Genomic DNA, 72,089 nt, shown 5'->3' on the forward strand with positions numbered 1-72,089 from the left:
TACTGCTGAGAGTAACGTGAGACCACAGTCAGGCAATAAGTCACGTTGTATAAACTGATAAGAAAAGGAAATCTGTTCACTGCTAAACAAAAATGCCAGTTGACATTATTTAATATTGGTGGCAAATAATGCTTTTGCTTCACTGCAGCCACACCCACAATTTCAACACCAGCAGCTACAATTGTAATTCCATTACTTTATTTATCAAGTGTTCTTGTGACCTCTCGGATTGTAAGCTTCTTCATGTAATTGTATGTCATTTGTTTGTGTCATCATCCCCTCATTGTACAGTGCTGCATAACATATTGGCACTTTTAAAATAAATTATAGCACATAGTGACCTACTCTCCTGGAATGTCCGGGAGACTCCCGAATTTCTGGGAGTTCTCCCGGACTCCCTGGAGAGTAGGGCAACCTCCCACATCCTACTCACCTTGTTAGGATAGCGCAACTTAAGTATATTTGCATGCCCACAAAGACATTTGCGCCTCCTTACGACTGGAAAGGAAGGGGGAGAGAAGGCTGTCTAATATGCAGAGGACCTGTCATACTGTGTTTCAGTCCCAGGATTCGGGTAATTTGAATAAAATAGCTGGAATTCCGATGCGCTGTGAAGGTATAATAACAATTTATTATTTCTGCTGCATACAGCATTTGTGATGTCAGTAGAGGGCATCCCAGAATCTGGGTAACGTAATTTCATTTTGCAGTCTATAGATACAGAGACTCTGCACTATATTTAATGTGGATTTTCTGCGTTGATACCAACAGCGGTCATCTCGGGATCTGGTTAATAAATTAACAAATAATATTGGCGAGTATCCGAAACAACGATAAGATTATACATGCTGTTTTCTGTGGCGACCTGACCTCTTTTTAGCTCTGATATAACAACAGAGGTAACTACTTAGAGGACTGAGTGATTTAATTAAACAGCTAAAATTGATAGTAAACATAGCAACTGCGTGTCTGTTTGATACATATATTCCACTAAGTGATTGTTCTGTGTGTATTTAATATATCTTTTTGAGCTAATCTACTTTGTATTCACAGGAGGACCCACCTGATTGAGATCGCAATTCATAATTTATATTTGCCAATCAAAGTTTATAAGTCCTACGATAAATGTTTTAGAATGTTTTAGATTGAGTTATTTGTTTATTGTTTTTTTTATGAATATGAAACAGTAAACATTAAATAAATGATATATCCTTTATAAATTAACTGAATTTCTGTGTCTTCTGTTTCTGCCTCCTATGCTTCTAATATTACAATAGCTATTAGAGCGCTGTATTTTATAGCTTTTGAAACCAGCACATAGACACATATAAGCCTGTTGGGAGCCTTATCTTTTTGCATCTAGTAGAAATCAGGTGCAAATACATATCGATGATACTGATGACAGCATTAGCTAGCCACTTCTGATTGGCTGATTTTGAATTCACCTCTGAAGCTGATAGGTGCTTTCTTTATTGATCGTGCATACATTATAGGATTTTGTGGGCGTAATTTAAAAAATATATTTTGTTTGCTACTTTTTCATTTGTGCACGAGGAGGAATATTGTATTTGCGATATTATATCAAGACTATTAGCGAAATGTGCTTTTCGCTATCAAAACAAATGTTAACATAACTTGTGCTTATGTCCTGGTTGTGTGTATGCGTATGTGGGTGTATGTATAGTTGACGTAAGGCGCATAATCCACAGGTGCAGAGTTGGAGCATATTTTACGGATTGCTTTTCTGAGCGAAAATCACGCCCAACATGCATCCAGCTCAACAGCAAGCTCCTATTTCTATTGGAAATAATCCAATGGATGGTTCATGATGGCACAATGGGCCTGATTCATTAAGGAAAGTTAGGCAAAAGTAAGTAAGTAAGGCAAAACCATGTTGCATTGGAGGGGGAGGTAAGTTTCAAATGTGATGGCAGATTTATAGTTTGGGTAGAGCATGTCCTAGATCAACTTTAAATTTCAGTGTAAAAATAAGCTATCAAGTATTTGTGTGCTACATGAAAAAAACAGTCAGTATTTTCCTTATGTGCAAAATAATAAACTTATTTGCACCCCTTGCATTGCAACATGTTTTTTGCCCAGAAAACGTGAGTAAGAAAACTTACTAAATTTTTTGCTTAACTTTCCTTAATGAATCAGGCCCAATGACATTTGCGGGTCTGACGAGCTGTGTTTCACATACGTATAAAACAGGCATGAGAAGAGTCTATTATTCCTTATATATCAGCATTGTCAGATTCTAAAGTATGACATTGCATGTAATATAAATGCTATAACCACATTGAAATTACTAGTGCTTGCTAAAACACAACTAGTAATGTTTGCTTAAATTATAATAAATTTAATTAACTATTTATCCGGTTTATGCAATGCTATATAAAAAAAAAAAAAAACCCTAATTGATGCCTGCAGACCATCTATATATTTCTTTATATTGGTTGCTCAGCCAATAAATACAAGGCAATTTCTATGCACATCAAGGGGGCGATAGCATGAGAACGTGCACTATATTTTTACATTTTGCACACATTTGCTTTAGCCTAATGTTATGGATCTAGTTTACACTAAAAAAGATGTTACAAACATCCAAACAACAGAGCTTACTTCCCATTTATGGTACTTTTTTGTTTGTTTGTGTGTTTTTGTTCTCGCACCTAACCAGAAGACAAGGTCTTCCCTTTTACTCTGTTGTGAGCATTGAAAGAGGAACAGACTGCTTGTCCCAAGTCTTCCTGGCTAGTGCCTTTATTGAAGGTCACGCAGAGGTTGATGAGGCTCATTAATGTAAATTGTCCACTTCAAACAGACCCACCTGCCACATCCTACACCCACCCGCCCCTGTAGCTATTCCCACACAAGAAGGCTACCTGACTCTCTCATTCTGTTCTAACAGTTATGCAAGTATTATCTAATTGAAGACAGAAGAAAAATACTTCCTATGGAACATTATCATTTTTATTGAGCTTTTCAAAATCAAATGACATTATGAATTCTGGCTGAACTCTGGGTCATTGTACAACAACTTGATTATTTTATATGGCAACAATAAATATTACACTTTAATAAATTCAAATATTTAGTAACACATGAAATGTGAAGTAGTATTTTTAAAATAAACAAAAGTGTAATAATAACATGCTGTTATATCTACCATGTGGCACACATTGCTGTACAATGTACAAATTACAATTACCTGTATGAAGTAGAGATATCCCATGTTGGTCAACTGAATGTGTTTTAATTGCAAACTTTTAACATTACTTAAGATCCATTGTCAGACTGAATTATATAGAAATGTAATTGAAGTGTCATGTACCTTCCAGGATGGCAGCTGAAAGTAGTCAAATCCTGTGTGAAAACATTAGTTCTGAGCTTTTAAATACTTAGAAAAAATGCAAATCTCAGATTGAGCAAAGTAGTTCCAACATGGAGTAAAATAGGAAAAAGTTGAGTCTTAAAGGTCATTGAATGGAATGTGGTTCCATCATCATCATCAGCTATTTATATAGCGCCACTAATTCCGCTGCGCTGTACAGAGAACTATATTTTTAGAGTGTGGGAGGAAACCGGAGCACCCCCATGCAAATATGGTGAGAACATCCAAACTCCACACAGATAAGGCCATGGTCGGGAAGCAAACTCATGACCCCAGTGCTGTGAGGCAGAAGTGCTAACCACTGAGCCAGTGTGCTGTTCCACTTACTAGTAGTATTCTCAAAGTGAACAAATGAGAAGTAATTACAGCTGATCTTGTTGACAGTTTGTTATCAGACATTGTCTATCAATCCAGGGGCATCTGTTTTTTAATAGCTTACTTTTAGTCAACTAGGCAAATCAAAACTTGCAGTATTTTTCAGCATGCATTTCAGGTGCCAGATTCTATATACTTAAGCTGGCCAAATATTGTAATTATGTTTGTGCATTCGGAAATAAATTGCTGTTTGTATAGCCTCAAAATGGTCGAGATGCCCAATAATGATCTAACTATCCAATTGTGGCCCACCCACTTGTCTTCAGTGCCGAATAGTGGAATCGGATACAATCCGGCCACCCAATTCAAACAGTACAGTATCCCGTGGCTTTGTGCTTTGGGAGAAGCGTAGGATTGGCCTATGTGACAAACTTTAATGTCTAGTTTGACTTGACAGCTGTTTGCAATTACAGCGGTTGTAGAACTAAACTGGATTGATGACAGAAAATCAGTGATGATGAGGTTGCATGTGTGGTGTCATTGATTGAACCAGAAGTGTAGGTAATCCAGCTCTTTGCCCCAATCAGATGCATGCTAACTGTACACAGTGTCGGACTGGAGCATGAAGGGCCCACCGGGGGACTGCAACGCTAGGGGCCCACAATTGGGGGTGTGGCCGGCCATCATAGAGGCGGGACCAGACACTAGAGGGGGAGTGGTCAGCTCACGAAGGACAGCTAGTACCATAGTGTAGTATATAAAGAATGCAGTGTGTATATAGAGTACACAGTCTTGACCTGCCCCTTACATTGGGTAGAACAGTCACCAAAAATTGGGATTGTTCCAGTAAACCAGGCTTGGCTAACCTGTGGCACTCCAGGTATTGTGAAACTACAAGCCCCAGCATGCTTTGCCAATATATAGCAGCTTATTGCTGGAAGGGTATGCTGGAACTTGTAGTTTCACAACACTTGGAGTGCCACAGGTTAGCTAAGCTTGCACTAGACTCAGAACATTTGACAGACTGTCCTACCTGTTGTTGTCACTTTTACCACCTGTGGCTTCTGGTTTCTTTAGTTGCGGTTGTCTGTATCCTGGAATGTTGAGGGTCCTATTTGGAAAAAATAATGGATACATTTAGAAAAACACCAACCATCTCCGCTATTAAATCAACTGCACCCACATTTAATAAATAGGCCTCTCTCCAGCCCCAACATTAAAGTAATAGTACTCACATTTGATAAATAGATCAATTTCCCTCCAACCGACCCCAACATTAAATTAATACTATTCCCATTTAATAAATAAACCTATTACCCTCCCTCCAAACAGCCCCAGCAAGAAATTAATAGCATTTACGTTTAATACATCCATTTCCCACATTAAATATTAATATTCACATTTAATAGATAGCCTTCCTCCCCACACTCAGCCCTACATTCAATTATAGACCCAAACCACCCCAGCATTAAATTAAAGGTCCCATCACCCCCTCCCTATAGTGTTCTCTGTACAGCCCCCCTCCCTATAGTTTAGCAAAGGCAGCCCCCTCTAATTATAGTTTAGCATAGGCAGCCCCCCCCCCCACTATAGTTTAGTATAGATAGGCAGCCCCCCTATGCCACATAGTAGTGCCCCCAAAACAATATTATGCCACACAGTAGTGCCCCAAACAATGTTACTCCACACAGTAGTGCCCCAAACAATGTTATGCCACACAGTAGTACCCGAAATTCACATATGCCACGTAATACTGTCCCCAATTCATATTATGCCCACAATAGTGTCCCCAATTCAAATTATACCCTCAATAGTGCCCCCCAATTCACATATGCCATGGAATAGTGCTCTCTCAATTCGCGCACACACTAATATATATATATATATATATATATATATATATATATACATTCTCTGCAGTAAGCCTCTGCTTACCCAGTAGCTAGAGAACAGATGGAGAATATATATATATATATAAGATAATTCTGTGTCAAGTGAAAGTCCTGGAATTTGGAGGAAATTAAAAGACATATCCAATAATATTAAATAAAAATAAGAAAATCTACTCACCCATATTTTGATTGATGCAGCCTCTGCTCCTTAGTCCTTCAGCGGCGGCGGGAGCATAAGACAGTCAGCTGACAGGAGGAGGAGGGAGCAGGTCACATGATCGCAGCTGCGATCGCATTTGAAAGATGACTGCAGCCAGTCATCTGTAGCAGCAGGGACGCTGATCACCAGTTGAGCTGACCCCCCCCTTTGATCCAGAACGTGGCTGCCGGCTGGATGACAGGATACGTATGTTCAGCAGCCATTCATTAATTCCTGGTTTAAGTTAAATATTCTATGAGTATTCCCTTTATTATTCCGCTCACGCTCAGACAGTTTGTGATGTGCGTAGGGGGAACTGTTCCCTGTGATCAAACCTTATCTGGAAATATCTGACAAGAATCCCTGGACCTGGTCTCCCAGCAGGCACACGCTCCTCTGTCTAACACGCTGGCAGGATCTCGGCACACGTACTGCGTGTAACACGGGTGATATCAGGATGGTGATTGGGGAACTCTCCACACCAGGCCGGCAGTGAGAATGATTACAAAGGTTTATAACAAGCAGACGAGATGAACTTTGTACACACAGCAGCAGGGACGCCGGGGAGGGCAGCAGGGATACCAAACATGTGAGCTGAATGGGCTTCTAGAAGGGGGTGTGGCCTTAAGGCAGAGGGGCCTACCGGTGATTTCTCCGGTAGTCCTGTGGGCCAGTCCGACACTGACCGTACATGTGGACAAATTTCTTACTAATTTGATTATGCCAAATGAGCGGGTTGCAATGTGTGCATCTTCTATAATAGCAGGATATGGTAACATCCACAAACCCTTATATGTACTCTATTAATATTATTAATTCAGTAGGTAAATTAATACATACCAGAGCAGCACCACTGTGCAATGAATTAAACTACATACCTCTGTCATATACATTTTAACAACACTTCTTTCTGCTGAAATAGCAGCTGAAAGAATGTTAAAATTGTATTAATATAGGTGAATACCATAAAAATCATGTTTATATTTCCATCAACATTGACATAGATATATAGACATATTTCATGAGCGATTTATTTTTGGTGTTGCTTATTATTATTATTATTATTATTATTATCATTTATTTGTTGGGCGCCACAAGGCTTCCGCAGCGCCTTACATAGTACAAACAGTAGACCATACAGGGTGAAACATTACAGAACAATAAACACAGAGTACCAATGCTTCAGAAACTCCGGGCAGACATATGGAGTAAATACGGAGCAGAAGATTCGGTATGGAGACAGGAGGGGAGAGGGGCCCTGCTCATGCGAGCTTACATCCTAAGGGAAGGTGGACAAAAAGGCACGAAAGGGAGGCAGTGATACAAGGGAGCAAAAGGGGCAGAGGAGAGGGGGGAGAACTGCAGAGTGGATGAGGGGTTAAGTGGATGGTTGGAAGGCTTTCAGGAACAGGTGAGTTTTGAGTGCCCATTTGAAGGAGCACAGATTGGGTGCGAGACGGATGGAGCGAGGGAGGTCATTCCAGTGCAGGGGGCAGCTCGGGAGAAGTCTTGGATTCTGGAGTGGGAAGTGGTAATTAGAGTGGAAGAGAGGCGACGGTCGTTTGCCGAGCGCAGGGAGCAGGCAGGAGTGTGGATGGTGAGGGGGTTAGAGATGTAGGGGGCAGTAGACTGGGAGAGAGCTTTGTAAGTGGTAGTAAGGAGTTTAAAGAGGATTCTGTAGGGGAAAGGGAGCCAGTGTAAGGCATGGTAGAGAGGGGAGGCAGAGGAGGAGCGGCGTGAGAGAAAGATGAGTCTAGCAGCCGCATTGAGTACAGATCGGAGGGGGGCAAAATGAGGGAGGGGGAGGCCAGTGAGGAGAAGGTTGCAGTAGTCAAGGCGGGAGATGATGAGTGCATGGATGATAGTTTTGGTGGCCTCTTGTGAGAGGAAGGGTCGGATGCGGGCAATGTTGCGCAGTTGGAAGCAACAGGCTTGAGCAAGGGATTGGATGTGGGGGGTAAAAGAGAGAGAGGAGTCAAGGGTGACACCTAGGCAACGGAGTTGGGTGACAGAGGAGATGGTAGTGTTATTAACAACGATAGAGAGGTTGTGGTGGGAGGGGAGTCTGGAGGGAGGAAAGACAATGAGTTCAGTCTTAGAGATGTTAATTTTGAGAAAGCGTGAGGACATCCAGGAGGAGATGGCAGAGAGGCAGTCAGATATGCGAGAGAGGAGTGTGGGAGAGAGGTCAGGAGAAGAGTTATAGAGTTGAATGTCGTCAGCATAAAGGTGATACTGAAGACCAAAGGAGGAGATGAGCGCACCAAGGGAGGAAGTGTAGAGCGAGAAGAGAAGGGGGCCAAGAACAGAGCACTGGGGGACTCCTACTTGGAGGGGGGATGGGGCAGAGGAAGAGCCAGAGCTGGAGACAGAGAAGGTGCGGTTAGCGAGGTAAGAGCAGAACCAGGCGTGGACGGAACCAGAGAGGCCGAGAGAGAGAAGAGTTTGCAGTAGGAGGGGGTGGTCCACGGTGTCAAAGGCCGCGGAAAGGTCAAGGAGGATAAGCAAGGAGAAGTGCCCCCTGGATTTGGCCCCGTTACCATGAATGAAAAACTATTAATGTATCTTGCTGGCTATATCTGTTATATGTTAATATTTACGCTCTCTTCTTCCATTGCGCTATTGGTGGCCAATCCCTTATGCCATGTGGCATTTCGTGAACAGTAAAGGCGGGATAAAGGTGGTATCAAGAGATGATGCCACATTTGATGCTGTCCCTTTACTGTACTTGTCATGCAGACTGCATGTACATCCCATAGGACTGCAGCCGTAACAGATTTACAGCTACCTGAACATATTTATCAGGCATTGATATTTGGGAGCTGTAGGGAAATAACTGTGGAAGTCCCACGTGAGAAAACTCTGTGGTGCAGCTAATTATGGAGAGTGGGGGAGTTGTATGAACCTACCTATACAACAATTAGGTAAACTAGCCCTTCATGGGAATATTGTAGCTGAACACCTTATAGTAAGAAAGATGAAGCCATCTATTTTTTTAAGAAAAAAAAAATAAATTACAGAAACTAATGGGCAACGCCAGAAAAAAGTTGGTAGTAAACCTAACTTCCCCAAAGTAACAGCATCACAGGGGTACCGATAGCAAAACATGATGGTTCAGGAGCTGCTCACCTCCAACAGTATCTGGAATGATTGTATCTCCACTGGGGTGAATTTCTGATATGAGGTTGAACTAAGTATCTTAAAAAGAGTGACCTATAAAACTAGACTTTGAATTAACCTTTTGGTGTTTCTGGATGACCAATCTGACATGACCTCATCCAGTGGCGGATCACGGGAGGTGGGGGGCTCGATCGGGCCAATCGCCTTCCCCAGCAGGGGCTTGCTGCCATCGGCTACACACTATGTGCAGGTCCGTTCGGCAGAGACAGGCAGACAGAGAGTCCTGCCCAGCTGCTCTGATTGTGTTTTAAGAACAATCAGAGCGGCCGGGCAGCACACTCTCCCTGCCTGTCTCTGCCGAACATGGTGTGCAGCTGTAGGCAGCCTTAGCTGTCAAAAAGGGGACGGGGACTAATTATTTTCTAGATCCGCCCCTGACCTCACCCCCGCTTCTACAGGTAGAGCAGTACATTAGGTGAATTGAGCAATTTTCAATGCTACACATTGGACAGCTGTATTGGCTTGCTATCAACTGCTTTAACAACATTCAAGTCAGTCTCTGGACTTTAACCTGGCTATTATGCCAGGAAAAAGAACCAATATTGGTGTGGGCCAGTAGCTCTTGAACCTTTGGGATCCTGAGCACCTAACCCCTAATTTTACTACTTAGGAGGAGACATGGTTTATATGCCCATCAATGATCCCATGGACATTTATTATTTTCTGGCATCTCATTCATTGTGGGGCTACATACAATTGTCCAAAATTGACAGCAATATTGCTGAGTGAGGCCAGCTAAGTTTAATGTCATATTAAACTGACATCTATTTTCCATAGGAGCACAAAACAAAAGAATAAAGATCAGCTCCAAAAGACTGTCCTGTAAGTAGGTTTCCTGTGGGAGAGGTATACGTTGGATGGTTATCGAGACAAAGTACATGTTTATCAATCAACAGAAGTGGGGTTTTGTGTAAGTGCTTGCACATAAAGGGAAGAGTGGTGATGACTGACATGTGGAATTCAATATAGAAGAACTTTCTGCATTATTATTGATTAATTATTATTATTATTATATTATAACTGGTTTATACACACACAGAGTTGCACTATTTTGAGTTTATTTTTCTTTCCTATATGTACGTCTGCTTTCAACATGAAAGAGTTGTGAACGACATCTGTTCACTCATCATTGAATATAAGTTTTTTTTATGTTTATACCTTATCTTCATTTGAAAGATAAGCAGCGCTGGTTGGGTCCCTATACTATTGTCAGATTATTTGAACAAATCAACTAGTGTGTAGTTGACTAAAGCTAGGCACACACTACAGGGTTTTTGTCCAATAATCATACGACCGCTCGTTCAAAAGTCGGATCAGTGTGTGTAGTGACACAATGGTGGAAAGTCTGCCCAAATGGACGATTGTCACCTCATTTGGTTGGTCGTACCGTTCAATATTCCAATCTCGTTTCCGTTGTGTAGTGTGTATAAACTTCCGACCGATCCATCGTACGTGAGTACGAAATTGCAATCATTGCTCACGACAACATGGCTGTAAAAAGTCGCTAAAGGGATGTCCGCTCTTTCCTTTGTCGCAGAAAACAAGGCTAGTGTGTATGCAGTCCATGGACCGAGCGATCGGACCATCGATAAGATGTAAAATTGATCAGCATAAAAAGTTGGTGGAAAATTCTGTAGTGTGTACCCAGCTTAAGGTACCTCCCAGAGGTAGTTGACAGTGAGTCACTGAATATAATTCTACTTTTTCTGTTCTATATAATAATAATGATACTACTACTACTACTACTACTACTACTACTACTACTACTAATATTAATAATAATAATAATAATAATAATAATAATAATAATAATATACCCAAGTGATAATAATATATGTATAAACCCCTGTAAATAATATATGTATAATTAATGAGTTCTGCCTTTTATCTATTCTAATAATGTGTCCTGATGCCATCACTTTGATGCTGATTAGGTAAACTTGGGTATAATAAGAAATAAAAAATAATGCACTCCCTACTGTAAAAAATAATGCACTCCCTACTATAAAAATTAATGCACTCCCTACTGTAAAAAATAATGCACACCCTACTGTAAATTTTTACTGATATTAAAAATCACCTGCAGTCTTTTATACGATCACAGAGCTCCTTGGTGATATGTAATGTAATATACATATAATTTACATTAGGGAATATGCATTATCCTATTTATAAAATGTAAATATATACAAGCTTGTGTTTGTGTCAGGTTTATACTTTCCTTATTATTCTATATAACCATATTAGTTTCTCTGTTTGTCTAACACTATACAGGTGTCCTAACAGTGAATATAGTTCACCACGAACAGATTCACTGGTAAAAATACACATCGACTTGTGTTACAAGGCAATTGGGTTAAAGGTCTCCATATAAAAATATGTACTTTGTAGCAGAGTATTATTTTATCAAATATGACTATAAAAATGTGCAGGTTTTGTTTGCAAATGTCTGTATTACAGCTTTGTAAATGTCATAAACTACATCTCACGACAATGGGTTAATTGTGTATCTTTACGTTATTAAATTGAATCTATCCTACTTCTTACTGAGCCAAATTGTCACAAGGGAGCTCAGTTACTTAAGAACCAAAAGTAGTTGTAGGACTTGTGTAATTCTCCTGAACACTTATTTATCTGCCCTTAATTGTTTTGTTCAGCATAAGTGAGGAAATTAATGTATTAAGTCATATTTTATCGTTTTGCATAACAGAAAATATTAATTCATTCAATCTGTATTTTATGTTAATGTCTTCTGCAAAGAGTTTCCAGTATTTTCGAATATAATAATAAAACATTAAACAGTGTCAAAAGTAACCATATTATATATTGTCCTAGGAGTCATTCTTATGAGATCGTTTGTTTAGTCGCTTTGAGAGTGTGAGCAAAACAAAAGGATTGATAATAACTTGTTAAAAGCACAATCCGAAATCTATATAATGAACACCAATAAATATTGCCATAGTTAATAATGTAACATTTAGATATTTATATATAACATAGTTTAAAACATATTCGATCTTGATTCTTTATCTAAATGACTTTATTTATATTACTTCATTATGAAGTTTTTAATTACCGTGATAAAAAAAATTATTATGATTTATTCCCATATTGTATTTATCTAAGGATTCAATCTTGTTTTGCGATATATTGCAGTTACACTGGATAGAGAGCAAATTCGGTGAAACTTCATTATGACTTTCGTTGATATCAGTGCAGGTCACACCGGGTGAGAAACAGTTAAAGTCTTTTCTTTTCACACTCTGGTACTTTGACCAGTCTATTAGCTGATAACAATGTGCCGCTTCTGCACTTCAGAGCATGAACTAATGTCTCCTTAGGATCTCCTGCTAATTGCTCCTGACTGATTTCTAGGTTATTGTGCTACTTCAGGGTCTGAAGTAACCATGATGTTAAATGACAAATACAAAATCAATGATCTAGTTTATGTATCATGTGGTACATACTTGTATGCACAGCGTGCGTAAAACACACATTAATATGTGCGCTTTTGCGCACCATCTATAAGGCGTAATAGTGAGTTTCATATGGAAAGCAGTCATTCGTTTTAAAATGGAATCGATTGTAGAGAAAACGTGAATAGAGAGAAAAAGAGTGGATGGGAAATACATTTATTTAGCATTTTATGATTTGGAGGAAAGCTGTTGGGTCTTTGTTTTTTTTATGTGGCTCTCTCAGTTCCTGCTAACCCTGAAACAATAGCAGACGAGCTGGTCCCAGAACTGAGGTGTGAGGTGGAACCAAGGGATGAAAGGATGTCCTAGAGGAATAAAGGTTGGATCTCTTTGTCTGGCAGGGCCAGATCCAGATATCTAGGAGCCTGATAGTCTCTGAAGGTGGAACAGAGCAGGAGGGGGCAGGGGGCTCAGACAAGAGAAAGAAGCTGGAGGGGTGGGGTCGCCAGAAGAAGAAAATGGTCTATAAGGGAACGTCTGGCACGTGCCAGGACCCCCGCCCCTATCTCTCATTTTTTTGTCGGGGAGGGGGAAAAGTCTCCAATCGGAATTTGGAGTTTCATGCTGGCACAGTACATGAAACTCATTTCTCAACTTAGTCACTTGCCGTTAATGACATGAAGAGTTAATTTTCTTTACATTATGAACCCTGCTGCACACTACTTTCAATGTATGTTTTTCTATTTTTTGTTCAATACCCCAAATAAAAATTATGGTTTATGTGTTGGATTTAATAAAGTTAATAGCTCAGTGTCCCGATCTTTACAGAATACAATCCACCTGTGTTAGACCACTGACAATGTAATATTTCTTGGTCCTAATAATTCAGGTGAGGAGGTATGTTCCGGCCATTATACTACAAGTATGGTAGGTATATAGGTGTAATAATATAGATTTCACACACAGGAGAGTGGATGACAGTAGGGTGAGACTGCTCACATATGGTTTACAGGCCTGTGTGAAGATTTCAACGCAGCACACACACATTGCGCGAACACCTTACATGGATTTACAGCCAGAACTATTTATGAGATGTTACTTATACTGTGTATGATTATTAGCTCTATTACATATTGTACATTACACTATTTAGGATGCCAAATATCCAGTGTCACGCATACCGGCTGCGTTTCTCTTAGGCAAACTGTGCTCTTAAGGAACTGCAAGTCCCAGCAAACACTGCCAGCCGCTGGAGAGACTTTAAGAGTGCCGGAGCCTGGTCTACAGTTATCCTCAACAACTTCCATTAACATGCATAAATCACCATGATCGGGATTATAAGAAGCCCTATGTCCCAACGCATAACATTCATTGTTTTTTTTTGTTTGTTTGTTTTTTAAATATGACAATTTTAAAACACAAATGTACTTATCACATATAATTGTATTTAGAAATTAAATTTAAAGCTACCAACAATACATTGTTTCTAAAAGTCTTAAGTATCCAGTTACATTGTTATTTTGCTCTTTTATTAGATTATTATTATTATTAGTGGCAGTAATAGTAAGTACAAGCAGATCTAATATATATAATATATACAAGCAGATCTACTATATATATATATATATATATATATATATATATATATATATATATATATCAGGGATAATCTGCACTGTCCACATACATAATTAATGCTGCACTAACTACTTCTCTATATTAAAAACAGGGAATGTGGGCATGTTAGCTCCACATATTGTAATATATGTTAAGCTGACCAACTCATGCCAAGCTTGGTTAACATACAATGCAATATGTGGAACTAACATTACCTGTTTTTAATATAGAAAAATAGTTATTGCAGCATTAATTATGTATGTGGCCAGTGCAGAGTATCCCTGTTTCTTGTGTGTGCAATGTGGGCAACCCTGTCTTGCACTCCAGTCTGTACATGGAAAGTGCAGAGGATCTCTGACTTTTTGTTGGTGTGTACGTGTGTGTACGTGTGTGTGTGTGTGTGTGTGTGTGTGTGTTTGTGTGTGTGTGTGTGTGTGTGTGTATGTATATATATATATATATATATATATATATATATATACACAATAAAAATATAAAAAGTAAACTATTACAAAAAAAACAAAAAACAACATATGTACTAAAGAAAATTACTGCAATATATATATAGATATATATATATATATATATATATATATATATATATATATATATATATATATATAAATATATAGACTTAGCCTTTATAAACTATACCAAATAACAACAAACCCTATACAATGATGATAACAACGATAATAATAATAAATGGACAACATAACCACAACATAAACACTGAAATAGGAATCATTTTATTTCATTAATTTGGTCACCATAAATCTCCTCTATCTGATTTTGCCCTGTATATTGCTGTAATTGTATTGATTAGAACAAATAGCTGGTGTGATATTTATGGTTATAGTCCGTAATTGTAGTAGTTTATGCTTTTGATTCTGATCGTGTGTCACAGTTGAAATGGAAAGGAAAGAATAAATAAATGCTATAATGAAATGTAAATAATAGTAATGTGACGTGTGTAAGAAAACTCACAGACAGCTATAGAGAAAGAGATATTTTTTTATGTTTAAGAAGCTGTCTGCAATGAATATGTAAGTACTTAAAAATAAACATATCTATTATTTTACTACTATAATTTAAAATATCTGCATATTAATTTGCTATCAACTCTTATAAAATGCATAATGCCTGACTGCATAAAATCAAACACCAGCAGGCATCTAAGCTAAATAAAGGGATTTTCTTATTTTATATGTTTTGTTTACATTTGTGATACTAAAATACATTGAAGAATGCATTAATTTTCTGTAGTACATATATTGTTATTTTTTTGTAATAGCTCAATTTTTATATTTCTTATTGTATCTATTTTAGCTGTGTTAAAACGATTAGTGAGCTCTACATTACAATCAGTTATATGTCAGAGCTCGGTGACGTTACAATGAATCGTCATTTAACCTTCGGTATTTGCACAGATTCTTAGAAAACTACAGTTCATACGAGACAGACAGACAATAATCAACATGAAACTTCCATAAACCTGTCCCGCTTAAGCCTTTCATAGAATTTGGATAATGACTTAATGGGTTATATCTTTGCTTAGAAAGTTTATGGTCAATTTACACACTTCGTGGCGCCATTTTATGTTCTGTGGCACATTAAGCAGCACTCCAATAAGGGCCATATATCACAGTCAATGAGAAGTGTTAAAATACATATTCACAAGCACTACATTGTACTGATCTCGGGCAACACTTGGGTTTGGTAGTTGTCAGCTAGGAGCCTGATTGTTAACTGATTTGTACAAAACCCAGAACTTTATGTAGACTTGGAGGCAAATCCATTCTTACAGAACCAAATACGAATGTCACTACTGCGCGAGCCCACCAAAAACACTTATAGGGGAGGATCGGGGTAGCAAGGGGCGCACGAGCATAGGCAAAGCACCTGGACGCAGACATAGACAAGCCTGGCAGGAAATGTATCTGTTGCGGGTGTTCTACCCCTGGTGTAAGATACAACTGACAATGACAGTGATCAGCTGAGATGTGTTGGACTCAGCACAGTACATAGAATCTGTCTTGTTTCACATGAAATTCACACCTGCATTCTAGATTTAAATTACGTCAAACTGTACGTGAGGTCCCGTACGTGCTCTTTACTATAATTTTTTAAATGCATGTTCTCAAAGTGTATTTACGTGATGGTGTTTATTACCCCATAACATTCATTTAGAAGATAAATTGGACTTGCCAATCCAACATATATGACCCATGGTGACTACATACAAGTAATGTATCCGCCGTTGATATATAAAGCCTCAGATATATTCAATATTAATTATTAATCTTTGTGCGGCACCTATGAAGTTGCCGTTTTTATTTCCCAGAGTGCAAACATTGAAACTCTTATCTAATGTTGCCAGCTACGCTTTCCACTAGTTGAACATCATCAGATTACTGACAAGGCCTTAAAATGTATATTTTGGATATTGGGATTTTGCAGGATCAAAAGAAAACATAGCTTTCCAGGTTACAGGGTGAATTTGATTCAACCTATGAAATTCTGACATTGTAAGATATGCCCACATACTCAGCTGCTGTTTTATCACTTAATTTCCAGGACAATAACCCAAGCTAAATAAATTTACTAGACTTAAGGCTCGTGCTGCTTTATTGCATAGGGGTGGCTTAGTGGTTAGCAGTTCTGCCTCACAGCACTGGGGTCATGAGTTCAATTCCTGACCATGGCCTTATCTGTGTGGAGTCTGTGGGCATCATTTAGAGTCGGACGCAAAGTCCATTTTGGGCACATTGTGCACATTTCCACTGTAAGCCTCAGTTCCGTCTGCTTTTCAGATGCAGTGTACACTTGCAACAGGTTGCGTCTCTGTACAAGGGAAAGGGTGGAACACGGAGTTATGGAGGTGTGACTGTGAATAATTTAGATACTATGGGCATCTACCCGCAAAAACAACCGTAGACGAATCAAGACGCAGACGGAACACACGTCAAAAAAGAATGAAAAGGGAATTAGGTGGCGCAAGTAGTTAGATAGCTGCGGTAACTGGTCGCAGCTCAGTAGGGTATTACGAGTGGGATGTAACTGGGGTTGCATGCCTCTCGTAATACTCTACCAAGCTGTGGCACACTCCCTCTCCTGCTCTTGCATGTACGTCTTAGACGCACATTGCGTCTGACTCTAAATGAGGCCCTGTATGTTTTCCCCGTATTTGCTTGGGTTTCATCCAGGTGCTCTGGTTTCCTCCCGCACTCCAAAAACATACTAGTAGGTGAATTGTCTGCTCTTAAATTGACCCTAGTCTCTGTGTGTGTGTGTGTGTGTGTGTGTGTGTGTGTGTGTGTGTGTGTCAGGAAGTTTAGACTGTAAGCTCCAATGGGGCAGGGACAGATGTGAGTGAGTTCTTTGTACGGTGCTGCGCATTTAGTGGCACTATATAAATAGCTGATGATGATGATATAAGTTTTTCAGTTAGAAAATGACCATAATGTGTTAGAAATTTCCTCTATAGATGGTAAATGAAGCAAATATCAGAGTACACTGTGTAGTTATCACTATGATAATTATTATTATCCTTTATTTATAAAGTGCCAATATATTATGCTCTCAAATTGACTCTTGTCTCTCTCTGTCTCTCTATGTCTGTGTGTGTATGTTAGGGAATTTAGACTGTAAGCTCTATAGGGGGCAGAGACTGATGTGAGTGAGTTCTCTGTACAGCGCTGTGGAATTAGTGGCGCTATATAAATTGATGATAAGAAATTACTATTTATTCAGATATTACAGGACTTTATACATGTCTTAGCATTACTTGTGTATTATAGAACAATAATCTACATTTCCGGACAGATAGCATTTTTATTGTGGAGCAGGTAGGTAAGTCATTAGGTTTCTCAAAAAACTTTGTTTGATTCAGCTGTGCCTACTAAGCCAGACAGCAAAGAACAACAAACGTCCCAAATTGAAAACATTAAACTTTACTATCCCCGCCCCCATGTGTGAATCCACCAATCTGTGCACAGCATTTTTGTCAACTAAAGGACTGCAAGCCTATTACCTAGACTCAAGATGTAAAATCTAGGAATGGGAGCACCCACTATAAAACATATTAGATAAAAGTCAATAGAATTCATATTCACTGGCAGCAAGAAAACATAAAACAGCAGCAACGATGGGCACTGGATAAAAACACATTTATTATATGAGGCATCCGTGTAAACATTACAAATAGCATTGGGCCATAGGTGCAATGTTTCAGTTAAATGCAACTCTCTTTCGGGCTGTAATTACATTGTAATGATTACATTATGTAGCCTAGTAAAATAGTTCCAATACTAGTAAAATATTCCAATGGATCCAATACTACTGCCTTTATTGTTGCACTCTGATGTTGTACTACCCTATTGTATTAGAAGATAGAGAAGCTGGGAACTGCCAATAAGAAATGAAGAAGTATGCCAGACCGAGGTAACTATAAGCACATTGAGTATATGTTATAGTATCTGAGTATATGTTATATACTTCAGTAATACACAGACTTTGATATGTCTAATTGAACTTCAGGTGGAGAATTGTTACTTAACTTTCACCAAAAAGAGAATCCTTTCATTTTTAACACTCCAGCATCAGGGGCAGAATGGGCTGGCGGGCAGGGGGGCACCTGCCCCCCAGGCCAGTCCCATAGTGGGCTACCTTGGGCTGGGTCACTGGGCCATCTGCATTTTTTTATCCTTTAAAATGTTCCTAATAGGCTGCTGAGTCGAGTCTTGCCCCCCCCCCCCCCCCCCCAGGCTAACATTTGGCAGCCCCGCCTCCCCTGTCCAGCATGGTGTTTGGAAAGAAAACGTAGATCTTAAAATAAGTGCGACTTGGAAATTGCGCAAAATGTGCATCATCATCATCATCATCATCATCACGGATCTTACACCGGTGGGAAAGCAGCCGCTACAGTTATGCCTTCTATAGATGTAACTACAGCCACTTCCCCCTCAGCACAGATCATAAGGAACGTTAACACACCCTCACCGTTCTATGTCTACGCCTGCTTGCCCACTACCTCCCCCGTTCCATATCTCTAAGCGTAGAGAGGCCCACAGTGGAGTTATATCTCTGCTTTCAAGTTTTTCTACTGCAAATGCGCAGTAAAAAGTGATTTTTGAATTTACGAATCGGACTTAAGTCCAACGCTACATGACCCCCATAATCCACTATGTAGTTTTTCCATATCAAATAAATGTACAGGGTATATATAAGTATAACTTGTGACCACTTAAACACAACACACATTAAATAAACAACACTAATCTGGTATGTATGTATTGTAATGAGCACACTCCACTGACAAATACAATTGTAAGAATGAATATACAAAGGTGATCTGACATGGGACAGGTAAGATAAATAATTAAGAAAAACTAAACGTGTGTTAGGATTGTGGCAAAAAAAAACCCAACCATTTAATTTCAATTTACTTTTCAGAGGTTGTTATGAGCAATTAACAACTTCCTTGACAGTGTGGACCTAGTGTTTCTAGAGGCTTGTATACACCTGCTCTTTATACAACTTGTCATGGTGAACTCTAGGTTTGTAACTTTAACATAGTAAAACATTTTAGTGTTTGACTTGAATTCCGAGTGCTTTGGTTTGTTAATTGAGTTCATAGTATTGTGCTTTGGATGATTTTTTTCCTGGAGACACACACGGACACGGACACACACTCACACGGACACACACCAGGGCTATCTGTTAAACAATTTGTACCATTTGAATTCACCTAGTGGCTTCCACTTTGATTCTTGCACTTGAGTCCCTTTGAAATGCAAAGCTGTCTTTCAATGCAAATCGTTTGCCTACTTGCCCAATAAAAGGGCTTAGACAGGGAGGTGCCTATCAAAGTGATTGCTAGTGAGCTGCCAAGGAAGGTGAAGGGAACAACAGTCAACCAGGAAGAAGTGGAGCAGAGTTGAAGAAAACTCCAGGACACAGGACAGCTGGGCAGGCACATTATGTGCACCGGACTAATTGGTAAAAATGTACGTGGGTTATCTTTTGGATAAGGACAACAACATGTACCCCAATCCTGTCAGGCATCCTGGTCTGAATCTGAACCCCCAAAACTACGTCCCAGCGCCCCCTCAGTATTCAGATTTTGCCAGCTATCATCATGTCCCTGGAATTAACAGTGATCCACATCATGGGCAGCCTGGTGGCACCTGGGGCTCTCCTTATGCGCCCAGCAGAGAAGAATGGCACACTTACGGCCCAGGACCAGCATCTTCTTCAGCTAACCCTGGACAGATTGGATTCAGCCCAACTGATTTTAATCCTGTTCAGCCACCGGTCTCCGGACTTCTGCCACCTGCTATCAACAGCTCAGTGCCTCCCTTATCCCCTAATGCGCAAAGGCGCAATCCCTATGAATGGATGAGGCGTAGTGGAGTCCCAACTACAAATCCAAGCAGTGGTGAGTAGAGTGTAATATTTACCAAGAAAAGCAAGGCTGTTGGAAAAAACGCGCACAGTCATTGACATACACAATTATATGTATTTTATTTAATAAACCATTATTGCTGTGATTTTAAATTGAGATTATAGGAGTAAAATCCCATGAATCCATCAAGTTGTATGATAACAATATACATATTCATGATAAATACTGCCATAGCCTAGAATTACACTTATTATGGATTTGTGTGTATATCAGCTACAATGTAACAGCCATGAGGGTAATTGGAATTTGACAGGGAATTGTTGATTTGACAGAAAGTCGTAGTGTTTGGTCTTTGTCAGAAAATATTTTTAATTGGTCACAGAGGAAATACTATAGAAATGACAATCATAGATAACAGATTTATTAAATAGCAGAACATTATATTATAATAATATTCAGTAGTGATACGGAGAGACCGTTTAGTTGCAGTTAAGTTGACCTTTGTTGTAAAACTACAAGTTCCAGTGCGTCATTCCAGCTTGCAAACCGGTAAAAGGGTTTGGGTATAGCATGCTGGGACTTGTAGTTCCACAGCAGCAGGCGAGCCACAGCTTTCCTAGTCTGAGTTGGATTGTGGGTCTATTATCCCATAGTTGTAGAGTTTATCCTTTTGTCGATATTTTTCACGTTAGAAAAAGCTGTCAAAACACTCAGCAGCACAAGTTTACCGTCTCCGCATTGCTTTAACTGTTGCTCAATTTTCGTCATACGAATATATTTTTTCAACGTGCCTGAGCGTCTGTCAGCAAATATGAACTTCAACCCCTGTTTATAATGTTGTGAATCACGCATTCTCCAGTTTATGTCTTATTTACGTTTTATATGTGTACACACAGATGCTCCACACACAAAACATGTCGCAAGATAAAGGAAAAAAAACTAGTAAAGTAGGGGAAACCTCAACAATTACTCAAATATGTTATAGAAAATAAGATTTATTATTGTGCAAATGAAATGTAAGGGTGCCGTTCAATGACACCAGGCATATCATTATTACTTATATTTTGTAATCAGACTTTTTTCGGGCATGGCAGCCCTAGCACCCATGGAGCTTACAATCTAATTACCCTACTTTAGGCACAAGTATGAACCGACTGTGGCCAATTTAGCCCAACTATAGAATTAAGTCAGAATTTAGTCTGTCTTTGAACTTTTGGAGGAAACCGGAGCACCAGGAGGAAAACCACCTAGAGAGAGGGAAACCATTGAAACTCTATTCACAAAACTGCTTGGTTGAAATCCTAATGTACTGAGTTACCATGTTGCCTGTGCTGTTATAATGATCTTTACATAGGACCGCCAAACTATGTCTGTGTGTCATATTACTTTTAGTTACCTGTTTTATAGGCCTAATTTGTTGGCTATAATTACCTAATAAAAGGTAGAAATAATAAATATCATAAAAAGTCCACCCTAGAATAGAAATGATCTTAGTACAAAAGAAATCCAGTTGTTTTTTATTTTTTACATAATTATTGCTTTCTACTTAACAAGATAAAGTAAAAAGAAATTGCTTTTCATTTCTTGTTTTAATTTCTTAACTTTTTTTCGTGTTCACTGTTTATTGGATAGTTTAGTTATTATATGTTTATGTCATCTTTTTATACCTAGTCATTGTTCCTAAGTTGTGACTTGGTGATATAAGCATATCAGTCTTTATAGCTTTCAGTCTTTAGTTTATTATTTCCAGGACACGGGAAGATAATTACTATTCCATGTTGGCATCAATCTGACACAGGGATCTTAATTTCAAATCACAAAATATCTTATCCTAATACTTTCCTGTTTGTTGATATTGTTTCTTTTTCCAATAAGCAATTTATAGATAATGTATGTCTCAATGGGACCTTAAGCGTATTGTGTCTGTGTCAGTGAAATACCCTCCAGTCTGAAGAGGGAAATAACAATAGTTTTGTAAACAAAGGTAATTTAAAGGGGAAAAAAAAGTATCAAAACCAATTGTTTGTAGAGCCAGGAATTAAACCTAATTAAGAAGTTAGAGTCAATGGTTGGCGCAATCTCTCAATACTTGTGTTGAACAATGGTTTTCAAGATCTAAATAGTATCATAACATCAACGGCCCTATGAGTTATGACACAACAGGAGGAGAAATAGGTTTTACCCAAATATCTATCTATCTATCTATCTATCTATCTATCTATCTATTTATCTATCTATCTATGAGATTGTGGCTCACCACTTCCATTAACAAGAGGTGGGGTGCTCTGTAATTTACAATGGGTGGAGTATTGTAGATGAAATCACAGTGATAGGCAATCTCCATTTAATGATGAAAAAGAAAGGTCTTTATAACAACGTTCCGGTCTTAACAGTTATAATGGTTTGGTTTCTAATACGACCCTCTCTGCCAGTGGATGCGCCGAGTCTCCCGACATTTCCTCTGAACTCCCCACTAGTCCTGGCAGTATGTGATACATGTGAGATATGTGCACACTGCCGGAGACGGTGAGATGTTCAAAGAGATCCGGAACATCCACTAACAGCGGGCGGTTGGATGATTAGTGGAAACGGCTACCGTTCAGGTGTGGGGCCTGCAAGGCAGGTGGGTGGGTGGGTGTGATGGAGGGTAAGGGGTATGCATTAAAGAAAGTAGAACAATTAAATTATAAATGCTGTTTAAAATTATCTGTTAAGTGTATATATGTGGCAATGTGTGTCAGTGTGTGATTTGTTGCAGTGTATGGGCCTGTTTGGGACACACAATAGAGACATAGGGTTTGATTCTGAGGTAGGAGCAAAGCAAAGATAAGGAGCAACTTTGCTCCTGGACAAACCATGTTACACTTCTAGGGATACAAATTGACTTATTTTTTTACACGCAAGGAACATTCTGGCTGTTTTTTCATGTAGAACACAAATGCTTAATAGCTTTATTTGTACACTGTAATATAAAGTTGATCTATGACATGCCGTATCCCAACTTTAAATCTTTTCCTACATTTTAAATTTACCTCCCCGATAATGTAACATGGTTTTGCCAAGGTGCAAATTTGCTCCTTCTTTTGCTTTGCTCTTTACTTAAAATCAAGCGCTATGTCTCTATATTGTGTCCCAATTGTAAAGTACCTTGTAATATGCTGGTGCTATATAAATAAATGTCATTAATAATAACAATAATATGTTTTTATGCCAGTGTGCAGCATTGCTATTGTATGTGTGTATTTTTGTGCAAACTTGTGCATTACAAGGAATAATATACCCTCTAAAGTAAATTATTGTGGATGTTAGAAGTCACCTTAGAGTTCCATGACCTGCAACATTGTGCTATTATATTGCAATGGAACTCCTCAACAATATCCTTATAATTTACTGTAGAATGTGCATTAACATAGATGTATATATATATATATATATATATGTGTGTGTGTGTGTGTGTGTGGAGAACATGCATGTGAGAAACACCTATATTTTATAAATATTAGCTACACCACCTTGATTTATATTGCAGTGGTGATAATTTATATTTTAGGTTACATTTCTTCTTTATTTATTTCCAATTCAACCACATTGAATCCTTTTGTATATCGGATGGCACCTGAAGTCACAAAAATAACCAGTGTCTGGTAGACTAAATTAGTTCTGAATTGTTCATACATGGTATGAAACTTAGTCTCCTTCTTATTACTCATAAAAATATATTTATTACTATCATTATTATTATTATTTATTTTATTTAGAATATGGCAAGATGCTGCAGAGATGTACAGTGGAGGGGGGGGGGGATATAAATTGATTACAGTATAGGAAAATAACATAAATTAAATAGAGTGAGGGTCCTGTCTGCAAGAGCTTACAATCTATTAAATAATAATATATGTGTATATTCCTTTAAATTAAATAACTTAATTCATTAAACAACTAAAAGATTTCCAAATTAATAAATTAAATGATGTAGTTACTTCTATATCCATTTGTAACACACCCACACTTATATAGTAAGAAACAACATTAGCCGTGTTTTAGGTAACAAATACACGGGAAGTTTGCTCTTTATCAAAATATTTAGCTTGTAACTTTTTGACTTTATGTGGTAAAGGTTTTCGGGGGCATTTCTTAGTAGGGGCGGCTTTAGCTCATTTATTATGTCTTGTACAGAAAATAAACATAACGATTGTATTTGTATACTAAAAACCCACTGTGAATTCTAAACAAATTTTACGTTTCTTTGAAACATTGTAATGCAAATAATAAATGTAACTTTATTTTCAAGCAGACAGAAATTTAAAGCAATAGTTTTGCAATAAAAGTTTCCTGATTCTGCTGTAGTTTCTGATATTGATTGATGATTGGTCAGCGCTTTACTTATTAATATATATAATTTGTATACATTAAATTATTTTGATATATTCACATTAAAGACCTTTTATCAAAACTAGTAAAATGCAATATTTGTTTTGTTGTGTTATTGCAAACTGCCAACCTGGCAGCCTGTCTTTGAAGGATTTGGTTAAAATGTATTTTATCCACATTATTTCATGAAGACCGTCATATACCTTCAGTACTGTTATAGTTCAGCACAAATTACAACTGTGATTTCAAAATTTGGAAGAAAAATTTAAATTAAACGGCAATATGGAATTGCATAAGCAGTAGTTGTTGTTTATTGCCCTCCTCTAATCAATATCTTCGTCTATGTCCGTTACCTATATAATAACATGTAGCCAATTGACTCTACCAAAGCCACGGAAAGCCACGTTAATAAATAGAAGGAGTGAATATTTTCTGTAGAACAAAAATGCTGACATCATTAGATCAAGCAACACATAATATACGAATGTTAGTATTCTTCAGTTCTCAGTATGAGCTGAGAAATCTGAAAATTAGAGCATTTCATCATTAGAGTTCAAATTCTGCCAAGGTGTAAATATGCTCTTTAACATACGTGTTTGCATTGCGAGAGGTATAAGTGGGAAATACTGTCACTTTCCCTGTAGCACTCAAATACTTGGCAGCTTTAGTTTAAGAGTGCGATTAGAGTTGAGCTAAGATGCACCCCCCCCCACTCCTCCCAACTCTAATTCTATCTACACATTTTAAATTTGACACCCCCCCACCTGCTGCACAAAATGGTTTTGCCAGAATGCAAAATTGTACATCTAGCTGGTATTATTTCTAACTCTAGATGAGGTGCTTTAAACTTGTTGCAATAAACACAGGATCGCATTGAACAGTAGATTCTCAATATAACCCGGGGGAATGGACTGCTCCTTAGAATTATTTCCAGGACACTCAGCTGGTAATGTGTCATTGTTAGTGAGTTAGTGTTAATTTATTATTATTAGTAATAACATTATTCATAAGGATGCATTGTTAGTGTTAAAGAACTCAGTCTTCCATTCTGGTGTATTACACTTGGCATGCAGAGATTTTTGGCTAGAGGTTATGGTTATGGTGGTAGAAGACTCTGGTGCTGTCTAGGGTGGGTTCCCTTGCCTCATTTTGAGCTAATGCTGAGCTCAGTAGCATCATGGTTGATTTCAGATCATACATGTAACAATATCGTTGCAATCTCCCGATATGGCCGCTCGTGTGACCATCGTAAGACAATTGCACACTGTCCAACTCCCTAATCAATTTCTTTATTGCCGAGAACTTTATGGGAACATGTCTCTCTGGTTGCTAAATTCAATCTGATTGTATCCATATGGTTTTATTATAAATAGACATGTATCTGTTTATAGCAGGATTAGGCAACCTGTGACAATCCAGCTATTAGAAAACTGCATGTCCCAGATTGTCCGGCCACCATTTTTATTTGATTTAAAGTAATCTTAAAGGCTTATGCCATTCAAAACTTAATATTTTAGCTACAAGCAGGTCCTCAAAGGTTACTTACTTGGGGTTCAGAAAATCAGAGGAGCCCCTAACATCTTCCATGTGCCTACTCCTGCTGACCCTGTCTATATTTAGACTGGCATAGTGTTATCCATCACCAACACACTGCCAATGGGAACATACGATGTAGTAGCAGCATGCAGAAGATGTCATGATACCATGAACTCCAGCCCCGAGGTCAGTGACCATTGGGCACCATATTAGAGTTGGTTTGTTCCACCTAAAACGAACTATTCAGTGTTGAGTGAAATTTCTCCATTTGAAATGCTGGAGCTAGCCAACTTAGGCAAACCATAATGTACTTGGGTGATTACATGACCTGTAAATATGTTGTTGTTTTTTGTTTTTTTTATAAATTAATTTGTTAAATCTGTAAGTTAAATATACTTTTTTTGAATTTGAAAAAGCACATTCTAACTTGTCAGGCTCAATTTTCTGGTGACTATATATAGTTTCTGTTGTCTCATAGAGAATCTTATATTGAACCCCAGCAAGTACAAGGGTGAGGAGCGAGGACAAGGTAAGACTGGAACTGGATTGCCTCCTTAGAAAGTGGAAGTAAATCCCCATGAAAAACCAAATAAGCATGTTTTGCAAATTGCAGTTCAAAGGGTGCCTGGGCAGCATATGAAAGAAGGCAATAGATTAACCCTTTTAATTCTATACAGCTATTGTTCTTGTGAGTCGTTAACATTAGCTTTGTAGTGTCCAGCAAGGTCTGGTAAACTTTTGTTTTTTACTTTTACCCCCATTTAAATCTTTAAAGACTAAAGAATATATGGGATAAGTGTCCGTCATTTGGCCAGTTTGATATGGTGGCTTAAAATCTTAGAAACATGTTACATTTAGTGTAATAAATCAGCTAAGATTGAAGAAAATCCACAAAGTTCAGATGGAGTAGATTTTGTGAATGGAACATCGTGAATGTTTTTTCACAATTAATTGAATTAGACGACCTTGGTTTTTGAGTAGACTTTATGTAGAGAACACAGTGCTAAAATTGGTGTACAATTATTTTTGAATATGTATTGCAATTATTTTGGTGTTATTCCACAACACAAACAAAGCTGTTTAGCAGGTTTTCATCAATGTAATATTAAGCTTTTCTATTTTTTATTTTTGCAATTTTATACTTTCATATCTATATATAAAGCTAGCCATCGTCATTCCCCGTTGCTTATAAAGTGTCTGTATTTTTGAATTTTGCATTCAGTTAGGCGTATAATAATACAAGATGTCATAAGGTGCAAAACTGGCAAATATCCTCTATTTTAGAGCTTACCACAATTCTCATGGGTGCAAGTGTTCAATTTATAAAAGGTCATGAGGGACAGGTTAATGGTTGAATCTGTAAGTGATTCCCTTTGGAGAAATCAAAATGTTAGGAGCACCCTTTCTTCTCATGCAAATCAGGTGTTGAGATGTCTCCGAGAGGCTCCTATGCAGGAAGAGGGTGGAGATAGACAGAAGCTTTAATAGTTCCAATTGTTCTCAGGCTTTATCCTGATCTGTTCTGGGGCGGAGATACAAGAGGAAAAAGCTTTGATCTTTGACACAATTCTTCCATTTGAAATTTAGAAGGTTTTACTTGCTCATTGAAAACAAAGAATACATTAATAAATATGCATTAGAAAGTCCATTTACCTAAATTGTACTTACTGTAGTCATTCTGCTTCTTCTGAGTTGCTTGTTCTTTATTTAAAAGAACATACGTTACTGGCTCCTTATATCACAGTACAGAATGGAAAGATATAGTTTATCTTACAGGAAATTTAGAGAATATTTTTGAGCAGTAGTTAAATAAACGATAGGTTAACGGATAGGTTGCTTTCAGGGAGTCATACAGGGCTGACTGGTATAATATTTTGGCACAATATGAGTGAAATATAATATTCAGTTATGTAAACTATTACCCGGAATGCTTATCCAGGATTTCCCCACATACCTTTTTTCCCGTAATTTGGAATACAATGTCTGTTATATATAAAATTACATTTATTTGTAAATGTCTACTGTCTTTCCCCATAACAGCCCAATATTCCCTCCTTATTGATTTCATTAGTAGAGCTCCTCACAGTGACTATAGAAAGAATCTCTAAGTGATAGTGTGTATGTATGACTGTATTACGAAACAATAGTCATTATTTAGTAATTCATTTTCTTTCTGGTTTTAAGATAATGGGTTTTTCCATGTAACAGATCCCATACCTGTAATAAAAAATGAGATTATATCCCTACTGGGAATAATATGGATATCAGAAGTCACAGAGGAGTGACCATATAAAAACAAGAGGCTATAGGCCGAGTGCTCTTTATATAGGTCACAGACATCTGATGACATTAGAAAGCACTGATTACATGACATGAAAATTAACTGTTTATACAGATATTCTTTACAGGAGTTTATAAATATATCAATATCACCTGTGCATTAAAATAGTAATAATAATTATAATAATTAAAATAATACAAAAATGCACATTATAACATGGACAGGAAAACATAGTTGATGAACTACAGGTAATTGCTATTTGCCTACAACCTCCAGGAATAGTTTTTTAAAAGTGTGTCCAAAAATTTTTTGGAAACTTTTGCCCCATGACAAAGTATCTGTTTTTAACATAGACCAACTCCACAGTGACACTTCAGTTCTGTATGGTGGGTGCATTTCGAATAAAGTATGAGACACTAAAGGATTATTATAAAAAACATGCATCTTTTCTTGCATACACAGACATACCCATATGCAGACTGTTGGATGTAAATTAGCATAATGCATAGATAGAACATCATAGTTTCCAATTCTCAAGATACAGTCCCAAGTTTTAAAGATTTGTGCCTGGAAATTCTTGTTTCTGTACATGTCTCTATTTTTCAGTTTTTCAGTATTTTTCAGTATTGACTTATTTCACTGTACATTTCCCCCTATTCTATAATTATACTCCAGCCTTTATAATTTAATATTTAATAAAGAAATTATTTATAATGTAGTGTAATTACATTTTAACCAGGTTCATTGAACATGTCATGACAAGGATTATATTTTCCCAAGGTTCACCTAGCTATATACCTTGCATAACATGCTTAGATATGTCAGCCCAGCGGCATAGTGTATACTGAGATTATTTCGTAATGCTGTCAAGTGTCAACTATGAGATACCGTAACGCTCTAAAGCGCATAATATACTTTTGAGAGTTAATAGAAGTGTTTATGTACTGATCTAAATATCACACCCAAAATAGGTACTTTTAGAAAGTAAAGAAGGGCAATAGAAAGAGGCTCAAAATGGGGACTGTCCATCCAGAAAATACATTTGGGAGGTGTGGTGAAGAAATTAATTTAATAATGATCATGACCGATTTGAAATCATATTGTGGATGGTATGCCCCTATTTTCACTTATGTGTGCACCATTTCCACATCAGCAAAGTATCTCTACAAATATAATTACATTTTGCCAACTATGACTCAAGCAAACATTGAAATGAAAATTATTAGGATAGTTATTAGGATTAGGTTAGTGCATCTTAACATGATTGCTGTAGCATACATAGGGTAAAACACAAATAGGCAAAAGGCATTACACCCCCAACATAACATGTCTATGGGACATAATCATAATACAATTATTTTGTATTCTAACTATGCACATTGTAAATAATGAACAAACAAGTATAAGGGATAACCTTTAGGGACAAATCCTTAAAAACTTGTACTAACCCAATAAATTTTATTTAAAAAAAACTCCTGGATCTTACTTTTCACCATTATAATATATGTATATACATATATTTTTAAACGAAAGAGGACAGAGCCATCTAGTAGCCAAATTATAAGGGAAAATTGTAAGATGCTCGCAGGCTTTACCATTAACTTTTAAGTGGAGAAACCAATAGACATTAGTCTCCCCTTGTCTTTCTCAGCAACAGGTCCATAGAAAACACACATAGTTACCCTTTAATAAATAAAAACAAATCTGTTCTTCAATTACAAATGCTTTGGAACACAAAAAATGAAGGGCAGTGTTTTGCTGTCAATTATCATAGTGCCTAGTATGTACAAAATGACTGCCTGTGGGAGCCGTCCTTAGTTGTTTTTGTAATGTCATGTTGTAAGTATAATTGCTTTTACTGCTAAAGGTCTGCTACTCTTAATCACTTTACAATATTTCCATATACATATGCCTATAGGCTATAGGAGTTTATGAGTCTTGAAAGAAAAGAATGATAACCATGGTTTATGTTTTTCGCAGGTGTAGTACTATAATTTCAGAGAGTAATAAATACACAAACATCATATAATGATTAAAGTACAATTCTACAAATATACAAATACAGATAGAAAACAATAAAATAACATGAAAGGCCCTTGTTGTGAACATTTACAAACAGAAGGAAGAGGGAGAGGCTTTAGTAATTCAAATCTATCTGCAGGCCAATTCCTCTTCAGGTGAGTAACTTCTTTCTATATGTTGCTGTAAAGGCAGCCATTTTGTCAGCTGAATCCATATTCATGAGATTGCAGTGAATGAACCAATGACATCACTGAGGCATTTCCTTGTGAATCCACAGGCTGCATATTCATGAACATGAATGGGGCAGCACGGTGGCTCAGTGGTTAGCACTTCGGGCCTCACAGCGCTGGGCTCATGAGTTCAATTCCCGACCATGGCCTTATCTGTGTGGAGTTTGTATGTACTCCCCGTGTTTGCGTGGGTTTCCTCTGGGTGCTCCGGTTTCCTTCCACACTCCAAAAACATACTGGAAGGTTAATTGGCTGCTATCAAATTGACCCTAGTCTCTCTCTGTCTGTCTGTGTGTCTATAATAGGGAATTTAGACTGTAAGCTCCAATGGGGCAGGGACTGATGTGAGTGAGTTCTCTGTATAGCGCTGCGGAATGAGTGGCGCTATATAAATAAATGATGATGATGATGTAGGTAATATGTGCGTTCGTTGCTGTGCGTTTAAGGTGAGTGATATCGTATTGATGTTGTATTGAGACATTGTGTTTCTACAAACATATGTGAGTTAATTTGGAGGTTCATCTAGTGAAGAGGTAGGATACAAGGAAGGGTCTTTACTAGCAGGTACAGGTATCCTTAGTGTGGTATAGAGTAGAATAGACCCTATTTTGTAATTTTCCTTTTGTATTTTTTATGTAAATATTAAGATGTATATACAATAATTTTCTTGTTGCAGCTATTGTCCTAGCTTCCATAAAGGTATCAATAAGTCTACGTGCAAAGCATTTATTGCAGAAATATTTGATATGCCTTCAAGTTACCAATATTTCCAGCCATCATTACAAAATAAAATCTCATTTTAGCATTGCAGTAATTCATTTGTAGTACAGTTACAACCATCATAACATCCAACGAAAACATGCCCTCTCTAACCAGACCCATCATCCTGAACAAAAAATAATAATGATGCTACATTACCACTGAAATTTGTGCACAATGGCTTATAAACAGGTTTTTGTATTAAGTACATTTCCAAAAACTATAATTTGAAATAGAGCAGGGTTTGGTAACATTGCATAAAAAAAAGTTAGGCGCCAGTTTTTAGACATACACTATATAGACAAAACTATTCGAACGCTTGACCATTACACCAATAGGGACTGCAGTTTTCACTCTTCTTGGAAGGCTTTCCACAAGATGTTGGAGTGTTTCTGTGGGAAGTTGTGCCCATTCATTCTGTAGAGCATTTATGACGTCATACACCGATGTTGGACGAGAAGGTCTGGCTCACAATCTCCTTTCCAGTTCATCTCAAAGGTGTTTGATGGGGTTGAGGTCAGGGCTCTGTGCGGGCCAGTCAAGTTCTTCCACACCAAACTCGTCAAACCGTGTCTTTGTAGTCCTTGCTTTGTGCTCCTTGCTTTGTACACTGGGGCACATTAATGTTGGAATATAAAAGGGCCTTCACCAAACTGTTGGCACAAAGTTGGAAGAATAGCATTGTCCAAAATGGCTTGGAATGCTGAAGCATTAAGATTGGGCTTAACTGGAGATAAGGGACCTAGCCCAAACCCTGAAAAACAGCCCCATACCGTTATCCCTCCTCCACCAAACTTCACAGTTGGCCTAAAGCAGTAAGGCAGGTAACGTTCTTCTTGCATCTGCCAAACCCAGACTCGCCCATCTGACTGCCAAACGTGATTCGTCACTCCACAGAACGCATTTCCATTGCTCCACAGTCCAGTGTTGGTGTGCTTTACACCACTCTGTCCGACGCTTGGCATTGGTCTTGGTGATGTGAGGCTGCATGCAGTTGCTCGGCCATGGAAACCCATTCCATTAGGCTCCCGCCATACAGTGGAAGTTTCGGAACTCTACAGCTATGGAATCAGCAGAGCGTTGGCGACTTTACGCACCATGCGCCTTAGCAGTCATTGACCCTGCTCTGTGATTTGTCGCTGTTTCTGAACGCTTCCACTTTCTAACAATATCACTTACAGGTGGCTCTGGATTATCCATCAGGGATGAAATGTCACAAACCGTCTTATTACAAAGGTGGCATCCTATCACAGTACCACACTTGAAGTCACTGAGCTCTTCAGAACGACACATTTTGTATCACACATGTTTGCAAATGGAGACTGCATGGCTAGGTGCTTGATTTTATACACCTGGCAACAGGTCTAATTGAAACACCTCAATTCAATAATTAGCAGTTGTGGCCAAATACTTTTGTCTATATAGTGTATTGTGTATTTTAATATTAGGTGAAATCTCTAGATCCATCGAAAATTTGAGCTTTTACCAGAATTAGGGCTTCTTCCTTTTTAAGAAAACCCTCGGTCTGGTAGAGACTATTAGCGACAGTAACCTCTGCCAGGGACCTACAGCAAAGCTTCCCCATCTTTCCCTATTTACCATGTTCACCAGCGGTACCAGGATGGTAATAGCAGAGATTCCCCAAAGGAAAAATGCTTTATAATTTAAATACAATTTTTTTTCTGTTTTTTTGTTCCATTTTGTTCTTCCTATTATTTTTCTTCCTATTTTACCACTGAGCGTTCACAAGCTGGCGAGCCCACTCATCCATGAGGGGTAAGAAGCCTCCAATAGTGGTAAGAGATAATATCGCTGGGGAGCTGAGCATCGCTCACCAGTCCCGTTGACATCTTCTTGTTGAATTGGGTGGTAGAAGATGTTCAAATCTTCCATGTTGCCCTATATTAATAAATAGGCTCCATGGATTGTTTTAGATCAGGCCTGTCCAACCTGCGGCCCTCCAGATGTTGTGAAACTACAAGCCCCAGCATGCTTTGCCAGTAGACAACCTGTTGATAGCTGGAAGGGCATGCTGGGACTTGTAGTTTCACAACATCTGGAGGGCCGCAGGTTGGACAGGCCTGTTTTAGATGCTGATTCAAAAGGTAGACACATGTACTGATCGGGAATCTTACATTTTCCAAACTTGGATGATATCAGGATCACTTCCAGCTCAACGGGGGCTTGTGAGGTCAATTAACTGTTTTAATGACCAAATTCACAGTTCAAAATTTATTAAAAATATAAACTGATGACCCCATCGAATTTGATTAGATTATTATTGGGCATCAGGCTTTTTGTTGGGAGACACACCGCAACATACATACAATTATCACAGCATGTGTCCAGAACAAGCCTGGTGGGTAATAGAATTTCCCCAAACTCCATTGTGTTTAATGTTGATATTTATTTCCTGATATTCAGCATCTATTTTTATTATAAAGTACTATAATATATAGTAATAGAATAGAGTAGCATTATAGTACAGTTCATAATGTGGATTTTTCAAGTTAAGCTGGCAACACTCGTTGTAATAACCCCAGTTGTAGTGGCCAATTGCCTTAAACTAAGTATGATGTCCAGTAATAATTTAATAAAACAAAAAAAATCATAATTGAGCAAGTTGGAAATGATGAAGACAAACAGCCTGTAAATGGGGTCACCTTCCGATAGGACAGCCCCAATCAGAAAATGGAAGCGATCTGGCCACTAAGGGCAACATGGTGGCTTAGTGGTTAGCACTTCTGCCTCAAAGCACTGGGGTCATGAGTTTGATTCCCGACCACGGACTTATTTCATGCTTGCCGACATCCTCAAGTCGACATCCGAGAGCTACCTATGGGAGGTGGGCATTTCCGGGGCAGGGCTATTCAAATCACGACATTTCAGCCCCGCCCCCACAATGTATTGAAGCAAACACGTCATTTTACAACGGAACGGGGCCAAATGCCGCGATTCCCTGAGAATTGCAGCATTATGGATCTAATTCTGCCCACTTCACTCGGAAGTGGGTAGATGTGGGAGGCTGCCATACTCTCCCGGGAGTCCGGGAGACCTACCCGGAATCCAGGAGTCTCCCGTACATTCTGGGAGAGTATGCCTTATCTGTGTGGAGTTTGTCTGTGCTCTCCGTGTTTGCGTGGGTTTCCTCCGGGTGCTCAGGTTTCCTCCCACACTCCAAAAAACATACTTGTAGGATAATTGGCTGTTATTTAAATTGGCCTCAGTCTTTCTCAGTCTGTGTGTTTATATGTTAGGGAATTTAGATTGTAAGCTCCAATGGGGCAGGGACTGATGTGAGTGAGTTCTCTGTACACCGCTGGTGGCACTATATAAATAGCTGCTGCTGATAATTAGCACTAAATTATTCAATTTGCTGCCCCCATTTATGCACGCAAGCAGCAAGTGTCAAGATTGGCTCTCATGGGGCTTGCTAGTGTCCCTTAAAATGCATGAAAACCTGATCACATAATATATATGTGTTTGTTTACCTCTATTTCAAAAATATAAATAATCAGCCTGAATATTGGCCTGACTAATGGAGTACCAGCTATTGGGAAAACAGTGTAAGAAAATCAGTTGCTTATAGGATCAACAATCCTAATATACCAGTTGTCTTGTTTACAAGAGCTACAACAAGTACATTCACATTCACCGGAATGTCCAGAAGAATCTCGGATTTCGGGGAGTGTGCCGGACTCCCAGAAGAGCAGACATCCTCCCAGATCCCACACATTTCACTAATGAATTGGGCAGAGATAGGGCTTGATGATGCAATATGTGTCATCTTAGCCCCGCCCCCACTGCACAATGCCATGAATGGTAAAAGAGAGGAGGTTTTCTATGTTGACAAGTATGGCATGCAACCTTTAATCCGTGTCCACCTCTCAGGCAGATATGCTCCTTTTTGGGAGAATTGACTGCTTTAACGGGGGTGTGGGAGGTTCCACTCTGAGCTGGGAGTCACTAGGTAACTGCGTCATCCAGAAATTTGCAAAATACAGAAAGAAAAGCAAGTTAATTATTCCTGCATTTAAATTTTATTTTTTTGCAAAGATCCACATTATCCTGTATTTACTATCAAGAGCTCTCCTAAACTATGTAAAGGGGAAGGGAATGCCAGGGGCGAGGCAGGGAAAGCCAGGGAGGACATTTAAATGTACATTTTAGCTATGCTTCTACAAATTACACTAAAACCCTTTATCTGGCAAACTTTACGTCCCAAGCATTCTGGATAATAGCTCCATACATGACTAAGTCAAAGTTTTAGACGTTTAGCAGAAAGATATTTTAGATAATGTTGCAAGATGGGGAAGATATTTTCCTACACACAGCGGAATTCCTGTCAATAATCCCATTGAAGGACACTGCAGTCATCCTCTCCTCAGCCTGAGAGGGCAATAGCCTACACTCTGCAGTATCATTCACACACAACATGAAATATCTCAAGTTCTGTCGTATGCACTTTTACATATATATCTGTGAATGCTATTAATAGCTTTCTTAAGTCAACTTACAGAACCATATGTATTTATGACTGTTATTAGTAGGTTGTGTATATAAGCCAATTTTTATTTAGGTTTAATGGCCCTTGAAACTGTTGTGATATGACGCTACCACTTCTACAATGAGAAGTGCACTGGTTTGACCCATTGATTGATGTGCATCTTTTACTTCCCAGTGTTCTCACACCACATAATTAGCGGTAGGGTTTATGTGCCACTGATTATTACTTTACTCGCGACAGCTTTGGTAGAAATCAATAATAGGTGGGTCCCAAAAGCCTTCCCTGATTAGCCAGCTGTCTGCAGCTGGGATAGGAAATTAATACCCCTGCTTATCATATGGATAGTTGTAAATCATAATACATCAGAGAACTATAAATGAAGTGGCTCATTAACGTTGATAAATAAACAGAAGGCTTACGTGGATGCTGATGTGACAATAGCTCAAAGGTGCTGTCCCTTTCTCTTATAGTAAATGAAGGGATAAAAGCCAGTTATTCTCTCCAAAGTGACTTCTGTGGATTGCTCCTTTTTCGAGTGACAATTGTAATTTTTTTTAGCTCTTATCTCTTTTTCTTTATATTTTCCTTCCATTTTTTGGGTATCATTACATAAATACTTATACATACTTTCCTCCTAACAATCCTGATTTTCTTGGTCTAGTCCTGGTTTCGAAGGCCAAAGGGATGAACTATTGGGGAATGAATACGGCTATGTGGAAAGGTTATGACACGGGTGGGGTTTGGTACATTAGAGGCCATATTCTTCTTCTGTACTATTATAACTATTTATGCTTTTTGATTACTGGTCACCAAATACTTTTTGTTCAAATTTTTAAATATCTACCAAGGAATATTTCCTCCAGTAACCAAAGCAGCAATAACTATAGTTATATTATTATCAATCTAAAACTTAGGTTAATTGGCTGCTATCAAATTGACCCTAGTCTCTCCTCCTGTGTGAGTGAGTGTGTGTGTGTGTGTATGTTAGGGAGTTTAGATTTTAAGCTCCAATGGTGCAGGGACTGATGTGAGTGAGTTCTCTGTACAGCGATGCGGAATTAGTGGCGCTTCATAAATAGCTGCTGCTGCTGCTAATAATGATCTAAAACATGTGCATGAACTATATATCTTTATAAACCATTAGTTGCCACCTGTCCCTAATTTCAAATGACAGTCCCAAGTTTTAAAAATTAGTCCCTGGAATTTTTTTTCATTCCTGGAATTGTCTGCGTTGTTTTTAATTTTGACCAATTGCACAATAAAATTATTTTCTTTTGAATGTTAAACACAATTCTTGATAGCTTTTCTTATTTTCTGATAATTATACAAGTTGATAGTTATTGAGGAATAGTATTTCTAACATAAAAAGTATGTTATAATCCAATGGAGAAATCATGACATGTTGGGGATCGTAGTGTTCCAAAGACCACCGATATCGTGACCACCGATATCGTGTTACGTGGGATTAGAAGTACCAGCCAAGCAATAAAATGAGAGCCCCGTTTGTAATATACACTCTCTGTAGTATATAGCACTTATCTGTCCTGCAGCTCTTGCCATCGTCAGGGAGAGGTCATAGCGAGCCTTCAGCCTACCGCTGGTCTCCACAGTCGCATCATTATCTTGAAGACGTCATAGGATTTTAACAGAGTAGCACAAAAAGCAACTCTCGCTGCACAGTTCAAACCTGATGATATTGAGTGTGTGACGTTATATTGGGGGTCAGCCGTACACAATGGACTCAGTATGGCAGTGCCTGGAGAGTAGATAGCAAAAGCTTACAGATAAAATGGGGTCATAATTGTAAAATACACCTTTAGGGCTTGATTTAGAGTTGGGTATAACTCCTTTTAAAAATTAACACTTCCGCACAGGAGTTCAGTACAGTAACAGTATATAGACAATATATAGACACAAGTCAACCGACCCTTTAGAGATGCATCTGATTTTGACTAAGATGTTGCTGTAAGATACGCCTTTTAAGCGGGTTCCATAGGCATGGTGCCAATTTCCGAGTTAATGTCAACTACTTTTATGCAACATTTATCTATACACTAGAGCAGAAGTTGACCAAATCTTAATACTTCAGTCGCAAAATACATATGTAGAACAGCAATGTTGTCACAATCTTTTTATACGTGCTTTGGGACCATATTTTTGCATCCAATTCAGTGGATCAGGGGCTTAGGGTCTATTTTACAAAGTTAACCACTAAAATATGTGTGCATCATATCTGGTAAGGACAACCTTGTTGATTATGTGACAAGGAGTGGAGCATATAACACTTATTATACATTTGCCTTGTCTCTTTCTGTGACCCATGAGCATGTCTTTCATCATTCAAAGTAACTACTAACAGAAGGAACCTGCACGGTTATTGTCACTTATGCAATCCTCACAATCAACCAAATAGCATGTTGCTTCTTTTAGTATAGATTTTGAGTAGCCATCTGCGTTGTACTGTCACTCAATCACAGTGCTGATGGCTTCTATCGGTTACTTTGACAGCAGCCACTGATGGCTTCAACATGTAACTGGGGTTTAGTCATGATAGCTGGAGGCGATGATTCTGCAGATACATTAGGTCTACTATGCTGTGAACTATGGTTACTAGGCTAGACATTGCAGATACAGTGCTGGCCATTGAAGCAGTCATGTTGAACATTGTTTTATGTTGGGCGATATCCTGTTAAACATTTACCATGTTACTATGCTTGAAAAGGGATTGGATTCCGACCAGGGACCTATCTATGTGGAGATTGCATGTTCTCCCCCTGTTTGTATGGGTTTCCCCAATGAAATATTCTTTTGTTTTCTCCCACAGTCCAAAAACATATTGGTAGGTTAATTAGCTGCGGTCAAAAATGGACCCGTGTGTGTGTGTGCGCGCGTGTGTGTGTGCGCGTGTGTGTGTGTGTGTGTGTGTGTGTGTTTATTTGTCTGTAGGGGATTAAGACTGTAAGCTCCAATGGGCCAAGAACTGATGTGAATGATACTGTACAGCATTGCATAATATGATTGGTGCTATATAAATGAACAATAATGATGACAATACTATGCTGGACATTGGGACTGCTATGTTGGCGATTATGAAGGCCTTTTGGCCTATTATGATCTGAAAGTTAGAGAAATATTTTTCCTCTCATAATCAAAATATATTGGGAAGCACATGCATACAGGATTAGAAGCCGTTACCAATAATCGTATTGTATGTACAGTAAAATATAAATAGTACTCTGTTATTTCTAAAAAACAAAAAACAAAAACATGAACAAGCTTGGGCTAAAAAATTTAATTTTGGAGAAATATCCATAAAACCTGGGAACGACTCTCAAAACTATGGACAGTTGCAAGGTTTGTTTTTTTTCGGTGGTTCAAGTAAAGTAAAACAGGCAAATCTGGGCAGTAGATTGTATATTATTGATTTCTACAAATGTAGTTATTTAGATCTCCTTGCAGACAGCTAGACTCCATAGTTATAAGGGACAACCTAACATCAATCCACAGTAAAGGTTAGTAAAGAAAGGAAAAAATCAATAATTAAGTGCTGGACAAACTTTACAACACCTTTTGATCTTGGAGGGTGACAATTAACCAATTCACTTCTCACTTGTGACAATCCTAATGTTTCCTAAATCAAGTCAAGAGACTGCAATCAAATGTGAGCACTTCATTGATTGTTCCAAATAGAAATACCAGATATACTCTACTAAACTATAAGGCTTATACAAATTCAATAACAAATAAAAACAGCAGGAACTGTCTATAGGATCTGACTCGATCTGACAGAGTTGGCCAAACACGTGGCCGAAAGGGCGACCACACGCCTGGGTGGTCCTATGTTGAGACAGACTGAAGTGACTGAGTCAAACATCTTGGTTAACACTTGTGCTTCGCAGCACTGGGGTTATGAGTTCGATTCCTGACCATGGCCTTATCTGTGTGGAGTTTGTATGTTCTCCCTGTGTTTGCGTGGGTTTCCTCCGGGTGCTCCGGTTTCCTCCCACACTCCAAAAACATACTGGTAGGTTAATTGGCTGCTAACAAAAATTGACCCTAGTCTCTGTCTGTATGTATATGTATATGTGAGTGAGTGTGTGTCTATATTAGGGAATTTAGACTGTAAGCTGCAATGGGGCATGGACTGATGTGAATGAGTTCTCTGTACAGCGCTGCGGAATTAGTGGCACTATATAAATAAATGATGATGATGATGAACATCAAATCTTTGGATTCTATATAATATCAAAAGATGCTTTAGGTTATTTATGTTGCATTACTATTTTACTATTCAAGTAAAGTATAGTTTAAATTTGGGTGGGGTTCAATGAGTGAACAGTATTGCACTTACTATAGATGCCATTCCCTAGATCCACTATGGCAGTGATGAACAACAGGCAGCCCTCGGCATCATATCCTGCGGCTCCATCCTCCAATTTTGGCAGATTTGGTTGGTATAGCTTGTAACACTTGGTTGAAATGCCTGTTAGGTTATTACAGATAGGTGTCTCTTCCTTTGATTAAATGTATTGGTTTAATTTGCTAAAAAGATTAGGGTAATGTGTGGCCCTTTTGAAGGTCAGAGGGCCACCTTTGCTGCCCTTGAAGTGTATCAGGTTGCCAATCACTGTGCTATGGTCTCTGATGGTTTGAAGGTTTAGCAACTTGCTTACAGATATGTCCATTTTCTTACTACAATAGCTCTTTAATATAACCTATATTTTAGGTTTAATGGTCCTTTTTAAAACAGAGTCAATGGGCCTGAGTCATTAAGGAGAGCAAGGCAAAAAAAGGAGTACATGTTCCTCAGGACAAACCATGCTACAATGCAAGGGGTGCAAATTAGTTTATTATTTTGCACTTAAGGAAAATACTGGCTGCTTTTTCATCCATCACACAATACTTAATAACTTTATTTTAACACTGACATTTAAGTTTGATCTAGGATATGCTCTATCCCAACTTTAAATCTCTCCCCGCATTTTAAATTTACCTCCCACTCTAATGCAACATGGTTTTGCCCAGGTGCAAAGTTACTCCTTTTTTATGCTTTGCTCTCCTTATTGACTCAGGCCCAATAACTTTCATTGAGAGATCTTCAGAATCACGAAAACCTGGGACTTTCCTTGAAATTAGACACCTGGCAAATATGGTTGAAATAATTAAAGGCTGGTACAGGTTTTTAAAAGCAATGGCTGTTAAACTTAAAGATAAAACCTTGTACTTTGTTCTTGTTTTTAATAGAGCATTAGAAGCATGTTCTCAGTGCCTCCCTTCAGCATAATGTGCCATTCCAATAGAACTCCATAATATTGTGCTGAAGTTTAATGTTCCTGAGCACTACAGTCAATGGTGAAATTGACACGAAACAAAAGCTTGTAACAAAGTGTGTTCCTACAGTTCGTTTTACTTACATTATTATTTTGGACTATCAAGTGCATTTACTAGGCTTTAAGAACGTGCATTAACTGCATACAATCAGCTCTTATCGGCTAGCAAAATAGTATCTATACTATGCAATCATAATGAAGTATCATCAAAGGAGTGGATAGTTAAACCTAATCCCTGGTTGTCAAACTTAAAGTTTATCATGTAATATACCTGTAAATGTTATATTGGCTATAATTCAGTAATGTTTGGCTATATACACAGTACTTATTTGTTTAGTTGGCAGAAAGACAAACATTCTTTTTAAAATAGTTTATTTTAAAACTGAAAAAGCATGTGCTGATTCTTAAAATGCAAAAGGAGCCATACACCAAGCAATATCAGACATTTGGCCAGATAGTGCAGCGTATATTTTGGCCCCAAAGTATTCAATCATATCGTTATTGTTAGTACCTATAAATCCAGTCATAGAGATGCTATCGGTTCATGTACAATAAACTTCCAATGGCATTAACAGGCCTCGATGGAGACCAGAAGTAATCCATTCACTTGGCTAGATAACATCCAATTTGGAAATTTGTGGCCAAATAGGACCGTGATCCTGTCCATCAAGCAGCTGGATTGGCCCATGTGTCACCAATTTAAGATCTGTTGATGTATTGAGATTGCATTATTAGATTATTATTATCATTATTATTACCAGTGGTGGAAGTGAGGGTGTATACGGTGGTATGCCATACCACCACTTCACCTACTGCCTTCATTGTAAAACTATCACATTCCATTCACTTATCATTTTCCATACTGCCACTTCTACATTACCAGACCACCACTTCTACATTTCCAGGCAGCCACTTCTACATTTCCAGACCGCCACTTCTACATTTCTATACCGCCACTTCTACATTTCATTTCTAGACTGACACTTCTACATTTCTATCCCGCCACTTCTACATTTCCAGGCAGCCACTTCTACATTTCCAGACCGCCACTTCTACATTTCCAGGCAGCCACTTCTACATTTCTATCCCGCCACTTCTACATTTCATTTCTAGACTGACACTTCTACATTTCTATCCCGCCACTTCTACATTTCCAGACTGTCACTTCTACATTTCCATACTAAATCTTCTACATTTCCATACTAAATCTTCTACATTTCCATACTAACTCTTCTACGTTTCAATACTGACACTTCTATATTTCCATACTAACTCTTCTACATTTCCAGACTGTCACTTCTACATTTCTATACTAACTCTTCTACATTTCCAGACTGTCACTTCTACATTTCCATACTGAATCTTCTACATTTCCAGACCGCCACTTCTACATTTTCACTTTGACCACTGGTTATTATTAATACTTATCCTTATGTAAGTCCACCTCTTTTGTTAACCTTGCTTTCTCCCACCATGTTTGGTCCGTTCATTAGGGACCAAACATTACTGTAAGAGCCATCAGCTCCTGCGGACTAAACCCATCCTAGAGATTCTATCTGCTAGGATTGGAGGCATGGAGTGAATTAGTAACTGATTGAATGGTTACGGCCAATTCGAGTCTCTCACACAGCCCTGTCTGCCATGTTGAATGCTTTTGTTCTCTCTACTGTCAAACGCAGGAAAATGACTTAGTTCAAGTTGTGGTGATGGTCAAAACAGTGGAGAGACTACCTCTGAAATACTACATGAATGGAACAATTAAAGAGGCATTGTTGACCAAAGTGGATCACGCTTTTGCAAAAAGGGATTTAAATATAAGTATGCAATGACTTTAGTTTGATCACCACATAATTAACGTCTTTTTCACTTGATAAAAAGGAGTAACCTATCCCTACTGTAAACAGCAGTAGTAGTAATTTTGTGTCCTTTGACTTTACTCACTGTATTGCATGGTCATGGAATTCATTGGCAAATTGTAAATATTCTGTTTCTACAAGGGGTATATTGTACATTATAACTCATGAATCAAAATGACAGCAGGATTAGTGAAACATGTAAATTAGAAACCTTTATGTCTTTATTTTTCATCTAGGGAAGACCAGAACAAAAGACAAATACCGTGTTGTATACACTGATCATCAGCGCCTTGAGCTGGAGAAGGAATTTCACTATAGCCGCTACATTACAATACGCAGGAAGGCGGAGCTTGCAGCCACATTGTCGCTAACAGAACGACAGGTAAAACAATTTCTTTAAAGCATCGATTGTCAACTTTTGGTCTCCAAGCAGATGTAGTTCAGTGACAGCCATAGAATGTCTTTTAATGCGGATGCGTGAAATCCCTTATTAATTCAATGTTCCAAGTCAGTAAGTTCTGTATGTATGGTCTGTAAAGGAATGGAAGTGAATCAATTCTAACGCTGTCAACAAATTTATTTATTGCTAGCGATAGTGCTGGGCACTATAAGGCTTAACTTACAGCTTGACCAGGCCAGCCTCCAGGGCTATGCGCATGCATGTCTCGGCTAGTCAGTTCATACATGCATAGTGGCACTGAAAGCCGGGGGTTTCTGTAAGGCTAGTATTCAGCAATTTAGCCAATTTAGTGTTTCACGGTACTACAAAAAAAATATTACTTTTAAAAAAAAACTGCACTATATCTATTTTTATTTTATCCAAATATTCTTTAAAGGGGATGGTCACCCCTGGCTGGAGGCTTGTTGAAAACAGAGATAGAAATTTGGCCATGCCACTGAGCCACCAAACTGCATTCTGGTTTACCAGAACCATATCTCAAACCACCAGCTAAGACCACACCCATTTGGGGACTGACCTTTAAAAATCACGATTATTGTAATGTATTGATTTACAAGCCATATAATGGTAGCTGAAAAGTGTTTTCAGTAGTGAATTTCTAAACTTGCAAAGCCTAATACTTAGTAAAGTAGTAGCAATGAAATGTCCTAGCATCCACCCATTGTTTTCCAACAAGTCAGTGGGAAAAGTGCACTGCGACTCCACCTTAGGCAGTTGACCTACAAATTAAAGAACTGACTGTTATGCAGAGTTAAATTTATAAAACATAAAAATCAGTCTATTCCACCTTAGGCTGCTTTTAAACATAAACAATGAAGCAGCCTTTTAAGGAGAGCTGGCCATTTATAATGAGCATTAACCTAAAAATACAAGTTGGATCAATGCAACAATGCATTTTGCAACATTCACCAATATATTGTTCCCCTATCATCATACAATGTATCGAGTTTAATATAGGGTAATGGATCGTGTATGTACTCTGCTATGAAGCTTAGTGCAGGTAAATTTTGGCCTCTATAAACTTTCAAAAGCTCCATAAATTGTATTTCTATAGACTTGTAGATAAGAAATCTAATGTCTATAGATAAAGATGTCAATCCCTGTAGCTACAATCTTGCCTCGAACATCTTTAGTCTTGGTAAGTCCATTAAATGTTTACATAAAGTATATATTAAGAATGCTGCTAGTATGTTTTATTGAGCATTTGACAATGGTCTGAGCCCCTATAAATTTTTCAAAACTGGATACACACAGATATGCAACTGATGAGGTGGATTGGGCTTAGAATGCTAACAGCAAAACATAGCATTTCAGCACAGCAGATTTGTCCATATCTATGTGTAGGAAAGTGTGAAGTGGGAGCAGAGCCTATACACAGCTAATCCAAGCATCTAAACAGTAACTACAACATAGAGTAGTGGCGGGATGTTCCTGCCAATCTGGTGCTGCAGGAACACGTGGTCCAATGCAAACTAAATTAAGTTCATACATACAAAGTTGTTATAAGTTGCTTTAATTTTAGGTCTAATGATTCCTAAATGGGCACATAACGTCTGTAGCAAATTTGTCACAATCTGAATGTCTCTCTTTCCCTAGGTAAAAATCTGGTTCCAAAACAGAAGGGCAAAAGAAAGGAAAGTAAACAAGAAGAAAATGCAGCAGCAGAGTCAACAAGCCAGCACCACAACGCCGACACCTCCCACCGTCGGGACCACTGCCGGGATGGGCGCCATTTGCAGCAGCAGTAGCAGTAACAGTAACATGGTATCTCCGACAGCACTGACTATCAAGGAAGAATATCTTCCATAAGGTCTTCAGACCTCGAGACACCAAAGACTACAGGGAAACTCCTTCTGTCCAGTCATCGTGATTCCACAAACCTGATTCTTGAAGAATCTTGCGCAATAAGGGTTCCAACGCGTTTCGGTGCCAGAACTGTCATTGCAGAACTGATCATATAGTTTCTCCATTCCTAAAGAACTAGTGATATAATTCCCTCCACAACTAGAGAAAGAGAAGGTGAAATTATTTGTGTCTGCAGCCGGACTATACCTTACATATATTTGTGTTACTGTATATATAAAAGAAAGGGTGTAATCTACAGGAGGCATTTTTTACATGTACATTTTGGGATTTTTTTCCAAGTTCCAGTAATGAGCTTTATGTTGTTGTAAAATGTTTTAAATTTCTTCTCACTGTGTTGTCTCTGTTGAAAAAATTGATAAAAGTCAAGTGGCCTAATTGTTCAGATAAGAAGGAATAGTCTATTTTTCCTCTAGAGTAAGGGGCTACTATCATTAGAATTGTGTATAATAATGTATACCATATGTATGTTTAAATATAAATTTAATTCAAGTATAGTTGTTACCTGTTTTCTATAGATAAAAGTTTGCACAAAAGTCTATATTTTAACTGTTCTAGTGTTGGAATAAAAGTCATTCAATGGTAGAGCTATGGTTATAGTTAACTATTCCCCACATGGGTAACAGCTTGTCACTTTGTGATGTCCCGAAAATCAGTAGGTGGCTAAAAAAATTACTAATCAGGGGATAGTGTTGTCCATAATGAGTGGAGGGAATTCAATTGGCTGCGTTACTCTCGAAAGTAACTATTACATTGACTACAATAATAGTGTGCATTATTACCGTTACTACAGTAATTTTTAACGCTGATTTTTGCTTGCGTATTACTTTCGAGAGTAGCGCCACCAATTGAATTCCGCCCTTTGATTTAATGCTGCAGGAGACTGTTGTGGGAGGATCTTGTGGGATGACAGTGATAAGACGTTAAAAAACAGATACAAATATTTCTTATTTTAAGGTATTAAACATAGACCACAGATATTGTGATGACAGACTTATAATCATCTGCAGTATTTGGAGTTGAACAGAATATGTAATCAAGTAAACCGGGAAATTCACTGGATTCTTCATTAATTCTTATTTATTTTCTACAAATAATAAATAAGATATTATACTGTATCACATACCTATCATAGTTTATAAACATTTGTTAAATTATACACAAAGGCATAAGGAAAATAATAACATTCGATAAACCAGACAAATTAGGCTGCTTGTGGGTGGTGATGCATCTGTTATGTTACAATGTTATAATATTTGTTTCAGGTCTAAGAAGGAAAGACAAGAAATATACAATAAGTTGCATAAAATTCAGAACATATTTGAAGCCAGGCTTTACATGACGGTTCTGCCTACAATTCATATCATACCCAGAAAGAGACATTTGCAATTGAGCATCAGCTTATAACACTGATTTCAGACTTTTCCTTAGCGATTTACGAAGACAGGAAAGATTCTGCTTCTAGCCAGAGAGGCAACATTTGTTTCTTCTTTTAGTATGCATTCAGTGTAGGATCAAAAGGAGGGAATGTGTTGTGGAAAAATATGGTGAACAAGGAACTGAAAGAAGAAAAAAAAAATAAAGGTTCTGTAACCAATACCAACCAATCAGATTTTAACTGCTAGTTTAAACAATGAAGACATCCAATCGGTTGCTATCGGTTACAATACTTTCTTGAAGTTACTTATGCTCCCCTTTTATAAGTGTCCACTGATGTTGCTCACCATCTGCTACTGACAGGAGATTTTTACAGACATTAGACCTCAGTTAGAGTCGGACGCAAAATCCGTTAAAGAAATGTAGGAGTGGGATTGTGTTGCAGCTTGGTAGGGTATTACGAGTGGCAAGCAACCCCAGTTGCGTCCCACTCTTAATACCCTACTGAGGGCTGTCTCTTCCATTGGGCACAATGGGCAGGTGCCCGGGGGCCCTGCGGGCAAGGGGGCCCGTCCAAGGCAGCTCTGTAACAAAAAAAATCCTGAAAAAAAAATAAACATGAAAATACTTACCTTGCGGTCATGTCAGCGGCGATCCGGCTCCCTCCCTGCTCCCCTCTTCCGTGCTGTGTTCGCAGTGAATGCTGAGCGTGATGTCACACCCAGCATTCACTGCGAGCGGAAAAAAGGAGAAGGGGATCGGACTTAAGGTAAGTTAAGGGGGCCCCTATATATATATATATATATATATATATATATATATAATGTAAAAAAAAGTATATATATAATCACTTTTTTTACATACATATATTTTTTTTTTACACACACACACTAATATATATATATATATATATTTTTAGAGGCCCGATGCACTGCATTGCCCGGGGGCCCATAAAGTAGTTAAGCTGGCCCTGCTACCGAGCTGCGAGCAGTTCCTACAGCTAGCTAACTGCTTGCGCCACCTAATTCCTGCCGCACAGCTTTAGCCCTTTTTTGACGTGTGTAGCGCCTCACTGTGACTAGGATTTATTTACATGGTCACGCCTTCACAATTCCGCGTTCCTCCCATTCTCTCGTAGTGAGCCGCAAGCTGTCGCAAGTGTCAATTGTATCCAAGATGCAGGCGGATATGGTGCTTCCTGCACATGCGTGATAGTGTTTTTGGTTCGATGCGCCCAAAACGGACTTTACATCCGACCCTAAATGAGGTCCATTTTGTTCATTATATTTTAGCAGAACATTATCTTCAACTTGCATCTCTTGACTTATAATAAGTGTGCCATATCAGAAAACATCAACTTTCTGTCACCCCACATCGACCTCATTGTTCTACGCAGGGTTCGATTTTTGCTATCTATTTTTGCAACCGTAGAAGTTAATTGTAAATTGTGGCCAAGGGTGTTACTGAGCATCACCACTTTCAAGCAACTTGTCTTATAGAAAACATAGAATTCACACTCAGCATTGTATTCAACCAAATATTTTTTGGCTGAATCCAAGGAGTTATGGACTGCATTCCTAAAGTTTATTCTCTTAAATGGACATTTTTATTTTAACGTTCCCTATTTATTTTTGGTGTAAATCTTTTAATGTTGTATAATTTTAGTTCTGAAAATTCCACTTATTTTTGTTCTGCTTGTTTTAAACCACGGATAGGTTAACTGTATCTTCTATATAATTGCTCTTGTAATAATAATTTCAGGCGATAATTCATAAATATTTATAAGGCCCTTATGTGTTTGACTTGGTTTTTCTAAGGATCTTTTATAAGTTGCTTCAGTTCTGAAACTTTCCAATCATTAATCAAAAATCAGCAAGCAACTGCTTGATGAGGTTTTTTTGTAAATTTCTAGACAGTGGTAATAAACATTCACACTATGCAAGTAACTGTGTTTATCAAAGCATTAGCCATCAGGTATAATGTCTGCGTAAGGCTGCCATGATGACGGTAATTGTCAATGATTAATCCATCGTTTTTTTTGTTGTCATCGAAACAATTACCTCCAAATCCAATGTATGGTGTATCTGCCCAAGAGGAGGGACAGTGAACGAGCGTGGGCAAATAATGTTTATATGTAGAGTTTTTTTTTATATATTGTATAAAACCATTCCTCTTAAAAAAATTGTGTGTTTATCTTTTTGCCCTAGTAAGTGCTTTTTGATGTTTTAATATACTCAGTTGTGCATTTTTCGCATTTGCATTCCTAAGGTATTTAATGTGTGCTTATACTGTGGTGTTAAACTTCGCTATGTGGTAAATACACCAGTTAAACATTACACTAGGTCCTAATGCAATCAGACCATGACCATTTCCACTAGACTACTCCTCCAAGCTGAGGGGTCATAAAAGGATCACACAACAACTAAATTGACATAAGGGCTGTGGAAGGATATTAGTGGAGTCTCATACATATTCGTATGGAATATGATTTATATGCAACTTCAAGAGGTTAATCACTCTTACTCAACAGCACACACTATACTTGCCTACTTTTTGGTAATTGTGGGGTAGTTTGAGTCTTTTCTGCCTCACTGAACAATGACGAGAATACATCATTATACAGCTAGGGGAGGAGCTAAGATGACGCGAATCAAGTCATCATGCCCCACCCCTCGTGGCATGTTGATGCAAATCACATTATCGAGTGCTTATCTTGCCCTCTTTACAGGAAGGAGAGGCGGGATTCAACAGCGTGGCTCACGGATCCCTGGAACTCCCTGAAATTCCTGTTTCTGCCACCACTGAGGGGTAAATAGTGCCTACAGGCACAACTCATTTACCACACACACATACATACTTGGTAAACGTTCTTAGAACATCCAGGACACACCTCACTATAACTTTTAGGGGTATATTTACTAAACTGCGGGTTTGAAAAAGTGGAGATGTTGCCTATAGCAACCAATCAGATTCTAGCTATTATTTTGTAGCATGTACTAAATAAATGATAACTAGAATCTGAATGGTTGCTATAGGCAACATCTCCACTTTTTCAAACCCGCAGTTTAGTAAATCTAGCCCTTAGCCTTTATTGAAAAAGTACAGTGCTATTAAAAGCTATAAAAATGACATCCTTATAATACAAAAAAAAAAAAGTAACGCTAAGCATGATAGAAAGTCTATAAGTCACCAATAAGTTTGTATGGTTGTCTGGTACAAGGTGACTATACCTCCAATGAGTAAGAGGACTGTGTGTGTGTGTATATATATATATATATATATATATATATATATATATATATATATAGCAAGGTATGTTTCAAGAGCGTTTTGTTTTATTCCCCTTCTGAGATACAGCCTGTACCCTCATTAGCTAGGCAAGGTGACTGACATTAGCTCAGTTGCCAAAGTAATTATATTGGCATTCATAAACCAGCTTTCAGTTATATTCTTGTTACCGCTGCAGATATGTTAATATGCCTTATACACTGGATAGAATTCAATTGCAATGCAGAATGATATATTCTGCTCCCGTCCCAGAATTTCCTTATTTCCTAACAGGCACTAACCCATACATGGGACACATACAACTGAAATCTTTAGACAAGCCCTTTATTATTATTAATAATAATAATAATAATAATAATAATAATAATAATAATACCAAGTAAGCCATAGTTGGCCATAATATAATATACGGTATGGCATCTATTTGGACCATACCAGACATGTTGTTGCCAATACATGCAGTTCATGTCTCTTCATTAAAGTTTGGACAGCCTGATCAGATTTTAAGTTTTAAATTACATTTTTAAATGATCAATGTATGAGAATAAATGTGTTTTCACTGAATATGCTTGGATGATTCCATATCCTTTACAAAATATTTTCTTACAGTACCATGAAGAGTTACTTCCAAATCTAGGATGGCCTAGCTAATTTGTCAGATAGATTATGGGACAGTTACAAAAAACAATACATAGGGAGAGGAATCAGCAGCAGAAAGAAAAAAGTAATAAAGCCACTGGTACGGCCTCATCTAGAATACGGTGTTCAGTTCTGGAGGCCATATCTCCGGAAGGATATAAATACATTAGAGACTGTACAAAGAAGGGCAACTTAAATGGTGCATGGCCAACAGCACAAAACTTACCCAGAAAACCTAAAAGATCTTATTATGTATAGTTTGGAGCAGAGAAGGGAAAGGGGGACATGATAGAAACTTTCAAATATATCAAGGGTTTTAAGAATGTGCAGGAGGGAAACATTCTTCAAAGGAAGAGAAGTATTAGAACATGAGGACATCATCATCATCATCATCATCTCTTTATATAGCACCAGCGAGGACATGCACTGAAACTGGAAGGAAATAGGTTCAGAGGAAATTTGAGGAAAAATTACTTCTCAGAAAGGGTAGTGGATATGTGGAATGGTGTCCCATCAGAGGTGGTAGAGAATAATAGAGTACAGCAATATAAACATGCTTGGGATAGACATAAGGATATCCTTACAAAGAAATTAGGATTAAACAGGGTTGGAGGTTACTATAGGTTAAAAAATGGACAGACTAGTTGGGCCAAGTGGTTCTTATCTGCTGTCAAATTCTAATGACTCTGCAAGCAAGCTAAAGATTATAAGCAGTTTTAATAACACTGCATAGAAGATATGAAATTCCTGCAACATGAAAATTATATATTTACTCTTGATATTATGTTTAGACATATACCAAATGAAGGCAAAATGAATAATATATGATTGCTGAAAGAAATATATAGTTGAAATGGCCATTCCCTTACAAGGAGTATGGCATTATATATAGTATGGTATTGTATATGCTTTTGTTCTCTAAAAGCAGCATATTTCTGCATAGTTGGCAACAGTGGGACACAATTTCCAGGTACACCCTTTCTGCTAGATGACTGATAGACATGATACATCAACTCTAGGGAGTGATACTATGCATATCAATGGCTATGGCTTCACAGAGAGCATGAGAAAGAAATAGTTAATGCAAGAAAGTGGCCTTTCTAAATTTGGTCTATCATGCATGGACTGGGTGCAGCTGTTTACTTACCAAGTAACCCACCAATAATAAAACCTGCAGGGACCATCAATATTATAATTACTAGTGACCGCCATTAAGGCTGGGTACAGTGTTTTCAGACAATCTTTGGGCCAATCAAATAATAAACGACCGTTTGGCCCGATGTCACATTAGTGTGTACGCTGCAATCATGAACGATCATCATTCCAAAGCTCATCGTATCGTTTCATTTGATTTTTAAACCGGACTAAAAATCTCATTCAACGATGGAACAATGTCGTTCCAATCCTGCAGTGTGTATGCATGCATTCATGACCGACAGTGTCCACAGATTTCTATGGAGTGTGCAAATTTCTATGGAGTGTGCTTAGTGTATACATTGACATGCTGATTTGGGACTTTTTTTTTTTTAATCATTGGTAAAATTGTTAATGACAATGATAATGATGCATTGGGAGAAATTTTCTATAGTGTCAAATTTTTACCATCCCTCGTAAGCTGTCAATGCTCACCACTACTATTATACAAGCATTATAGAATTAGAGATTGCAGTGGAAACTATTATACAAGTAGTACCTCTCACTATAACCTGGTATGCCCACTTCCATACCAGCAGTACCCATCATTATTATAACCTGCCATGCTGAACTTTATACCTGCAATACCCACAAATAAACCAACAGTGCAGTGGCCACTTCTATACCAGCAGCAGTATACAGTCAGGTTTGACATCTACTATATAAATGCCTAGTGGCGTGTGTGAAAAAAAAAAAACAAGCTGCAGCGCCACCTGCTGGGCAGAGTTATACATTGACCTATATATTTCTTGAAGGAGAAGTGACAGTTGTGAGTGGTTGGTGGTTGCCGGGGGTGACAGTGGGGAGTTTTTAACACCTTAAGTAGCTTGATGAAGGATGTGACGATGAAGATGAAGGATGAGGTGATGGAGAAAAATGATGAGTTGGTGACATGTGGACAAAACCACGTTAAAAAAAGGGCACTTGCGTCGGGAAGTAACGCTCTTCCCCTGAGGAGGCCTGGGCTAGGCCCAAATGCATGACGAGAACCTTTTTAACACCTTAAGTAGCTTGATTTGACTAGAATGCATGAATATCATGCACGGGTTGACTTGTGTATATATATATATATATATCATCATCATTTATTTATATAGCGCCACTGATTCCGCAGCGCTGTACAGAGAACTCATTCACATCAGTTCCGGCCCCATTGGAGCTTACAGTCTAAATTCCCTAACACACACACAGACAGTGTGAGAGAGACTAGGCTTAATTTTTTATTTTTTTTCATAGCAGCCAGTTAACCTACTAGTATGTTTTTTGGAGTGTGGGAGGAAACCGGAGCACCCGGAGGAAACCCACGCAAACACAGGGAGAACATACAAACTCCATACAGATTAGAGGCAGAAGTGCTAACCACTTCGCGACCGTGCTGCCCTATATATATATATATATATATATATATATATATATAAATATGTATAGATATATAAAACCAGTGTTCGGTGTTCGAATGGACTGGTATACAGTGGTGTGCCATACCGTCACTTCTTCATAGTAAAACTATCAAATATCGTTTACTTACTGCTACTTCTAAATATCTATACATACATTTCAGAATCTCATTAGCATGAAGATATTTGATATAAGGCCATGGTCTTGTCCAAGCTTACAGGCTACAGGTCTTTTGTAAGACACTGCGGGGAACCTCTTCAAACCTTAAATTGCTGATTAAGTAGGACAATTGTTTGTACTTTGTAACAAGGTTACATTCAAAATCAATCATCACAAGGTTTATCTTTTGATGGAAACTTGGGGACTGTCCACCTATGGACAACACCTTGACATTTATCATTTGCTTCAATGTAAACAAAGTTAAACCATAAGCTAGTTACTAATTCAAAGATAAGTCTGCAACTGATTCCCTTCTAGGAATACAAACTGCATGAACTAAAAAATCTTAATCTGTGCCTATCTAGACTGCTTGAAGAACTGTCCACCAATGGGCTTCCTTCTACCTGCACAGTCCCTCTCTAAATGAACCACAGGAGGGTCAAGATGCCAATGGCTTTTTGAAAAAATATTTTTATTCAATGACTGTTGAATGCACTTCTACAAATATATAATTATTCATAATACTAAATTAATAAATACAGTAAACGAAGTATATCTATTAAATAACGAGACTGATTAAATAACTCACCTTTGTTTATTGGTATTACAACTTTACTGTTTATCCCCTTCAAAATACTTCCCTTTTGCACTAATACATCGCTGTAGTCTTGTTTTCCACTGGTGGAAGGCATGGAGCAAATCAATTTCTGTCACTTGTTTCAACATATCTGCCGTTTTCTTCTTTACAGCATCAACTGACTCAAAATGTATCCCTTTAAGCACCGATTTAACTTTTGGGAAAAGATAAAAATTGCAAGGTGCTAAATCGGGCGAATATGGAGGATGTTCAAGTGTAGTAATGAGTTTGTCGGTCAAAAATTGCTTCACAGAAAGTGCTGTGTGAGCAGGCCCATTGTCCTGGTGAAGAAAGAAACCATTTTTCCACAGTTGCGGCCGTTTCTTTCTGACTCTTTCTCTCAGCTTTTGCAAAACTTCCTTATAATAATGGGGATTAACTGTTGTGCCTTCTGGAACCCATTCTTCAAAATTTACACCCTTGACATCGAAAAAAACAATGAGCATTGCTTTGAATTTTGACTTGCTTTGACAAGCTTTTTTCATTCTTGGTGATGACTGTGTTTTCCAGTGCATTGACTGTCTTTTGGTTTCAAGATCGTACTGGAAGATCCAGCTCTCATCACAAGTGACTCCTTTATGAAACAGCTTTGGATCTGTGTCAAGTTGCTGCAGAATGTCAACACAACATTCCTTGAGACATTCTTTTGTTTTGTGCAATTTTACAAAAAAAAATTCAAATTGACACGTTGTTCTACTTTTAAACTTAGCATTGTTTTGGCACTCTACAGAAAACACAACTAAACTAAATGGCGACTCGCAATCAACTGAACGTCATAGAGTGTTGCAGCTTGTCATGCAGGTTCAGACAGGTTCAAGGTTCTGACTGCTTTGTTTACTAGGTGGAATCACAGTCTCGTTATTTAATAGACATACCTTATATACATCCATCAGGCAAGTTTTATTAGCATGATTAAGGTAAAATACAGGCTATTCTGTTGTGTTTAGAAAATACTTAAATCATTGGTATTTTTTGAAATATAGACTAAAAAATACCATATCACACTAGAATCCTCTGTGTATTGTAAATTGGTAAACAGAGTCCTCTGTGTATTGTAAATCAGTTACTAGAATTATTTCTGATTGTATAGATGAAACTAGAATGCTCTCTGTAATGTATAGAGGTCACTATAGTTCTCTGTGCATTGTAAATTGGTCACTAGAATACTCTCTATATTGTAATCTGTTACTATAATGGTCTCTGTATTATTCATAGGTAAAGGGGAGGTTTTACCTTGCGCTCAAGTACATAGATAGGATAGTGAGAGAAGTAGTATCCTTTGCGATCTAGTGTGATGAGAGCTGATTAATTGTGATGTGGTAGTCAAGGGGTGGGGGTGATAGGCAAGGTATGTAGAGATTAGTCTGAATACATTATGCAATACAGAGAAATTGATAAAACATGCAATACAATGATATGCGTTATGTATACCAAGCAGGTATTTGTCGCTGCTATGGTGGTATAACGAAGTGTCAATTTAGCAGATGAATTGGCAGTGCTCGTATCTGTAGCTCTGTGGATATACAGCAAAGTAATGTTTGGAGTGATGGCAGCTGAGATTAACGAGGTACAGCGATATGTTGCAATTACCTTGAGATGGTAGTCAATACGCTTTTGACTATCAACATGTGGGATGCCTTGGATCCTGTGTGGAGTCCTGACTGTGGTTAGTAGATGCTTTGCGCGGTATATCCAGTCTGCCCTTGGATGATGAATGTCGTAGGAGTCAGGCGGGCGCTGGTGGTCTGGTTAGGCTCTGTTGTTTTTCGCCGGGCGCTATGTGACCTCCCGCTGTTCTGACTTTGATGAGCGCTGTGATTGTGATTGCGATTTGTTTGGAATCCCTGTGTTTGTGCGGAGATTCTTGGTGTTCTCCAACATTCCGTTACGTTAACAATCCTGGGGGAAGGATTTAAATTGTAAGCACCGCTAGTCCAGGATGGTCTGAGGAAGACAATATAGGGAATTAGGAACTGACGAGATTGAAGCCTCGTATACCGCGCACGTGCGGCTCACAGTGCTCATCAAAGTCAGAACAGCGGGAGGTTTGCATGAACCTCTGAAGAAGGACATTTTTCAAGTCAGCCATTTTGGAGGAAATCAAGTTCAGACCCTGGGGGACACACTGGTGCAGATAAGTAACTGGTTAATTTGCTTATCTGTTTTTATTCAAGTGGGGTCTGGCCACAAGGGCTGAAGAGTCAGGGATAGATGGTTAGGCAGGAAAATGTTCACCAAGTGTTTGTCTAATTAGCATTTCAGCTTATACCACAAGGTGATCCCTTTGCAGTTAAAATAAAGTTGTGGAACTACAAGTCCCAGAATACAAATAAGAAAGGATACAAGCTGAGTAGTTTACAGTTGTTTGTACAGGAGGGTTTGCATATTGTGACTGCTGTACGTTACTGCACGTGATTTTAAGACCTCTAAAAGCTGCACACTGGACACATGCGGCATCCAGAACTGGGTTTCTTCTGGATAACTGACGCTGTGAGTGTACCCCGTTACTGGTGCACCTGGGCTGGTACTCCTGACCTCTTTCTATGGATCAGGGTTGCTGTGGATGGATCCCCCCTGGCCTATCACACTGGCCAGAGCTGCTGGGTAGCGGGCAAAGTGGTGGTACTGGATGCTGGGTCCAAACCTCAGAAACAGCCAGGAACGGATTCGATTTTGGGTCTAATCTATAGGTCACAGGATTTTCAGCATGAAAGACATTTTCAAGCAGGTCTTTGAAGCCAGTGATGTTTATTTGCAGTCACACTGATTGGAGGTACCAGTCAGATGGAATTTTTCATACAAGACAGTACTTTTTGTACAGATTTAAACACAACCTTACTGGATAAGCTAGCCCCTGAGGTCTGAGCTATTTTTAGAATCAGAATGCAATTTGTTTACCCAAACATTGATTTACATGCAATGCAAAGCTAACAATATTTACACTTATCTGTGATATACTAAAACTTGCAATGATTTTCTGCATCTTATTTTGGACACAGAGGACATCTGACAGCAAGTCTAATTAACCCTTCCTTTCCCTTAAGGGATGTTGGAGACTCATATTAAAAGGTCTGATTAACATGAGATTAACATGGGTCCTTTCTTCCGATAGTTGCAGAATACACATTTCCTCCAAAGAAAAGAATTCCCTAAGAAAAGTTACAAAACCCCAAACAAGGCATTTCCTTACACCAAGATACACAAAAGACTTCCTAAACAAAGGCTTATTGTATCAGATATATACCTCAGAATAATGCATTTCCTCTAGCCAATTTAAAACAAAACAAATTACTTCCTTGGTCTCAGAAATAAAGATATTTCCTTTCCAAAATATACACAATATAAAAAATAAGTGCATTTGCAATTATATAAATAATCGCCCTGCGCTATTTCCTTTAAATAAATTTATACCATAAGCTACTTATAAGTGATCCAGTCACATGTGGATAAGACCAGTCTGATCCTATTCGAGACGCAAGTAGAATTGGATAGAAATTTCCTTCCTTCCATTGTTCCTGGGCCATGAAAACAAGGATGGCATATTGTGATTCCATTGAAGCCAAAACACTTAGCCGCAGCACCTCTTAATGCTGAACGCCCGGGTGGAGATATTAACAGACAAGTATTCCCTGGGCCAGGGAAGAGAATTCACAGTCACCCTCCAGTACTAAGAAAATTGATGAGTCTCAAAGCGAATTGTTCCTAACTGCTGTACAGAAACTGGTAGACAAGTTAAGAAAACTCACAGCATGAACGGGGTTACAGAAGGCTTCGGCTCTTCTCAGGAATAAAACCAGTCCCTTCTGGGGATGAAACTTGCGAAGCATGGAAAGAGATGGCCTCCCAATACCTGGAGGAATGGCATTGCTCTGAACCCCATAAGAGACAGTGGATCGTTGAAAGCCTGCGAGTTCTAACTAAATCAAGTTGTACGGAGAAATGACCCCCAAGTCACTGGGCAAGACTACTTAGCGACTCTAGATCAGGAATATGGAATGGCAGAGGATCCTACAGATCTGCTCTATCACCTATCAGGAGCCGGGGGAGACATTGTCCAGTTATATCTATCGACTGGACAAGCTTATTCACATTATTGTGTCAAAGAAAGGAATACCCCTAGCAGAAATAGACGACAGGCGTATGCAACAGTTGTTACAGGGAGCTCTGTCCCTTGACCCAGTAGCAATGAAGATAAGAAATGCTCAACTGGGGCAAACATCACCTACTTTTGTTTAGTTGATACTGGATGTAAAACAAGAGGAAGTTACAGTGCATCTCAAAAAACGTTTTCATGTTGTCACTATGGGGGATTGTGTGTAGAAGTTTGAGGGAAAGAAGGAATATATTTCATTTTGGAATAAGGCTGTAACATAACAAAATGTGGAAAAAGTGAAGTGCTGTGAATACTTTCTGAATACACTGTATAGTTGAGTCCTGAGAGAGGGTGACCAAGAAAGTCAAGGTTGTACAGTCAAAGCCTGAGGCTCACCTTTCCAGCACTGAGCTAATGAAGATTGTGGGGAAACAAGGTGAACAGATTGCTCAGTTGGAGATGCAGAAGCAGATCCAAGCCCAGTGGAAGAAGGATCTAACCAGAGAGTTGACATGGATGGGGACAGGGCTGATCCAGATGGAGGATACACTAAACACCCCAGAAGGGTGTTGGGAGGAGAGGAAGGGAACCCACCAATTCAGGGTCGGCCCAAAAGAATTCCTAGAGCCCCAATGATGTTGACTTATGAAAGTCTAGGTCATATCACTGATTCATCTTTGCTGGGTATATCAGTGGCCATACCTGACTCCTATATCTGTTATGCCAGGGCCTGTTGTGTATGAGTGTGAAAGTGTGTAAAGACAGGATGTCTTAACCCCTTAAATTTGCAGGATGTGGGACAAGACTCATCATTTGTTCATTGTGGACTTGCCCCACAGGGGGAGTGTGTAACCCCTGGGGATATTGCAGCTGGACTTGAACACCCAGGGGCTACTAATTACAATTGCATCAATAAGAAAAGAGATAGACATTGTCATTTACCAGTCTAGAAAGAGAAACTACATCTCCCACAATGCTACTGTGAAAAGGGGGTGGAGCCTAACAAGACTGAGAAACCACAGAGCATGGAAAAAAGGGGCCTCAAAACCACATACAGAAGTGAGAAGCACCTATATCATTCAATATATATACACCCTCACAACACATAATACAGAAGGGGGCGCTACATATAGGGATCTCAAGAATGCTCTCAGTATTGGATATTGGTCATTAGAATACTCCCTGCATTGTATAATATTCACAAAAATTATCTCTGTCAGTACCGACTCAAGGCCCAGACCGGGCAGCCTTCCAGGGACCCACCATGCTTGGAGTGTGAATATGGCCACCTTCTGACATGGAGGGAAAGCAGCTGACAGCTTCCTACCTGAAAAGGTCCATGTAGGGAATGGACTGGGAGTGTGGACTGGGCTATTGTGTCACAGTGCCACCCTCCCAGTCTGAGAGGAACAGAAGCTACCCAGCCCTACTCTGCATAAGTTAATAAGCAAGGGTGCTGGGCACAGGGGCGAACCTAGAATTCTTTTTAGGGGAATCGATTTGTGCCCCGCACCCTTTTTTTTTCCAAGCGTGGGGCTTCCAGCGGCAGCTCACTATACTGATGTTCCCGGCGGCTGACAGGTAAGCAGATAATGCAGCTCGACCGCGCTGATTTTGTTAAAACACAATCAGAGCGGCCGGACAGTTTTCTCTGCCTGTCTGTCAGCCGCCGGAAACATCAGTATAGTGAGCCTCCACTGTTGCTAGGGGAACGATTGCCCCAATCTCCTCCCCTCCCCCCTGGATGCCCCACTGGCTGGGCAACGGCACAGCATGAAATGGAGTTGGGAGTCCAGAAGAGAGGAGAGGACGCTGAAGGAGAAGTGAGATGCTTAGGGCACCAAAGCTTTCCAATTGGGGGGGATGGTGTATGTCATTAAGCAGTGGTGTGCACAAGTAGACAATGCCTTTGATGTATATTTTGTGAGATTTACTATATAACTTTTGTATTGAATCAATTGGTATTTATATTTAGTGTCATGTTAATAAGGAAGCACACTCACATAGCTAGACTTTATTTTATTTCTTTAATAGGCAGGGTTGGTGAATTGGTACTGCAAGACAATGTTGTATTGAATCCTAAAACAGGAATGTTACAAAGTTAGTAGTTGCTCTTTTTCATTTAAGGCAGTTTCTGGTGTAGTGGCCATTTACACAGATGAAATTAGTGAATTGTAAATTGTGCCAAAGTTAAACAGAAAAATGCATCATGGAAGAAACTGAAAATACAAACTGGTCTAGAAAGGGATGGTTTCATGCTGAAGTCCAAGGACATTAACACCATTGTTCAGAAAATAAAAAATACCAAGTTCCCAGAAAGCATTTCTCACAAAAATCTATATTAATTCAGGAAAACACCTGTACCTAGAATTTGTACTTAGGAACATGCAAATGTGTCTGTCTTTAGACTCTGCATACCTCATAAACTACAACCATTCTTACTGGGATGGCTCGAGCTGGTTGTATTTGCCATATCATTATTTACAATGTGTTTTTTCATCAGTAATATCAATTACTTACCGTATATACTCGAGTATAAGTCGACCCGAATATAAGCCGAGGCACCTAATTTTACAACAAAAAACTGGGAAAACTTATTGACTCGAGTATAAGCCTAGAGTGGGAAATTACTTGCCTCTTTTAATAAACTCAGGCTCCCAAAATGGCTCCAAATGTACCAAAAAATCAGCAACCATATTAGTAAGGTGTATATATTGTGTGTATATATAGTGTATATAGCATTCACATGGGATAGCAGATGCCACAATTTGGAAAATATTGGAGAGGATATGTTTGTCATTAATAATTACTAGATAAACTGCTCACCCCAGGTACTGCGCCCGTCTCCTACTAGGCTGTCTTTAGTACAGTACACACATCTTGCATCTCTTTCTCATTGACGAGGAGCTCTGGATATGTCCCCCTGTGTTTACTATCCTCTGTGCCTGGTAGGGAGGGAGGGATTTTCTTTAGCCCTTAACTTCCACTGCGGAAGATAAGAGCTGAGGGACCGGAGAACAGGCACTCACTCGAGTATAAGCCGAGGGGGGCTTTTTCAGCATAAAAAATGTGCTGAAAAAGTAGGCTTATACTCGAGTATATACAGTACATATTAGTTACATTCATGAGGCTCCATTAAGGGTTGGGACATTAGGTACAGTCCGACTGCTCCTACAGGAGGATATTTGAATGTAGAGAGCATATGTCATCAGCAAGGAACAAATAAACAGAAGAAGTGAGAAAAATACTGACATAAGCCTGAAGGCAAATTAAAAGCTGAGGTTGTATCTTCAAACTGGATTATTCTCTGGGGTTAATAGTTAACTATGGAGTTTGCCCATCTGTTGTCATAGGGGAAGGGTAGACAGGGTCTATAAGTTGGATGGGCGAAAAATTAAGCAGTCTCTCCAGTCTGGATGTTGCCCACCCACCCTTTCTAGTTGGCGGTACTTGGTAGCATGGATACAAGGCTGGATGCTTATCGTGTTGGTGCTCAGTTATTGCCATGCTGGCATGGCTGGTGTGTTCCTGGATGGAGATTTGCGGAAAATTTTCAGTACAGTCGACGGCCAGTAGTGGTAGTGGGCACGCTGAACCCGCCTCTCTTCGAGTGAATCAGCTATATTCTCAGTGGGTTGCCCTGTGGTTGCTTTTCATCTAGCCCAGAGGATGAGTGGGTTCTGTAAGCCCAGGACGCATTGTCCCACTAAGGTAGAGTTGTGTGCCCGGGGTGTGACTCATTGTCCCCCACTTGAACACGGGGTTTGATTGATTGTCCCCCAGTTAATGAGGTACCATGGTTAATGCTGGGACAGTTGGGTTTTGCCTGGCGATCGTTGGACTGACTGCTCTGTTCTCCACCACCATATTTAAAAAAAAAAAACACTACTATTTAAATTTGCCACACTTAGGTCTCGAGTCAGTTATTTAAGGCTAAATAAGAGTAAGAGGGTAAAGGAAGTCAGGATATCATCTGTTAAGCATTTTAAAGAGGAAATGTTATGTTAACTGGATGGGAGAGGCTAATCTGAGGACTATGATTTGACAAGTGACTGAATTGTATCTATTACAATTAACTCCGAGACAGGATCAACAAAGCAACAGAATGCTCTGTGTAAAATAAGTGTGATTAATGCAAGTAGGGCTTACGGTACCAAAAGCTGTATGTCTATAGGTTCCAGTGAAAACAGTTAAACAGGGGTGTGACTTGAAGTTTGGGGGCAAATTACACATTTTTGATGGAGGCCCCAATGTTAATAAGAAGGTAAACCACTACCTTTCCCTTACTTACCTTAGTGGCCGGATGTCTCCTCTTCCTCCTCTGTGCTTCCACTCTGCCTTTACTTCAGAGTTTCCTTCACCTCTGAATAGAATTTAACTTTGGAGTCTTAGAAAGTCAGCTTGCACAAATGGCATTCTGGGGCTTCAAATTCCTTGTAGTGTCGATGGTCTCACATCATGTTCACTTCAAAGGGAAGAAGGGCTCTGGAACAGCACAGTTTACAGCTACATGGGGCCTGGCAATTGAGAGGCCCTGACAGGCATCCTCATCTTTCCCAGCACCCCTCAGTTTCTGGGCCCAAAGCAGGTGCTACCCCAGTACTTATGCCACTGCTTTAAGGGTATATATTTTTTGTACTGCAAATGTCAGTCATATTTATATTATGTACATTACATGAGGCACCTTGCCATTTAGGGTGAGGCCTCAAGAGTCCTTTTCTTTGCAAACCTATTGTGTACAAGAGCGCAACTACCAAAGGTACAGGGGGTGCCTTTCCTGTCAAAGCCCCATGTGTTTTTGTGAGGTTTTTTTTTACCTTTGGATGACACATGGGGCCCCCATGCAAGATTTTGGTGAGGGGCCCACAAATGTGCAGTTACACCCCTGATTATGTACAGCTAATAAATCAATAATTAATCTTGTTTTAATGTTATGACTGGATGCCATATTTTCAGTTTCCTACTTATTATACTTTTAGCAATAATAATTCATAACTTGCATACAACAGAAGAGTAATTATTCAACATCGACAAGCCCTCCAACTAAAATCCGAATTTCTGTCAAACCAATGTGAAAATAAACAGACTTACCTTGAAGCCGACAATGGAGATCTCCGATTGGATCAGCATGCTGACAGCAGGTTATCGTAAATTTAAAGTGGCAATGTCGGGTTAAGTGTTTAAACACTTAACCTTAGGGGTTCCCACATTGCCGCTTTGAATTTCTATTGACAGACGTCGCGATGATGTTAAGCTGCAGTGCCAAACACTTGTCCAATCGGGATAACGTGTTGTCAGCATGCTGTTCCAATCGGAGATCTGCAGCGTAAGTCTATTTATTTTCACATCGGTTTGCTAAAAATTCGGATTTTAGTTGGAGGGCTTGTCGATGTCGAAATTTTTCCTCATCGATCAAGCGTACCCAACCCAATTAAATTATATACCTCATTAATTAAAAGCTAAACCATGGGTAACAAATTGAATATGGAGGGACAGAAGCTGGCAGCTTCTTACCTGTAACATAATTGTGGTGCTGGCTATAAAAGGACCATATTTGCCTACTCTCCCGGAATGTCTTGTCACACTTCTATGCTGAGAACTGGAAATGACAGCTATGGAGCCCAGAACATGGTGAAAGCATAAATATTTATTGACCAGATGTGATCCAGAAAGTGCAGAAAATGGTGCAAACCGAGTATAGCAGACACAGAACAATGGATCTCTGGGTGAAGCTGAAAAAAAGTAATAATTAGGAATATGGCTGATGCAGGTGAGCTGGCTAACAGGAAAGAAACCAGGTACAGAGATGTCGGCAAGCAGCTTGTAGTAGTCCCAGGGAACAGGAAGAGTAACAGAAGAAACAAATGATCACAACAATATCAGGAAGAGTAACATAATTGGTCAGCAAAGGTAACTGGAAGAAGCAGGTATAAATAATGAGAGATCAGGTGCAGATGATTAGCTAGTGCAACAGGTTACCCCTACTAGTAAAAGAGACAAGGATTAGTAGCAGAACCTCTGGTAAAACAGGGGTACTGAAAGGCACATACAATAGTATAAAGTCCAATATAGTTCCAGAGACAGGAGCTGCCGATACAACGCAGCATGGTGCTGCAATGCTGCAGTAGAAACAATGGTAGATCCCGACATATCTGGGAGGCTCCTGAATTTCTGTGAATCCTCCCAGACTCCTGGAAGGACAGGCACCATCCCGGGACCCGGGAGAGTTAGGGCTTAGGGACGTGAATCGCGTCATTAAGCTGTGCTCCCACAGCACGAATAAGTGAGATGCGGTATGGGCCGAGACTAGAGTGATGCCCACAGCCACGCCCCTTCCCACACATCTACCGGAGGGGAAAAAATGTAAGTTGGCATATATGAAAGAACCCCTGCCTTAGACTGCATATAGACAGCACTGCTCACTAAGTTTGATCTATGTTTATTTGGTGGCTGAAGTTGCAGCATTCTTTGTTTATATCTCCATAGAGGACAATTAGGGGTCTATATATGCTTTGCATGGGGAAGCAATCACTGGCAAGACCCGGTGAATCTTACCCCCTTGATGTATATGGAGAAACTCTATGGCCCTTTAAAGCACATGCTTTCGTGGCCTTTCATCCTTTAATAAATACGTCCCTTAGTCCTATTCACTCACCTGCCTGAGCTACAGTCAGCTAGTGGCCAAATTCGGGCGGGCAGTGGAACTTACTTCACATACATAATGTAGTGCACTTAACATTATGTATGTATTATTAACATGTAAAGCAGACAGAGTTCAGAAAACTGCAACGCTCACAAAAGCAACTAACATCACGAGTGGGAACAGGGTCACTGGATCTAATTGGTTCCAAATTTAGTCCCATTTTAGTATACAAATTAATACTATACACAAATTTGACATCGGTGGGTATAAGTCTTGATACACACTGCAGGTTTTTCACCCGATTATCGGGTCAATCAAATGAGAATCGACCGTTTGGCCAGATATTGTATTAGTGTGTACACTCCAATGATCATCATCATCATTTATTTATATAGCGCCACTAATTCCACAGCGCTGTACAGGGAACTCATTCACATCAGTCCCTGCCCCATAGGAGCTTACAGTCTAAATTCACCAATATGGACTCACACTCACACACAGACAGACAGACAGAGAGGGAGAGACTAGGGTCAATTTTGATATTAACCTACCAGTATGTTTTTGGAGTGTGTGAGGAAACCGGAGCACCCGGAGGAAGCCCACGCAAACACAGGGAAAACATACAAACTGCTCACAGATAAGGCCATGGGCGGGAATCGAACTCATGTGCTCACAGTGCTGTGAGGCAGAAGTGCTAATTACTAGGCCACTGTGCTGCCCTTAACGATGAATGATTATTGTTCCAAAGCACGTCGTATTGTTTGATTTGATTTTCTTAATGGACTAAAAATCTTGTTCAAAGATGGAACTATGTTGTTCCAATCCTGAAGTGTGTATGCACTCACGACTGGCAGTCTCCATAGATCTTTATGGAGTGTACAGCGTCACGATCTTTTCAGCTGATGGCTATGACAGAGGCAGAGCACAGATCTGAAGGTAAAACTTGTAAAACTTGTATAGTATGTACACATGAATCAGCATGCTGATCTGGCCTTTCAGTCGTTGGTAAAATCCTCAATGATATCGCATCGGGAGAAATTTTCTCTTGTGTGTACCCAGCCTAAGACCTTACTGTGTAAAAAAACACCATAAATATCCTACAACAATGTACAGGAAGGGTTAAATGGATTATTAACTAGTGAAAGGACAGGTGTGCTGAAACTGTAGATAAAAAGCAGCAGAAGGTTAAAGAACAAGGCCAAGCCCATATAAAATCTTTGGATTCTGACCAGTGTGGCAGGACTTAGCCTAATCAGTGTTTATGACTTGCAACAGACTGCATATCCCACTGTCATAAACTTGAAACATTCCGAGATACCAGTGGAAGCAGCTGGCAGAGGGAGAGCGCACAACAGGTAAGCGGTAAGTGACTAAGGTTGAAAGGGTCAATGCACTAACGCAGAGAAATATAAACCTCCTGAGCCCAAAGACATAACTAATAATTTTTACGGAACAGTCCAATATTTGCAATAGGGTCATGCTCACAGTTTATATGGCAATACATAATTACACATAACTTCATGAAAATATATGAAGAGCATGCACAGTGTAACAATCAGCATTGCTGTAGAAGGTGGTAATGAATACTGTTTATGCAGTTTCCGATTTAATATACATATTTCCAGTTCTCACAGTCCATGTCAATTCATGGAGTGGATTTTAGTTAGGTACAATCTTCAGACAGATTGAACCCATACTGGCCAACTTTTATAACCTTCCCTCTGGGAGATCCTAGAGAGAAGGTCATGTGACATGTGGCAGGTGTTTGACTGCTGTCAAATGCCTAAACTCACAGCAGTGTATTGCGGGGGCGGGGCTTGATGACACAAATCTGCATCATTAAGCCCGGGAGGATGCCTACTCTTCTGGGAGACCGGAAGGACTCCCCGAAATTCAGGAGCCTCCCGGATATTCCGGGAGAGTAGGCAAGTATGATTGAACCATTTGGGGAAAATTCCATATGCCCAGAATCCACGTGGAGGCCCAAATGCTATTTAAAGTATGAGGTGAACTGTTATGCTGCCATTTTTAGCACTGCACAAGCGCTGGAACTGCTTCCTCTTTTGAAGGCAGTGGGATTTGTAACTGAATAACACAACTATTCTTAGTGGTTTAAACAACCCTACTTAAACAACTGTTTTTAAAGCGGCAATGCCACTTCTCATCCCACCTATTAGACTTAGGGCTAGATTTACTAAGCTGCGGGTTTGAAAAAGTGGGGATGTTGCCTATAGCAACCAATCAGATTCTAGCTTTCATTTATTTAGTGCATTCTACAAAATGACAGCTAGAATCTGATTGATTGCTATGGGCAACATCTCCACTTTTTCAAACGCGCAGCTTAGTAAATCTAGCCCTTAGTCTTAAGTGTAATGGTTAGATGGGATGAAAAGCGGCATTGCCGTTTAAAAATAGTGAGAGACGAGTCGCAATTGAAAATAAAGTACTAACAACATGCCGTTGTTACTGGGGTTCGGAATTTCTTACCAAACTGCCGGGCACTTGTTCTTTTATTCTTAAGGTCAGGCCTCATTTCGGGGAAGTCATTTTCGTTTTGGTCCCTTCGTGGTATTCATTGTCGGTGTTATCAGCACCATTAAAGTGACTACCAGCGTAATTACACAGCTCCATGTCAGGTATGTAATACAGCCACAAATGATACTTGGACTACAAAGCTCCATGTCAGGTATGTAATACAGCTCCAAATGACACTAGTATTACACAGCATCATGTCAGGTATGTATTTCAGCCCCAAATTATACTTGTATTACACAGAATCATGTCATGTATGTAATACAGCTCTAAATGACACTTGTATTACAGAGCTCCATGTCAGGTATGTAATACAGACCCCAAATAACAATAGTATTACACAGCTCTATGTCAGGTATGTAATACAGCTCCAAATGACACTTGAATTACACAACATGCTTTCTGGTATGTATTTCAGCCCCAAATTACACGTGTAGTACACGGCAACATGTCTGGTATCTAATCAGCCCAAATGAAACTTGTATTACACAGCTACATATCAGGTATGCAATACAGCCCCAAATGACACTTGTATTACACATCTACATTTAAGGTATGTAATACAGGTCCAAATGACAAATGTATTACACAGCTCCATGTCAGGTATGTAATAGAGCACCAAATGACACTTGTATTACACATCTACATGTCAGGTTGATAATACAGCCCCAAATGACACTTGTATTACACAGTTTCATGTCAGGTATGTAATACAGATTCTAATGACACTTGTATTACACAGCATAATTTCTGGTATGTATTTCACCCCTCAATTGCACTTGAATTACACAGCATCGTGTCAGGTATGTAATGCAGCCCGCCAATGACACTTGCATTACACAGCTATATGTCAGGTATGTAATACAGCCCCAAATCTCACTTGTCTAACAGAGCATCATGTCATGTATATAATATAGGCCCAAATGATACTTGTATCACACAGCATCATGTCAGGTTTGTAGTACAGCCCCAAATGATACTTGTATTACAGATCTACATGTCAGGTAGATAATACAGCCACAAAATGACACTTGTATTACACAGCATTATGTCAGGTATGTAATACAGTCCCAATGACATTTGTATTACAGAGCACCATGTCAGGTATGTAAAGCAGCCCCAAGTGACACTTGCATTACACAGCTCCATGTCAGGTATATAATACAGACTCTTGTAATACTTGTATTACACGGCATCATGTCAGGTATGTAATACAGAACCCAAATGACACTTGTATTGTACAGCATCATGTCTGGTATATAATACACCCCAAAATGTCACTTGTATTACACAGCATCATTCTCAAATCAGGTATGTAATAAAACCCCAAATGATACTTGTATTACACAGCAGCATGTCAGGTATGTAACACAGCCCCCAAAAGACACTTGTATTACACAGCATCATGTCAGTTTTGTAATACAGCTATAAATAACACTTGTATTACACGGCATCATTCTCAAATCAGGTATGTAATATAACCCTAAATAATACTTGTATTACACAGCTTCATGTCAGGTATGTAATTCAGCCCCAAATGACACCTGTATTACACAGCATCATGTCAGGTATGTAATACAGCCCCAAATGATACTGGTATGACACAGCTCCAAGTCAGGTATGTAATACAGTCCAAAATAATACTTGTATTACATAGCATCATATCAGGTATGTAAAACAGCCCCCAAATGACACTTGTATTACCCAGCTACCTGTCAGGTATGTAATACAGTTCCAAATAACACTTGCACTATACAGCATCATATATGGTATGTAATTCAGCCCCAAATTACACTTGTATTACACAGCTCCATGTTGGGTATGTAAGACAGCTCCAAATGACCCTTGTATTACATAGCATCATGTCAGGCATGTAATACAACCCCAAATGACACTTGTATTACACAGCTCTAGGTTGGGTATGTAATACAGCTCCAATTGCCCAGCATTACTCATCTTCTTTTGATGCCACATATAGGTGCCAGTTGGCAACCCACATTTCATAAGTTACTATCTGTCCTATCTCTCAAATTACTAGTCCTTCATCCAGACCTCATTGAAGGAGAAGTAAGTGGAGCATAATGATGCCTACATCCAGCAGGTCCTGAGCAAAGTTGAGATTGTTTTATTTGCAGAGGTCCCAAACTCATCTACAGACTGCAATGGAACAACGCTTTCTCAGTTTATAAATAATCATGGTAGAAGTTAGAATGATTGCAAAGTTTATACTATTGTTACTTAATTTGACCTACAAATATTTTTAGTTAAACTAAACTCCCCGCAGCTGTGACACTTAAAGGGACATTTTTGTCATTAACAGCTCCAAGTAGTAAGATTTTGTATTGCCTCTTATCTTGTCGATAAAAAAAAAAAACACTTAATGTGGCCATTTATCAATACTCAGTTACTCGGGCAATACTAGAGCAGTGTAACTGAGATTTGGGCTTCAGTTCTGCTTACTTAAAAAATTAAAATAGCATTAAAAAAAGATTTGATTTATTTTAATACAGTGAAAAAAACTATTTTTAAGCACTAATGCTGTAAGAATGCTTTATTCACAGAACAAACCATGTTTTGAATGCCTGTTATATCTATCCCCAGATGGTGATAAAATAAATAGGTTTCTTCAATGTACCATTGCAATAATTGTTAAATAGGCTTCCTCATGGAATGGAATGGATAAGTCTTTGCTGGTGAAAGCCGCTAAAACATACCACCAAAGATAACCACGTTATTGGTAGCGCTAACCCCTTTGATGGATTTAGAAAAGCCCTATTAAAATTGAATTACTCCTGTTTTGTTCTATACATTTGTTTAATCTCAGATCCATTGTCTGAAAGAGGACGGTCCTTTAATGAAGGAATTGGGATTGTGAGGAAAAGGTGCTGCTGATATAATATCAGGCTCTTAGCTGTTTAAACAGCCAGGGCAAAGGTCCACCCATTTGTATGATCCTCACAAGGTGTGTGCGGCAGCAGGTGCTTATGGGAAAAAAAGCCATAAATATGAATCCTCTCTTCTTTACCTTCTGCTCCACGTATAAATAGATCGCTGTCTGGGGGGAAGGGTGCTGACATTATCCTTCTTAAGACGGACACTTGGCACACTACTTTAAGATTACTGTGGAATATAAGCAGAGTTTTATCAACAGGGTTGGTGACCTATGACTATTGCGAAACTCTGACATCATGTAAAAAGAAAATCGAATCACTCAGCATTAGGAGGAACTGTAGACGTCAATTACTCCCATGTTTATTACCCCATACTACACGCCACAAACACGCTTGGAACCAACCTATCGAGCAATTACTGAATTCCACTTCATAAACCTTTGTGTATTACTCTCCTAATCAAATTTCCTCCATTGAGTGATAGGTATGAAAGTGCAATCATAGAAATCTTTTTATTGTTAGTGACGGGTGAAAGAGATAGAAAAATCTATTGGTCTTTTGCAAATCCTGTATATCTACGTCATTAGCTGGATAGGGAAGTCTGGGGATGAACCAACTATCAGATTTTTCTTTTTAAATAGGTGCCTTAGTGTTACGCTGACAGTCAGTACACAAACTCACAGAACTAGTTGCCGGAGGTCTTCACCTTTAGCAGCCGCCTTTCCCATAGAGCTTTATACGCTCACCGGTACTCAGATGCCCCCAGGACTTATCTCCAGATGTAGTGTGAGTTTGTGATACTAAACCGTAGCGGCAGGCCAGGAGGCAGCGTAGATGGCAGTGGATGGTCAAACGAAATCCAAGGTCAGGGGTCACTTGCAAGCAGGAATAGTTGGGAAACACGCCAAAGGTCAGGGTAACGAGCAATATTGCGGGGTCCAAGGCACAGGCAAGATAAGTCAGGGTCACAGTCAAAGAGGCAAATCCAAGGTACAGGCAGGGGTCATATACGGCAAAGACAATCCAAAAAAGGTTTACACCAACAGCACAGGAGCAGGTAGCAGGCAGAAAACTGGAAGCTATAACCGACAGGGAGGCTAAGCCCTCCCTGCCTTAAATACTAAATGTGACCAATCCGAGCCTAGCTCTGAAATTGCCCTCAGCCTATGCCTAATTAAATAATTCCACAATTAGCCCACAGGCTGGCTCATATAGTTGCGCATCCGCCCGGCTGTTCTCCGTTGCCGGGACGTGGCGCTATCTCTTTCAGCGTCCCAACCGTTGCCTAGGCAACAGCCGGGATGAGCCCCGTAAGTGACGTCCCGGTCGTCATAGCGACGGCCAGGACGCAGGTGAGAGAGTCGCGGCGACTGGGCACCGCTGCGGCTCGTAACACTTAGCTTATTTTTGTTCCAGACCGCGATCACAAATAAGCCCAAACCATAAAACCAACAACTAATAATAACAGCATAGCAGGGGCTTTTTGTACAAACCGATTGGGAGCACATTACAATGAATGTACTGAATATACCTGCACACAACCCAACAAATGCGCTACAATAAAACTATAACATGAACAAATGGCAAACTGAGATGGCGCTTCT

General features: G+C 39.0%; 1 protein-coding gene across 2 annotated transcripts; it reads left to right on the forward strand.

Annotated features, from left to right (window-relative positions):
• The first annotated feature begins 19,945 nt into the window (after positions 1 to 19,945).
• CDX1 (caudal type homeobox 1) lies at positions 19,946 to 46,456 on the forward strand. Of its 2 annotated transcripts, XM_075205385.1 has the most exons (4): positions 19,946 to 20,452; positions 26,805 to 26,855; positions 43,548 to 43,693; positions 45,368 to 46,456. In XM_075205385.1, exons 1-4 carry the CDS (start codon positions 20,020 to 20,022, stop codon positions 45,578 to 45,580), a joined length of 843 nt encoding a protein of 280 aa, XP_075061486.1. In that variant the 5' UTR covers positions 19,946 to 20,019; the 3' UTR covers positions 45,581 to 46,456. The 2 variants fall into 2 exon arrangements, with proteins under 2 accessions (XP_075061486.1, XP_075061487.1); XM_075205386.1 differs by lacking the exon at positions 26,805 to 26,855.
• The last annotated feature ends 25,633 nt before the right edge of the window (positions 46,457 to 72,089 follow it).

This window comes from Mixophyes fleayi, chromosome 4 (assembly GCF_038048845.1).
Source record: "Mixophyes fleayi isolate aMixFle1 chromosome 4, aMixFle1.hap1, whole genome shotgun sequence".
Lineage (NCBI taxonomy): Eukaryota > Metazoa > Chordata > Amphibia > Anura > Limnodynastidae > Mixophyes > Mixophyes fleayi.

What these genes read in the sequence shown, in the direction of transcription:
- CDX1 (XM_075205385.1), top strand. Translation starts at nt 20,020, where the DNA reads ATGTACGTGGGTTATCTTTTGGATAAGGACAACAACATGTACCCCAAT. An exon ending in GGGTGAGGAGCGAGGACAAG is followed by an intron (nt 26,856 to 43,547) that starts GTAAGACTGGAA and finishes TTTTTCATCTAG; the next exon opens with GGAAGACCAGAACAAAAGAC. An exon ending in TGTCGCTAACAGAACGACAG is followed by an intron (nt 43,694 to 45,367) that starts GTAAAACAATTT and finishes CTCTTTCCCTAG; the next exon opens with GTAAAAATCTGGTTCCAAAA.